General features: G+C 38.7%; 2 pseudogenes; both read right to left on the bottom strand.

Annotated features, from left to right (window-relative positions):
• LOC127426411 (myeloid-associated differentiation marker-like protein 2) overlaps positions 1-730 on the bottom strand; it is a 923-nt pseudogene extending 193 nt beyond the window's left edge.
• A 24,993-nt stretch (positions 731-25,723) lies between these two features.
• Positions 25,724-57,776, bottom strand: LOC127426412 (tether containing UBX domain for GLUT4-like; annotated as a pseudogene).
• Between the last annotated feature and the right edge of the window lie 14,313 nt (positions 57,777-72,089).

Genomic DNA, 72,089 nt, shown 5'->3' on the forward strand with positions numbered 1-72,089 from the left:
GGCCAAACCACAGCCGCACTGAGGTATAGCAGCACTGCAGTGAATGTGTAAACCACCACAAACTGGTTGAATGGCACCCACAGAACAGCAGTACAGCCAGAGACAGTCAACACCACTACAAGCACCGTAATGACAAAGCAGACCGCGAACACCACCATGCAGAAGATGGTCATGATGTGGCTTGAAAAATCACTTATGTTGGTGTGTATTCCAAAAATGACCCATCCCACGAAGCTCTGCACAATCTTCAAGATCCCGGAGGGCGTCGCCATGTAGCCCATGACGCAGCCCAGTTTGGCACGTGACATAAAGACTTCCACTCCATATGCAACGTTCGCCGCCCAAGAGCAGACTGTCACAGTGATCCAAAAGTTTCTTTCTCACAGTTATTATAAGGGCATTCCAGGCGTATGAAGTACACTGGATGGACTACAGAGGCTGTGAGGGTCAGGAGGGCAGCTAGAGCTGCAAAGGCCACAGTCAGGTTCTCCCAGGACACAGGAAGACACGTGTGAAAACGTGTTGTATCCAACACTAAATTGGACGCTGTAATGGCAAAGCAGGAGCTCCAGAGGGTCATACAGAAAGTCCCGTAGGTGGCGCTGTAGCTGGCGTTGTGGATCGTCAATGAGATGATGGAACAGCACAGGGTCAGCTGACTCAAACAGGCGGCACCTATTGGAGACAGCACCGTCGCCATGTTTAAATACTGGCCACTAGATCTGTTCATGCCATGACGCTTCCAAACTGAGTTCATGTTCGAAAAGTCTTGGAATTCCTTAATCGTCAAGTCTTTATTTTGACAAAATATATCTAAAGCAACAGGTCTACCAACACTTGACAACAGGAGGTTAATATTTAGCTTTGTTTTTAATTTACTCAATTGTTTGTAGTACCTGTTTTCTTGACTCCAATCAGATGACTGAGAAAACATTGATTCAAAAAGTCTTGAAGAACTTGAGTCCTTTCTTAATCATCAAGTGTGATTCTGTTGGTTTAATTAGACAAAATATATCTAGATCAATAAGTCTACTAACACTTGACAAAAACAGTTTCCAATTTAGCTTTGAAACATTGATTACTTGTTGATTTCCTTAATTGCTTGTGGTTTGTGGACTCCAGTTGGAAGCATTCTCAAAGTCTCATGAACTTGAGTCCTTCCTTAATCATCAAGTGTGATTCCTTTGGTTTGTTTTGACAGAAAATATCTAGATCACCAACATTTGACTTGACCACAGTAAGCTGAGTTATTTTTTAATAATTAATTCCTTGTTAATTTCCTTAATTGCTTGTTGTACTTGTTTGCTGACTCCAATCGGTTGGCCTTGAAAACAATGTCTCGATGAATTTTAATACTTTCTTAACCATCAAGTCTGATTCTGTTGGTTTATTATGACAGAATCTGTCTAGATCAACAGATCTACCAACACTTGACCGCAGGAAGTTAGAGTTAGTTTCCTTGGAGTCACGTGATGCTATGCGAGAAAGTGAGCTCCGCTTAAACTTTGCTACAATTATACTTTTAAGGAATATTAACTGGTGAGAACTGTAATAGTTTTGTTTGCTAAACTGTGCTGGGAGGGCAGGATGTCAAAAAATCGATATTGTCATCCTGTGGGGACATTAAAAAGCACTTACGCTCTCATGCGTCGGACTCCTCGCAGGATCAAGATGGCAGAGGTCCAGTTGATAGTGACAGCAGCGAGCTTTGTGACGTAGGTCAGGATATCTCGAACATTTATGCAGTGCTGATGAAAATCTCGACTGACATGAAGGGCCTCGCAGAGATACATCATGCGATCACATCTATGGAGGCGAAACTTCCACCCTGATCACAAGAATGGACGATGTTGAAAAACGGGTCGAGTTTCTTGAGTCGGCCGAAAAAGAGCTACAGGCTAACCCGCCTGCTTGCAAGGCTGATTTGTGTGGGAAAAACTAGAGGATATGGAAAATCGAGGAATAAAGGCAAGTTGTGCTGGGAGGACCACAACATCATGGTTTTTCAGGACTTTGCTAGATCGACTCAAGTGAAGCAGGACGGATTCAAAGAGTGTAAAAAAAATCCTGCACCAACAGAAGGTAAGCTTCGCACTGCTTTTTCCAGCAAAGCTGAGAATTGACGCCAAGGAAGGACGTAAGACATTTACATGCCCACGACAAGCTATGGCCTTCATTAAATCAATATTATGAGTGAGTAATTTTGCCTGCACTCGATCAACAATACAGACTACACATCGGCATTTTACTGCTGCAGTCTGAGAGGGTTTGTTGTTCTGTCTGCCCATTGGCTCCTGCCAGACTTTCTTTTTTCCTTTCCATTTTTTTCTCCCTTTGTTTACTTGCTATAGAGCTCATTCGTTCACTTTGTGGGTTCGATGTTATTGTTTACTGGGGCCTATTTAATTTTTTTATTTATTATTTTATTTAACATATTTATGTTCAGTTTAATGGCATGGTTTATGTTAAGAAAAAAGGGAAAAATAATAATATATATACATACACATGTAAAAATCTCTGGACTTGAGCAATCTGGTAGCAATAGTATAGCGGGAAGTCTCGTAAGTGTGCATGGACCGTCGGATTTCCGAGCGATGGACACCAGTTGGGACTGTTATGCGTGAGGTTGAAGCACTTTTCTTTCTGTTCTGTGGATTATTAGGATGTTATGGTTACATCAATGTTGGATAGTGGCCTATATAATTTAGCCTTGTGTACACAATTTGTATTTGCATGTCAACATGTCACACTTTAATATAGGTAAAATGTTTCTCTCCATGTGTAATGTTAATGGGCTGGGGCACCCTATAAAAAGAACACACTGTAAAAGTTTTCACTATTATATTTATGTGTCCTCCATTTATTTTCATTTTGTGTTATTTTTTTTCTTTTGAAAAAACAAAATGTTTTCTAGCAAATATACAGTGGGATTCACTAGTGAAAATGTATATATTTTAAACTCTTTTATAATTTAATGCAAATGTTTTCATTACAGATTATACTATCAGAATAATTTGAGTAAAAAGTTGTTTTTTGAAAGTGTTTGTTTCCCCCATTAAGAACGATGTGCATTTACTATTAAATTGTAACATAATTAGATATAAGTTTAGCATGTTCTATAAGATGACCCCCTATCTAGGACAAGAAAAGGTAACTTGTCCCAGCTGTCATCTAATGTAAAACATAAAACCAAATATTACAGTTGCAATCGAAATTATTCAACCCCCCCAAGACAGTAAGGATTTACAAAGGTAAGCTTTTCTGATGACCCAGCATTTTTCAACTTTACATCTATATCAGCTGAGTGACACATTCAAAGTCATAGTGTGAATATATAACCTAATATTTCTAAATAGCAGGATTTTTAAAAATACAGCCATGTCATAATTATTCAACCCCTATTGCATGTAGCTGTTTCTTAAATATGTAAGGCTACACAAGTAATTGTTTTAAAACAAAATTAAGTCATCAATCTGCAATGGCACTTATTTAAGTTTTCAAATGTAAGTTTAACGTTGTAAGCAAAAATGCTTACATTTTACAATTTCTATGCAAAAAAATGCAATTAAAAATAAGCTGTCTCAAAAGCGAATAGAGGAGATTATTTCATTACACATGAAAGGTCATGGCTAAAAGTACATTTCCAAGGCACTTCAATTTCCAATAGACAAAGTTGGCAGCACCATTCATACATTTTTTAAATATGGTACAACAGCAACCTTCTTGGGGTGTGGAAGAAAGCAAAACTTCACCAAGGGAAATGTTGACTTGAATATTCAAGAAGTAATAGGAAAGAAGTAGGAAAGACCTGTGGAGTCCTGAAAGAAGGTTTTATAGATGTATGACACTGAAAATGAGTTTTAGACCCATGGGTCAGCAGTACGTCTGGAGTAAGATGACAAGGTGATGACAAGAACGACACCATCCCCGCAGTCAAGCATGGAGGTGGGTCAGTCCTGTTATGGGGTGTTTTGCGGCTGCAGGAAACGGCTATCCTGACTATGTGACTGACACCATGGATTATTTCAGGTATCAGGCCATTTTGGCATGAAAAATGTGATGCCTTCAGTGTGTAAATTGAAGCTCGCTGATCACTGGACTTTCCAGCAAGACAATAACACCAAGGATACATCCAAGTTGTCCAAAATCTGGTTCAGGGATAGGTCGTGGAATATCCTTAAATGGCCCTTTCAGTCCATCATTAAAATCCCACTGCAAACCTTTGTTGGGATTTCAAGGAAGCAGTGGCAGCACAGAAACCAAAGAATGTCAATGAGCTGGAAGCTTTTGCTCATGAGAAATGTGTAAAGATTCTAATAGAGAGGTGTCCGAAGTCTGAGAACACTTACCTGAAACATTTATTTGCTGTTATTAAGGATAAAGGATGCTCCACAAATTATTGACTTTGGGGGTTGAATATTTTTGACATGACATTTGTGGAGAGAATTTCTTATTTTAAAATTTGGGTAAACTGAACTCTTTGTTCTCAAAACCACTGAAATGTGTATTAAAAACTTACTTAGACTGTTTACTGAGGTTTTAGTTGATGTGTTTTAATTCACATCACCAGAATGTATTGCTGGTCGGGGGGGTTGAATCATTTTGATTGCAACTGTACATGTAATTATGTATTTTCACAATTCAGTTGAATAATGACACAAATAATGACAGACAAACAAATCATTATCCCAGTAAAACAGAATAACAATGTATTCATCTGTAAGAACAAACTTCTTCAAAGAATTACATACCATACCAGCCTATTAATAAATCCATATTTATTATTATAACTTTTTTTGGTGTGGGGGATGACATCACCCTATTTTATGGTTACCCCACCTCCGAAATCCCAATTTAACCCCTGGTTATCATGTGGTCAGTAGCGAATGATCAGACCCCAATTGCTCACTTGACACCGAGAAGGTGTTTGATATGGTGGAATGGGACTATCATTTTAAGATTTTGGAAATGTATGTAAAAATGTAATCTTTTTCGGGAACCCGGCAAGGCTGTTCTCTCTCCCCTTTATTATTCTGTCTTGTCCTGGAACCATTAGCAGCTGCATTAAGAAAAGAGGATGATTTTCCTGGCATTATAGTAGGAGGTTTGGTGCATAAACATTTACTCTACGCTGATGACATATTATTATTTGTCTCTGACCCTAAAAGATCTATGCCTAGCCTCCATAGAATTATTAATTCTTTCTCCAAATTTTCAGAATATAGGGTGAACTGGTCTAAATCAGAAGCTCTGCTCTGACAGAATATTTCCCTGTCACGGCTTTCTAACCTGGCACCTTTCAATGGCCCAAGCAAGGCATTTGGTATTTAGGCATTTTATTTCCAGCAAATTTGAGAAATGTAGTTCATTTTGACCAATTAATGAAAAGTTTATCGTGTGATGTGGATAGGTGGGCTTCACTACATTTGTCTAAGGCAGGGAAGGTCAGTGTTATAAAAATTAATTGCATCTCCCTCAAGAAGTTCCTCTTTCTTATTATAAACAATCTGATAGAATATCTAAGTCTTTTATTTGGAATGGTAAATGACCTTGTTTGGATTTCAGTAAGTTAAATATATCGATTGATAAAGGAGGTTTAGGCCTCCCCAAAATGTAGTTTTATTACTGTGCTTTTAGTCTCAGACACTTGGCCCATTGGTCTCTTCCACCTGAGAGAGTCCCTCCCTGGTACAACATTGAATGGGTGGCCCTTACCCCAACCTCACCATTGCAAAGTCTTTCTATCAAATTGCCTGGAGAAACAAAAAATGCATCCCATTATTTCACACTTACATGCAGTATGGACAAAGGTTTCCCGTATGATCAATTTTGATACTTATCTAAATGTTTCCTCAAGTATATGGCTAAACCCCAAATTAAGTATTAACAAGTCCCCCTTTTGCTGGAAAGAATGGATCGAGAGGGGTGTTGCTACACTTAGTGACCTTTATGAAAATGGAGCTTCGAGATCATTTGAAAATATAACACAGCAATTTTTCAGGTAATTACAGTTGCGCCATCTACATTGTACTATTTTTGGTGGCAGTACACAGCCCCCTAAAGCTGTAGACACTCTTTGTATGGTGCTCAAAGCCTTTGGAATGGGGCATGAAGCATCATTCCTCGTTGATTCAGAGTCTTGGTGACGGGGCCTTAACAGTTTTTAAGAGGTTATGGGAAAGAATTTGAACTTGGTACTGGAGGATGGGGAATGGGAAAGAATTTAAAATAATTTATTATCTAGGGATGCAAGGGTACACCTTATTCAGTTTAATATTTTGGATTGTTTCTACTGGACTCCCTCTAGATTGTTTAGGCTTGGTCTAAAAGACACACTGATCTGCTGATGATGTCAGACATGGCTCATGCTCTGTGATTCTGTGCTAAGATTCAAGAATTATGGTTAAGAGTCCAGAATAGTATCTGTGACGTTTTAGATACTCAAATTTTATTCTGCCCCAGACTATGTACATTGGGTAATGGGGTGGTTATTAAACTAGGTGACAAATATACTAAAACTATACTGGGTCCAAACTAGTGTAATGATTGGCAGACAAATATTTCTTAGAGGATGGAAGTCAATTGACGCTCCCTCATTTCAAGAATGGTTCACCGAATTGGGTAGGGTGGCGGCATTTGAAAAGATGTCATACAAACAGCTTGGCAAAACAGACAAATATGGTAAGAAATGGCACAGGTATTTGGCCTTTCTGGAGGGCTCTCATCGAGGACCATGTGGAGAGAAACAGAATTGTGGTGTAATTGTAAATTCTATTCTTTGTGGAATTCTTTCTTTTCTCTTTGTTGATGTATATATTTTTTATGTTCTCAAATATTTTATTTTGTTTGTTTGCTTCTATGTGTGCATGGTGTAATTTAGGCTTTGAACCAAAAGGATATCTGTTGAGGGACAGGGTGGGGTTGGGGAGGGGGAGAGGGATATAATGGGAGTTAAGCTGATTCTGTGTATATGTCCTGTTTATTCCATATTTCACATAAGAATCTATAAAAAATGTTAATAGCAAGAGTTTGTTTCCTTGTGGCAGCCTGTAGTCGACTCAGATCATTTGGTCTCCAATACATCGGTTTTAGTTGTGTCTGGTTTCTTGTAGTGATGCTAGCCACCTAATGTCTGTCTGACACTTCCTGTTTGGTTTCCACGGCAGCAGGATCTTCAAAGACGCTCAGACAGTCTCCCTCAGGTGCCTCTGAATGTTGACTTCTCCTCAGGGGTGCACAGAGTATTTCTGACTCTATTTTGGAGCGTGTGACTCACAATCTGTCACAAAGCAAAAATGTCAAAATTGCCAGAGACTTTCCCTCGTATCAGAGCTCAAGTCGGTCATAAAATGTGTTCACTGTTGCATTGATAATACATCCGTTACCTAGTCTTCCACTGTCCAAAATAAGCTCCAAATGTTTCAAGCTTTGAGAGGCCCCGCAAAGAAAAGTCCACTGAACCAACTGTAGAACCAGAAACAAAGCAATAATCCCAAATGTTGTCTTTGTTCCAGTATTATCAGAAGAATATGAAGCGTCTGGTAATGTTGTCCATGTAACTGTTTGGACAACAGCCCGGCAACATTCTCCTCTCATGGGGGGCGTGGAGGCCAATGGAGAGAGTTATTTCAATGCGGGGTGTGGCAGGAGTGGATCTCAGGCTGGTATGTAAGTAGATGCCACCTGCAGCAGCTTTTGTGAAGGAAATGGACAGTTATTCAATATCTATAGAGACACACTATATAGAGACATTCAGTAGAGCGGGGATGCCACTCGGGGTGAAGAATGAACCCTAAGATCAGAATATCCATGATTAATAAGCAGACCCAATTAATATGTGCAGAAATATAATGTTTTAAACTATTTTGCCTACACTGAAAAAAAAATCATTTTCCAGTAAAATATCTAAACATTCTTAAAACAAGATACATTTACTTGAGAAACAAAATGTGGAAGATATTAAGACTTGTTTTCACTAAATATATCTTGAATTAAATGTATTTATTATACAATAAATCTAGCAAATTGTATTGATGTTTATGCTTAAAAAAAGGTTTGCCAATGTGGTGAGGAAAAATAAACTAAATTCAAGATGTATTCTCTGAAAACAAATCTTAATATTTAACACATATTTGCTTCTCGAGTAACTTTCTTTTGTTTTAAGGATGTTTAGATATTTTATGGGAAAACAAGACAAAAATACTGATTAAGACCAGCTGCTGGTTGCATCAAATCCCTTAAATTCAGAAAACCCTTAATAATAATAATTACATTACAGATATAAACAAGGGTTTTTCCAAACTTATGGGGTTTCATGCAACTGTACCCAGAAATTAATTTAACACATATTAGCACATTAAAGGAATACACAAAAATTAAGATTCTGTCATCATTTGCTCATGATGCGTAAATCAGTTGATACAGACTCATTTTAGTGTAGGAAAGGTCTCAAAAGTGTCATAAATGTACTCGATTCATGTGTCATATTCCAAGTCTTCTGAAGACATCTGATCACTTTGTGTGATAAACGGACTTAAATTTAAGTTGTTATTTACTTGCAAATTAAATCAAATCATTGATCAACTCATGGCAGTGCTCGAGGAACACCGTACTGGCAATAATGCAAAATGTTTCTTTTCACGATGCCAGGAATGATTCTTGCTTTCAGGCAGACTTCATAAACTGATGGTACTTTCTTTTATCTCTTCTCCACAAAACTAGATAAGTACTGTAATATTGTAATCTTCTGTTTATTTGATTATGTTATTTTGGCAAAGAACCAAGTCTGACTGACGTGTTAATCCTCCTGTAGTATTCGGTCATTTTTGACCAGAATACATTTTCCTCATTTAATAAAAATGGTTTCCAATCTCTGAGCAGTACAAGACTTGGTGACTTTTCCTTGTCAAATACAATCAATAAATCAGCCACAATGCAGAAAAAACAGACAGAAATTACAGGGTGAGACTCTAAGGGTGCGTTCCCATCCGAAGGGCCCTAATCCCTTAAGTGGGTGAGGGTTTGCCCTCCAGAGTGTGAGCTTCGGAGGGTTGAAGGGTCAGTCATTTAATATCAGTCATTTAGAATGCACTTCAGCATCATCTATCCAAGCCAAAGGAGCCACTGCCATCGCACAAAGGCTGACGCTAATGAACATCACCTGCACCTAATCAGAAATATTTATACATGATTTTGCCTTACTATTAACTATTATCAGAACAGGATAGCATATCAGGCTTAAGACAAAGAGCGAATGTGTGTATATTGTAAAGGAATTGAATGAATGTGGTTATCTGGTAAGTGTCTGAAGTACCTATTTAGAAAATTCACTTGATATTGTCTATAAGAAAATGATCTATAACACAAAGTACAGCGTTATCACCCTCCGATTAAAACTAGAACATGGTAAGATCTGTGACTTGTGCAGTTCCCCTGGTAGTCAAGGCCGCCTGGGCGCTGGCCCCATTGGCCCGGTCGGTAATCCATACCTGTATTAGGTAATAATTTATCCATATGACTCGTGTATTATATTCCAAGCTTTCTGGGGTCACACAACAGCTATGTGTTGTATGGACTACTCTTATGGTATATTAATGATGATTTTTTTTCTTTGGACCTTGACAGTAGTGCTCAATATAAACTGTTTTTCTATGGAAAAGAGCAGCGTTCGGATTATTGAAGAAAATATTGTTAAGACTGTACTGGGAGAAAAAAACACAATAAGGGACAACTTGAGGGCAGTAAATCATTTTGTGTATTTTCTTTTTGGCCAGCTGACACAGTCATGCCATTTTACAGGTACATCAATGATAAAAAGAAATTCAAATTATATTCGTCTTTTCTTTGATACAGCACAAAAAAGAAAGAAAAGATGACTAAAACAGGCAATTTGCTAGCAATCTAGACACAGTGGTAGTCTTGTACTGTGTGAACTTTAAAAATACATGTCTTTTAAACCCTAAAAAATATACAATATTGCATTCAGAGCCTTTACTATTTTAAAGGACCAAAGAGGACAATTATATTTGTGACCTCAACACCCACAACCCCCCACCGCCAAAATGGTTTGGTCCCCCCCAGTGTTCAAGACATGGTTACGGCCTTACTCGCAATTCAGAACACACACACACACACACACACACACACACACACACACACACACACACACACAAATACAGAACCAGGACATCAATAAGTGGAGCTCTACAGCCATCTTTTGGTCATTGTTGGCATTGCAAGTCATCTGTTGCTTTCCAGCTGATGACAGAAATCTGACACTCACACTCTCACTCATACACACACACACACTCATACACACACACACACACTCATACACACACACACACACTCATACACACACACACACTCATACACACACACACACACATACACACACACACACTCTCACTCACACACACTCTCACTCATACACACACACACACTCATACACACACACACTCACACACACGCACACTCACACACACGCACACACACGCACACTCACACACACGCACACTCACACACACACTCTCACTCACACACACTCTCACTCATACACACACACACTCATACACACACACACACACACACACACTTACCCGAATGTTACATTTTTGACTAAATGTTGCCTTATGAGGACACATTTCTTAACTCTTGCTGTGATTGTCATTGCAATGGCAAAGTTTATGACGGTTGCTCATTTAAGATCCAGTGCACAAAAAAATCCACCACTGCAAATGATGAGTACAACTGGATTCCACCGAAGCATTCAGATTTACATTCCTTTACCAGCAATATTTTGACATTTTTAAAACATAAATCTCAGGGTGGGCTAAAAGAAGACTTGTTGTGCTCTGCCCATCGCTGATAAGCATGGCTCATACTCTCTAGAACTACAATGCCCATCATGCCCCTCCTTGAAGTTTGCACACTTTTACGGGGAAAGGAGAGGTGTACAAATGCAACACGTTACTTATTTTATAAAATAACTCAGATATTATGGTCTAAAATAAAAAAAATATTGCATTACTTTACTCGTTACTCAAAAAAGTAATCTGATTACGTAACGTTACTTTTATCGCATTACCCCCAACACTGCATGTAAATAAGATCAAAATAGCATAAAATCTCAAAAGAAATGCATAATTGTATTGTTCTTACTTCAGGGAATAAGAAATGGTATCATTATCATCATCAAAAAACAAAAAACAAACAAAAAATAGGGTTACACATCTGACCCTTCCAGTCAAAAATGACCACAAATACCCTAGGGAGTTACCCTTTTTCAATACCATAGGAGGGTTAAACAAATGTGACAATATCTCATTGACTTGCAACTATCTACTTCATACAAAGTTTTTAATTACCTTTAAAATATATGACGCCACAAACCGCTTGAACTGTGGCAGGCTCTTTTTCATAACCATGTTTATGGAGTTTTTGTATTTGCTGAAATTTGCTTTTTAACATAGCCATATAGTTCCTTTCAAAATGAAATGCATACAGTGTAAACCATCTAGAAACTAAATTACATTAGAGTTTTTGAAATCACAATAGGAAAAAAGGTTAACTATGTTAACAAAGTTTTTTTTTCTTTAAAAAAAAAAAAAAGCTTTATTAATTAATCAAGCTAACCAATTATCTTTGACAATCCTCATATATAGCTATATTGGGTATGCTATGCAAAACTGAAATCCGCATTCTTTATGTGTAAGCCTGTTATAGGAAATATATTCAATATCTTCATCTTTATTGTCACAAAATTAAACTTGACAGTATTACGGCACACTATGCTAAGAAATTACTTAAACATGTCAATAACCTCAAATCTTTTTTTGGGTATACTATTCCGTTGAATTCATTCCTTCCAGATTTCACCCCAAAATCAGCAGATAAAATGTTAATGATTGTATCTGGGTCTGCTAACAACAAATCATTAAGTTAAATTGTCTCACTCCTTAAATTTAGAAAATAAACAAAGGATTGATTGAACATGTGATAACATGTACTTAAACGAGTGACTCGGGGAAAACAGACGTGATGCCATGTGAAGTTCGGACGTGTGAACGGGGTGCTCTGCACACTTTGCTAGTTTTAACACTATTATTGTCATAAACCGGTGAGATTCGATACACTCTGTTCCATAACTGTTCTAGGAAGACAATATGTCAAATAATTCAAAATCTTCGGGCTCTGGAGACATTAAAAGACACTTACGTGCTCAAGCTGACTCCCCTGAGCAGCAGGCCGCGGACCAGGGAGCAGATTTGGCCAGTGAAGTGCGGGAAATTCGGTGAGAATTGTTGAACTTGTTGGCAATGCTGATGAAGGTCATTGCTAACTTGGAAGATCTTGCTGTAATACGTCGATCGATCATGGCCATGGAGACTAAATTTACTGAGATGGTTTCAAGAGTGGGGGATGTTGAGAAACAGATCGATTATCTGGAATCATCGGAGAGGGAATTAGCCGCTAATCCACTTGCAACCAAGGTGAATTTGGAGCACGTTTGGGAGAAACTGGAGGATATGGAGAATCATACTCAGCGGAATAACGTCCGTATTGTTGGAATTCCTGAGGGAGCAGAAGGTCAGAATACGGTGGAATTCCTGGACGAGCTCTTTCCGAGTCTGCTTGATATAACAGGCCATAAGCTGGAAATCGAGCAAGCTCACAGAGTTCTGGCTCAGCGATCTGCTGAGGGAGACAAGCCCCGATTAATTCTGGCCAAATTTCTGAGATCATCCAATAAAGATCTCGTGTTGCGCGAGGCGAGGAGTAAAGGAAGGCTTTCTTCAAAAAACCACAGCATTTTCTTGTTCCCAGACTTTGCGAATTCAACAAGAGAGAAACGTGATCGATTCAAGGAAAGCAAGAAACTCTTATATCAACATAAGGTCAGTTTTGCACTAATGTTCCCGGTCAAATTGAGAATAGATGCTAAGAATGGCCGTAAAACATTCACATACCCACAGCAAGCATTGTCCTTCATAAAGTCATTGGAGTAAGTTAATTTTGTGGTACTCACGTTGCAGCCGAGTGGACTTGACTCACTGAACATTCACTTGACCGTCCGAGGAAACTGCCTTTTTTGTTTCTTTTTGTGCTGGTTCTGCCTAGTGGCTGGAGTTTGTTTTGTGGAGGAACACACCTTCGGGACAGTTATGTGGATGAATCTTCACGTTCTTTGTGTTTATTCTGGCTATTGGCTGGAGTTTGTTTTATAGATTATATTTTGTTGTGTAATTCTGTCTCACAAAATTTGTATAGAAACACCGGATTTGAGCAATCCGAAGGCAAAGTTGTCACGGGGGTTCTCGTAGGTTTACATGGACTGTTTGAGTTTAGAGGGATGGACGCCGGATGATGCTGTCATGCGCGGGGTTAATGCGCACGTTTTTCTTTTTTCTGTTTGTTTCCGGGGGAAGTCCGGGGTTTGACTGTTGCACTAATGTTGGAATGTGGTCTTTATAATTTTATTTTTGACACACAATCTATTTTTTCTAATATGTCAAAATGTCAAATGTTAATATGAGTGGATTGTCTCTCTCCATGTGGAATGTGAATGGGTTAGTGCACTTAATAAAAAGAAGGAAGGTTATTTCTCTTCTTAAGCATAAGAAATATAATATAGTGTTACTTTTCTTTAGTGCTGGCTCAAGTAAGAGCAGGGGAGTCATTACATTGATAAGTAAACATCTACAATTCAAATGTCTCAAACAGATTAAAGATAAATTAGGAAGAGTCATTATTGTTTTAGCAGAAATTCAGGGGCAAAGTGTTATTTTGGCTAATATTTACGCACCTAACGCTGATGATCAGGGGCTTTTTATAGATCTTGAAGGAGGTTGCAAGCTGCTGGCACCCCTCATGATATAATATTGGGAGGAGACTTTAATCTTTTGATGGACTCAGTCCTTGATCACAGTGAAGCAAAAGTGTGTAAGCCCCCTAGAGCTACATTGACGCTTCACAGGATGTGTAAAAATCTTGGTCTTACAGATATTTGGAGAGTTTTGAACCCATCTGGTAGGCACTATAAATTTGTTTCATCAGTCCATAAGATTTACTCTAGAATAGATTATTTATTTATTTTTTATATATAATCACTCCTTTAATCTGTTGTTGATTGCTCAGTTGGAAACATCTTAGTCTCAGATCATGCTCTGGTGAGTTTAGAGGTGATGCCACATACAGAGAAAAAGAAATCATATAGTTGGCGCTTTAATGTATCCTTTTTGCAAATCGTGAAATTCCAACAAATGTTAAAGGAGACCAACTGGTCCTCAGTATCCTCTGTGGGCGTGGCTTGGGAGGCACTTAAGGTGGTTCTTAGGGGCCGGATCATACAGTATGCCTCATTCATCAAAAAATTCAAAGCACGAGAACTCGTGGAGTTGGAAGGAAATATTAAAAGTGCCGAGCTGAAGTGCCGTATGTCAGCTGATGGCCTCAGAGAATTGACCCGACTGAAATACAGATATAACACTATTTTGTCACAGAAGGTGGAGTTTTGGTTATTCAGGGCAAGACAGTAATACTTTGAGTCTGGGGACAAAGCAGGGAAGCTTCTGGCTAGATATTTAAAGCAGAGAGAGTCTTTTTCTATCATTCCTTCAGTGAAATCTGCTGGTGGTGAAATTTTTTCCTCAGCCATTGATATTAATAATGCTTTTAAAGAATTCTATCTTGATCTTTATAGTTCCACGTCTTCATCTACTGATGAAGATATTAGAAACTTTGTGGAACCATTAGAACTCCCTAAACTGATGAATGAGCAAAATAAATTATCTTGATTCTGAGATAACCTTGGAGGAGCTTAATGAGGTAATTAAGGCCTCGCCTACTGGCAAGGCTCCGGGGCCGGATGGTTTTGCCGCTGAATTTTTTAGATCTTATGCTACAGAACTGGCTCCAATTTTGTTAGAAGTTTATACAGAATCATTAAAGAATGGAAAGCTTCCTCCAACCATGACACAAGCCCGGATCAGTCTGATTCTTAAAAAGGACAAAGATCCAAGCGAGTGTAAAAGTTACCATCCAATTTCCCTGATCCAACTAGATGTAAAAATATTGACAAAAATGTTGGCTAATCTATTAAATAAAGTTATGACATGATAACATTAGGCGTTTCATCAATATCATGTGGTCAGTAGCGAATGATCAGACTCTGGTTGCTGCCATCTCACTTGATGCCGAAAAGTCATTTGATATGGTAGAATGGGATTATCTTTTTAAGATTTTGGAAATATACGGGTTTGGAAATACTTTTATTGGATGGATTAATTTACTTTACAGACACCCGGTAGCGGCGGTTCAAACAAATGGACTCATTTCAGATTATTTTACTCTTTCCCCATTATTGTTCTGTCTTGCCCTGGAACCATTAGCAGCCGCGGTAAGAAAGGAGGATGATTTTCCAGGGGTGATTGCGGGAGGTGTGGCGCATAAGCTTCCGCTTTACACAGATGATATTTTATTATTTGTCTCTGACCCCACTAGATCTATGCCTTGCCTCCACAGGATTATTAATTCCTTTTCCAAGTTCTCAGGATACAAAGTCAATTGGTCTAAATCTGAAGTTTTGGCTCTGACAGCGTACTGCCCAGTAACGGCCTTCCAGCCGGGCGCCTTCCGGTGGCCCAAACAGGGCATTAAGTATTTGGGTATTTTATTCCCAGCAAATTTGTCTGATTTAGTTTGAGGTAATTTTGACCCTTTAATAAAAAGGTTTTCGAGCGATGTGGGCAGGTGGGCTTCATTACATTTATTATGATTTATTTTATTAAAATAAATTGTATTCCAAAATTTAACTACCTGCTTCAGTCTCTCCCTGTAAATGTCCCCCTCTCTTATTTAAAGCAATTTGATAGCATAGCGAAGTCCTTCATTTGGAATGGTAAATGTCCCAGATCACATTTTAATAAGTTACATAGGCTGATTGACAAAGGTGGGCTAGGCCTACCCAAGATTTTGTTTTATTATTACGCATTCGGTCTCAGACATTTGGCTCATTGGTCACTTCCACCTGAGAGAGCCCCTCCCTGGTTTTGTATCGAACAGGAAGTTGTTGCCCATATTTCGCCATTGCAAAGCCTTTCTATTAAACTAATCGGAGAAGTTAAGTTACACCCTGTTATCTCACATTTGCATGCGGTGTGGACAAAAGTGTCCAGAGTGTTTAATTCTGACATTTATTTAAATGTTGCCTCAAGCATATGGCTGAACCCAAAATTATGTATTAATAAGTCCCTTTTCTGCTGGTCAGAGTGGATTGTGAGGGCGATGCTAATCAGAGGATGGAGGCACAACCCATGTTTTTTAGTGGTGTGTTAAGATCCAAGAATTTTGGTTGAAGGTTCAGAGTTTTGTGTGTGATGTATTGGACACTCAAATTTCATTTTGCCCCAGACTCTATATTTTAGGTGATGGGGTGGTCATCAATATACGAGATAAACACATTAAAAATTGGGTCCTAACCAGTGTCATGATTGGCAGACAAATTGTTTTAAGGGGATTGAAGTTGGCTGGAGTACCTTCATTTCAAGAGTGGTGCACGGAGATGGGGAGGGTGGCGGCTTTCGAGGAAGCGTCAAGTAGAAGGCTGGGGATCTGGGATTCATTTGACGGGAAATGGGGTGGCTATTTGGCGTTTTTGGAGGGCTCTCGGGGAGGGGCATTAGAGAGAGAAGTTTAATTTTAAATGTGTGTGATTATATATTTATGATTTTTTGTGTGTGTGTGTGTGTGTGTGTGTCTATATTCATGTGTGACCACAGGGATGTTTGTTGAGGGTCAGTGTGTGTTTGGGGATTGGGAGGGGTAATAGTGGGGTTAAACGTTGATTCTGTATATATACGGTTATCTATATAATCAATAAAAAATATGAATTAGAAAAATGAGTGACTCACAAAAACATGTCTGCCTGTCTCTTTTGTAGAAATTATATATATATATATATATATATATACAGGTGCATCTCAATAAATTAGAATGTCGTGGAAAAGTTCATTTATTTCAGTAATTCAGCTCAAATTGTGAAACTCGTGTATTAAATAAATTAAATGCACACAGACTGAAGTAGTTTAAGTCTTTGGTTCTTTTAATTGTGTTGATTTTGGCTCACATTTAACAAAAACCCACCAATTCACTATCTCAAAAAATTAGAATATGGTGACATGCCAATCAGCTAATCAACTCAAAACACCTGCAAAGGTATCCTGAGCATTCAAAATGGTCTCTCAGTTTGGTTCACTAGGCTACACAATCATGGGGAAGACTGCTGATCTGACAGTTGTCCAGAAGACAATCATTGACACCCTTCACAAGGAGGGTAAGCCACAAACATTCATTGCCAAAGAAGCTGGCTGTTCACAGAGTGCTGTATCCAAGCATGTTAACAGAAAGTTGAGTGGAAGAAAAAGTGTGGAGGAAAAAGATGCACAACCAACCGAAAGAACCGCAGCCTTATGAGGATTGTCAAGCAAAATTGATTCAAGAATTTGGGTGAACTTCACAAGGAATGGACTGAGGCTGGGGTCAAGGCATCAAGAGCCACCACACACAGACGTGTCAAGGAATTTGGCTACAGTTGTCGTATTCCTCTTGTTAAGCCACTCCTGAACCACAGACAATGTCAGAGGCGTCTTACCTGGGCTAAGGAGAAGAAGAACTGGACTGTTGCCCAGTGGTCCAAAGTCCTCTTTTCAGATGAGAGCAAGTTTTGTATTTCATTAGGAAACCAAGGTCCTAGAGTCTGGAGGAAGGGTGGAGAAGCTCATAGCCCAAGTTGCTTGAAGTCCAGTGTTAAGTTTCCACAGTCTGTGATGATTTGGGGTGCAATGTCATCTGCTGGTGTTGGTCCATTGTGTTTTTTGAAAACCAAAGTCACTGCACCCGTTTACCAAGAAATTTTGGAGCACTTCATGCTTCCTTCTGCTGACCAGCTTTTTAAAGATGCTGATTTCATTTTCCAGCAGGATTTGGCACCTGCCCACACTGCCAAAAGCACCAAAAGTTGGTTAAATGACCATGGTGTTGGTGTACTTGACTGGCCAGCAAACTCACCAGACCTGAACCCCATAGAGAATCTATGGGGTATTGTCAAGAGGAAAATGAGAAACAAGATACCAAAAAATGCAGATGAGCTGAAGGCCACTGTCAAAGAAACCTGGGCTTCCATACCACCTCAGCAGTGCCACAAACTGATCACCTCCATGCCACGCCGAATTGAGGCAGTAATTAAAGCAAAAGGAGCCCCTACCAAGTATTGAGTACATATACAGTAAATGAACATACTTTCCAGAAGGCCAACAATTCACTAAAAATGTTTTTTTTTATTGGTCTTATGATGTATTCTAATTTTTTGAGATAGTGAATTGGTGGGTTTTTGTTAAATGTGAGCCAAAATCATCACAATTAAAAGAACCAAAGACTTAAACTACTTCAGTCTGTGTGCATTGAATTTATTTAATACACGAGTTTCACAATTTGAGTTGAATTACTGAAAAAAATGAACTTTTCCACGACATTCTAATTTATTGAGATGCACCTGTATATAAATAAAATTATCATCATTTGTTACACTGTGCACAACTTAATAAAATTAGTACCCAAGGGTTTAATTCCTGAATGGCAGCTGACATGTTGATACTTCAAGTGTTACTGATTGATGTCTGAACAGAAACATTCATCATTACAGTAGAAACTAGAGAAACATTTTTGTTCACATTGTCATTCAGCCAGGCAGTTAAAGGAATAATTCACCCAAAAATGAAATATTCTGAAATCATGTCATTCTTTACCTGTAAAAGTGCTCTTCTCAACAGAGGTCTTCATATGTTCTACTAACTCTTCACATTTCCTCACAAAAGGTTTGTGTTGTTTTAGAAGACTTTTTTCTTTTCGCAACAGCGCCACCTGTTGAAATATCTGAGAGTTTACATGCTGCTGTGCAGGTTGGTTTTTCTCCTGTTTATCTCAGTGAGTTTTGGGCCTGTACTGCCATCTGCTGAACCTGTCTTTCAATAACATCTTCACACACACAGGGCGTATCATCCTTAATGTTGGCATGAAACAGAAGTTGTGACCGACTTTACTTCCGTATTGTGATGTATTTCAGTGTGAAACAGATCATCGAACAAGAAAAAATGTGTGGCAGTGATTTGAGTTTATCCATTGGTTGTTGATTGGATTGCGAAAATATGTGCGTTACACAGTGGAACAGAGGCAGATGTAAATGAGAGTTTGTAGCGGACACACACTCCACCGTACTGCTCGAGTCCGAGCCGGTTATCTGTGAAACTGAGCATCGATCTCAACACATTTATGATCAAACTGACAACATACTGTAAACGCACGAGCACATCTTTGTGTATGAAGAGACTGTAGCCGTTGAATAACAAGTAAAAGATAACCATATTTTAACATTTTGAAGCACAGTACACTCGTGCTGTGCATCCCAAGATAACTGCATTGAAAAATATAAATAATCTCCAGAGGCATCCGAAGCGTTGTATTCATTAGTGATCATCTCAGCAATTCAGCCGTGAAATGTCTCGAACACAACCGCGAATTCACCGTTATTCCTCCTCAAGCCAACTGACCCGTAACCAAGGAAGTTTAGGTGAAGGAACGATAGTTTTGAAGGGAAACAGACGAAAATACACCTTACCATCTTCACCAACATGTGACTGACGCTTCGTTCAACTCTACACGAGGTTGTGGTATTTATAAGAAAGGGGCGGGGTTTAAGCGGACTGAATGATTGGAGAAGTCCTGCATACGTCATCAGAGAGAAGTCCGTTTCACCGGAAGATCGAGTTATTACATTTTGATTAAAGATTATGAGGTCAAATAAAAATAAATAAAACATATGCATGGATGAATCGTTCACAATAAGATTAATAAAATGCATTTAGAAAATAGATTTTAAAGCTTTTCTGGCCATAGGTCAGTTACACTGCTTTGCTAAACATGGATTGCTCCGTTTAGGTGAGCATTTGATTGTGTCTTGTTCTATCAAATGTATGTTTGTAAATTGCTTAGTTGTGTGGAGTGCAGTCACATCAACAGATGTTCACCGCAGTCGTTAGACCAGTGGTGTTTTAATTTCAACTTTGCAGTATTTTCTGCACAATTGTTCACCACAGAGGCCAAAATGAGCATTGCAAATATGAAAGCCTCATGTTATATTTACTGTGTAATAATCATTGCTGATGCTTGATTCGTATTTGCTTTGTTTGCAGGAGCTCCAGTTTGTGAGGACATGAAAACATGATGTGCCAACCTGGACCGAAGAATGTTCCATTCCCAACTACACAACATCAGACTTCTCTCTGTAATTACATACTGTAGATGGGTGTCTACTGGCATATGTTCACTTCAATTAGGTGAATGCAAATATTACTCAGTGTGGTGAAAAGCTGAATATTGCAATTGACATACATTTTCCCTAGTGTTTTTTGAAGGTTTTGCCATTTGGTGCCACCCAAACCACAAATAAGTATCAGATTTGATGCTGCTAAGTCAAACTGGTCATATCACACAATGTTACATTTGAACAGAAAATTCTCCTTAAAGGAACAGTCCACCCAAAAATGAAAATTCTCTCATCATTTATTCACCCTCATGCCATCCCAGATGACTTTCCTTCTTCAGCAGAACACAAATGAAGATTTTTAGGAGCACATCTGAGCTCTCTAGGTCCATACAATACAAGGAAACGGCTACCAAAGTTTGACGGTCCAAAAGTCATATTTAGGCATCATAAAATTAATCTACACGACTCCAGTCAATCAATTAATGTCTTCTGAAGTGAATCGATAGATGTAAGAAACAAGTCGATAATTAAAACATTTAAACCTTTAAATGGTCGCTTCCGGTCAGTGCTTGGATGCTGGTTAAAATGACCTAACCCTCTCGTGACGTTCGTTCTTCTATTGTTCATAAAGCGGCACTTCCGACTTCTCGCGTGAACGTGCTTACCTCATGCAACAGTTATTTGATGCATTGAGTGCAGGCAGGAAGTTTAAGTTTTAATTATCTATTTGTTTCTTTCACAAACCTATCGATTCATTCAGAGGACATTAACTGATCGACTGGAGTCGTGTGGATTACTTCTTCTAAACATCTTCATTTGTGTTCTGCAGATGAAAGAAAGTCATACACATCTGGGATCATATGAAGGTGAGTAAATGATGAAAGAGTTGTAATTTCTGGTGAACTAATCCTTTAAAAAATAAAGCATGGTGCCATGTGACACAAGGCAAAAGAATGTGATAATTCAAACTATTAGATTTATATCTTAAAACTACATAAACAATACTTGAACAGTTTTAAAGTAATGCTGAGATGTGACATTAAGACAAGGTATAATACACCTTGAAAAGGAATTACGTTATTACACAGTATTCATTTTTTTCTTATTTTCTGTCCATTGTGATGGAATGTAGATGCAAGGAAACAAGAACGTAATTCTAGTGCAAAACTGACTCATTTCAGTAATAATTGTACTGATATTGTCCAATCATCACCCAAATTGAGTCAGATTATCTTCAGAGCATGCCTGACAAAGGTGATCTAATTGATATGCTGCATTCAAAACCATTTGCCTCCAACAGCAGCAGCAGTAGGTTATGCACCCCAGGTAACTCTATAGGGAATTGTCCCTTTAGTTAGTATTCTGAATGTGTACATACTTGGCCCAGTAATCTGTGCAGCATTATTTATTTGTTTCTTTGTTTGCCATAAACGTTCTTACACTGTTTCACTTTTTTACAGTTTTAATATTTGAGCTTTATCTGCTCCCAACAGTGAAATTAATGATCAGTACTTATGTTTTTAGAAAATCACTTATTTATATTTATTAAAACAACCATGAACTGAATGTTTGGATTGAATATAATTAATGGCTGCCTTTAGAGTAGAAACAGGTCATATTTTTTGTCCCTGGAACATAATTGAAGTCTGAAAGGGTTAAGAAATTTTAACGAAAGGATAATTTCTCAAATTTCACATTGTAGTACAATGTAAGTGTAACATTTATTTTAATTATATATATATATATATATAATTTTGATTAGAATAGTTAAATCTGCTATAATGTGTTGCTATTTTACATTGGGTGTTCCAGAGTGAAGACATTTTTCCACATTTGGCTGTAAGATTCCTTTTATGGTTTATATTCCTTTATATTTTGTAAATAAACACTGTGAATAACTAAAGAATAACTGTGTTTTGTGATATCTTCTATGCTACATAGGTTAATTTATTCATTTAGTCCAGTAATTGATGTTTTAGAAGCTTAAGGATAACGTGGGAAATGAAGTGAAGAATCAATAAACTATGGTCAACACTGGTGTTCAGCAGGTAAGGTGGTATTTATTTATTTATTATTTTCTCCCCTTTTCTCCCCAATTTGGAATGCCCAATTCCCAATGCGCTGTAAGTCCTCGTGGTGGTGTAGTGACTCGCCTCAATCTGGATGGTGGAGGAAAAGTCTCAGATGCCTCCGCTTCTGAGACCGTCAATCCGCGCATCTTATCACGTGACTCGTTGTACATGACACCGCGGAGACTCACAGCATGTGGAGGCTCATGCTACTCTCCACAATCCACACACAACTTACCACACGCCCCATTGAGAGCGAGAACCACTAATCACGACCACAAGGAGGTTACCCCATGTGACTCTACGCTCCCTAGCAACCAGGCCAATTTGGTTGCTTAGGAGACCTGGCTGGAGTCACTCAGCACGCCCTGGATTCTAACTCATGACTCCAGGGGTGATAGTCAGCGTCAATACTCGCTGAGCTACCCAGGCCCCCAGTAAGTTGGTACTTAAAACAAATGACTACATAACTGGAATGAAATAAACGTACTATGTATATTGCTGGTACGAAAATATATTTGTTGGTAGTTGGAACGTACTCGCTACATACCAAAACGTACAGTAGTACAATGACGTATAGGGGATTCACAAAGTTTCATCAGGGAAATGTTATTTTGGTACATCGCTGCGACAAATACAGTCCAGTCTGGTTACGTCTTCACAATGAAACTGTGTTAGCTGGGAAGGCATCATGAAAGTAATCAATCAGATTCTAATAGTTTAATCAATGTCTTTTCAAGTGATCCAATCGGTTTTGTGTGAGAACAGACCAAAAAATAATATTTTGTTTTTTTTACTATAAATCTTGACAGCATTATCTTTGGCGATCATAATTTCAAGCTTGATTATACTTCCTACAGCGCCCTCTAGTGATCTGCACATGCATCAAACATTAGGAAATGTAATCAAGCTTGAAATTATGATCATGACTAGAGACTGCAATGGTGAAGTGTTCAGTGAAAAGGAGCTACATTTTGATCTGTTCTCACCCAAAACCAATTGGACTACTTCAAAAGACATGGATTAAACCACTGGAGTCTAATGGATTACTTTTATGTTTCTTTTATGTCATTTTTGGAGCTTCAAAATTTTGGTCACCATTCACTTGTATTATATGGACCTACAGAGCTGAGATATTCTTCTAAAAATCTTCATCTGTGTTCTGCAAAAGAAAGAAAATCATACACATCTGGGATGGCATGAGGGTGAATAAATGATGAGAGAATTCTCATTTTTGAAAGAACTACCCCTTTAAATTTTTTTACGGTTGTTTAGGTCTTTAGTTTTAACTCTTTGGCTTGTAAATTTTTTTAAATTGTATATATATTTACACAGATGTGGTTAGTAAGTGGTTTTATCACTCTAAAATCATGTTTACACATGCACATTGTTTGCGTCATAAGTCTATAATATTGAAACTGTGAGTATATTAACATTTATGGATTGGCCCCACTGACTTCCATTGTAAGTGTCTCACTGTAACAAAGGGACAAGTTAAATTATTTTTTGTGATAATCACAAATGCTTTCGATTAAGCTTGACTTGTATTGAATCTGCAATATTCCTTTAATATACTCATAACTCAAACTTTATTTTTTTTTTCCAATTTGGAATGCCCAATTCCCAGTGTGCTTTTAAGTCCTCATGGTGGCGTAGTGACTCACCTCAATCCGGGTGGCGGAGGACGAATCTCAGTTGCCTCTGTGTCTGAGACCATCAACCCATGCATCTTATCACGTGGCTTGTTGAGCGCGTTGCCACGGAGACATAGCGCATGTGGAGGCTTCACGCCATCTACCGCGGCAACCACGCTCAACTCACCACGCGCCCCACCGAAAGTGAACCACATTATAGCGACCACGAGGAGGTTACCCCAAGTGACTCTACCCTCCCTAGCAACCGGGCCATGTGACTCTACCCTCAGCACGCCCTGGGATTCGAACTAGCAAGCTAGCGCCGGCGTATTTTACCACTGAGCTACCTAGGCCCCAACCTTACCCTAACTTGACTGACCTCCATCTAAAATAGTGTTCTTTCACTTCTTAGCATATGTAGAATGAGATGTGAAATCAAAAGCACAGTGCGCATGATCTTTTGGGCATGAACATTCAATGCATGGAGCCGACTGTCCAGAAATCAGCACATTGCGTCTGAATTTGGGAAGAAAACTTTTGGAACTAATACAGCAGTTTCTCATGTGATCATGTTGATGAACTAAAGGAAAATCCTTATACATTATTATTATTTGCCATAGTAGTAGAAGTGGCAGTACAAGTAACTATCAAATTTACATTGATGTGATATTTATCATTTTGATGCTCTTTGATTTAAACATATTTAGATTCAGATGTGAGTAAGGCTGACAATAACACAATTGTGGGATTGTGTATTCTTTGTATGTACACAATTGTATATTCTTCAACTTTCAGTCAAGTTGAAGAATATATGAGAGGAACAGCCATCTGTCGAGCACAGTGGAAAAGTAACCCAATTTATTGGGTAAAATGGGCTACCAAGTTATGATAACCCAACTAGGGGGTCGGTGCTATATCAACCCACCACTGGGTTATCTGTTGGGTTGTTTTTAACTCAACTGTTTTTAGTGAGCGCACCTCATATTTCTGTCATTCTTTTCATCATCGCTTTTCCCACTTCAAGGTTTTGTATCATGATGACTTGTATTTTATGAACCTACTGAGCTGAGATATTCTTCTAAAAATCTTCATTTGTGTTCTGCAGAAGAAAGAAAGTCATACACATCTGGGATGACATGAGGGTGAGTAAATGGGTGAACTATCCCTTTAATTGTTTACTTCCCAAAGATTAGTTTAGTAGTGTAGAGAGTCATATGGATACAGTGGGGATCAAGTTTAATTCTCCTTTGTCACTTTACTCATATTCACCCTATATTATAAAATGTTCAACATGTACAATACAAATTAAATGATAATACAACTAAATAGAGGTAGCACAAGACTAAACTGAAACTGAGAAAACGAAAACTAACAGACAAACTGTGAAAACTAATGAAAACTAATTTGGGATGACAGATTCAATATAAAATAGAACTGTTACAATTCTGATTAAATTAGTAGAAAATGTTTAATGTTGGGTCATTTTGGCACAAATCTCTCGAAGACTTTCTTTGCTAGCTGGTGGACCGTTAACTGACGTTACATATCTAGGGTACAGGTCATGGAACTCAGGTGTTGGACAGGTAAGACTCATTTTTGCTTCTTCAGGTGAAGAGACCAGTGGAATCAATTTGGCATGAGCATAATCAACTTCATATCCCTCAAATATAAGCCCCACCCCCAAGCATCAAGCCACATCTCTAGGAGCCAGGACACCTTTCGGGACCCCAACACCAGCTCCATGTAATCCGCCTCCTCCAGTCGGAATATGTCACTGGAGAGGGGTTGCGGGGAACCAGCACCATAAGTCCATGTGTATTGGGAAACGGTGTAAGGAAAGCAACATGCCCGTCATCTTCCCAAACTCTCCACTGCTTCTCATCTCCATGCACGATCCGTGGAAACAGCCCAGAGTTGGAGGGATCGCCCAGGAAGGTGAAGTTCAGAGGTGCATTTGGAGCACTCAGCTGAGCTCGGAAGCGGTTCTTGACGACTTCTAGATCTGAGTCGGTCCAGTGTGGTCCACTCTTGGAGCTGATGTATCCAGGGAAACCTTCCTCCGCAGCGAGGTGAGGCTTCCAATCTGCAAGCAGACTGTGGAGGGGCAGGACATGGAGCTCCACACGGGGGCCGTCTGCTGGTCTGTGTGGTGTATGGACACAGCACTGCACACCCAGCCGCTCACAAAGAAGCTACGCTACCGATCGTACGCCCAGCAGCAGACGCAGGAAAGATTCGTCAGGTAAGTGGAAGAGGCTGCTGGTGCCGTCGGGACTCTTATGAGTAACAACAGCAGCCCCTGGAGTCCACGGAGAGGAGTGCAGAAATGCCAAAAGCTCCTGCAACTTCCAGATCACACTCCTATCCTGGAGCCCAGAAACCACAGATGACATTCTGTGCAGAAGGAATGAAAGATAACTGTAGATTCAATTTAAAGAAACAGCAATCTTTGTAAGTCAGTTTCAATTGTTCCAGAGTGAAAATTGTATTTTAAATGTTGGTGAGCAGCTATCTAATCATTTTTTCATGAAGCCAAAGGCCCAAGGGTTAATAGCAGTTAATTTCTGGAATTATACCACTTTGTGTTTCCTGAAAATATGAAGGATGTGCTTTGATCCCGAAGGAAAGTGCTGCATCACACATTTCTTTGTCTAACTGCCCGTTGTGGATGAAGCATTCTGTGAATGAAGACCTAAGACAACTATGTACAATTACAACATGTACATGCATGACTAATCCAGATACAAGGAAAACATTATTACAAGGGAATCACAAGGTAACTGGCGATACAATATTATATAGATATTTAGGTCATGATTCAATATTATTGCGATTCCTTATTTTTGGTGTATTGAAATTCAAAACTATGATATATTACAATATTTCACTCAATGTTTCTCATTCGTCATCATCGGACTTCAAAGAACTGTTTCCAAATCACCAAATGCATTGTTAAATTAGTATAAAAGTGGCAGTTTACAGTGTCACTGATAATAATAGGAAAAATAGTCTTTTGATGCAACGCTCGTGTCTGCCATTGACAGAGTGTTATACCTGAATCAACTGTATGCTTGTATGATTTCTATACTAATACATTCACCACACAGGAAAGAATTTAATTGCTTATTTTTAGTGAGGCAAGTGGCTTATTTTGGGCTTGTTTTTCCAGATCAGGTCACTTGTTTCTTTTGTGAGATCTGGCAACACTGCAACTGGTATATCACATAGAGGTAGACCGATATATCGGTTTTACCGATTAATCGGGGCTGATAGTTGCTTTTTGGAACCATTGGTTATCAGCAAAAATATATGCCAACAGTTGGAGATAGTTTTATTGTTTCTCTTAATATTCATCTGTGGCCGTTGTTGCAGGATTTTACAGTTAAAACAACTTGGTTGTACTGTACAACAGCGGCCTATAGAGGTGAAATAAAAATGATCACTGAATGACAATTTTTATCTATTCTAATCATCACTTCAATGCAAATTTGGTTATTTTGGTTAGATAAATCAGGTGTTCTAAACTGAAGCAATACAGGAAAGAAAAATATAAAACGTGTTTAGGAATTTACCCCATCAGCACATACATTTGAGACTGCAGCTTCATACCTCATTTGTTGAAATATATGTATACAAAATCTTTAATCTGTTCAATATATAAGCTTAATTTGGTAAATAATTAAATATAAATTATTAAATATAGAGCATTGTTACAAGGCCAAGTCTTCTTTATTTATTGCTGTGCCCATCATAGTAAGGAAAGGCAAATAAATCAATTTGAAATACATATGAAAAGCGATTGGCCGATTAATCGGTTATCTGCCTTTTTCACCACCACAGTTATTGGTATTGGCAAAATCGGTCAACCTCTAAAAACACCTACCCATTAGCACAGATTACTGTCATTTTTAAAAGAATGTTATCACCAGTTCTTTTATTACATTCTAGGTGGTTGAGGAGCTCCCCAACTGGAATAAAAAAATACAGTTTCTGCTTAGAACGAACCGAAATAAGAAACATTTTGTCCCATTTTAGCTCCTGTAAACAATGATTGATGTAATCGATGTAATGCATAAACACATATGAAGACATATGTGTGCATATGTGTGAAACAGACCAGATAGACAGATAAAATTACAGACAGGCAGACTGACATATAGAAAGATAGACAGACAGACAGACAAACAAACAGACAGATAGATAGAATGACAGACAGATAGAAAGACATCACAGAAACTCTAATGGTTTTAATGGTTATAATAGTAATTGTATTGGTTTTATTGGAAACTACAGTTAATGGTCCCTGTGGGTCTCTGCTGGTAATGTTATTTCTAGTGAAACCAATACAAACCATTAAATCCTAATGGAATATGTCCAATATAACACACTGCACTCATAATGGTATTTGTAATGGAAACCATTACAACAATTATAGAATTTCTATAGTTTTTTTTTTTTCAGCAGGGACTTTAGATGGTTAAACAAATTAGCACAGAGACTGCCAATTCAATATGGTTGATATTTCTTAAAAATTTAAATTTGACAAAAAACAAAACTAGTTATAAAATAACAATTGGGTTTTTGAGCAAGATCAATACAATGCTGCCTTTCACGCAATGCAATAAATACATGCATCATCAAATCTTTAACATAAATCATTTAAAGCAGAAACTAAAACAACAGGAACTTTATCCAACAGTTTTGTACCTTGATAAAACACCGCCAAGTATCAAAGATCACACAGCATGAGCCTTCAGAATCATTCACCGCTGACTTATTTTCACACAAAAGAGGAAAATAAAGATTCAAACAGCTTCTCCATTATTATCTCCAGTGAATCCCGTGAGTGTCTCCGGCTGCCGGTCAGAGAGGAACTGCACTGAAGGAACTGTAACTGCACTGAAGGAACTGTTACTGCACTGAAGGAACTGTTACTACACTGAAGGAACTGTAACTGCACTGAAGGAACTGTTACTGCACTGAAGGAACTGTTACTACACTGAAGGAACTGTAACTGCACTGAAGGAACTGTAACTGCACTGAAGGAACTGTTACTGCACTGAAGGAACTGTTACTGCACTGAAGGAACTGTAACTGCACTGAAGGAACTGTTACTGCACTGAAAGAACTGTTACTACACTGAAGGAACTGTAACTGCACTGAAGGAACTGTTACTGCACTGAAGGAACTGTTACTGCACTGAAGGAACTGTTACTGCACTTAAGGAACTGTAACTGCACTGAAGGAACTGTTACTGCACTGAAGGAACTGTTACTACACTGAAGGAACTGTAACTGCACTGAAGGAACTGTTACTGCACTGAAGGAACTGTTACTGCACTGAAGGAACTGTTACTGCACTGAAGGAACTGTAACTGCACTGAAGGAACTGTTACTGCACTGAAAGAACTGTTACTACACTGAAGGAACTGTAACTGCACTGAAGGAACTGTTACTGCACTGAAGGAACTGTTACTGCACTGAAGGAACTGTTACTGCACTTAAGGAACTGTAACTGCACTGAAGGAACTGTAACTGCACTGAAGGAACTGTTACTGCACTGAAGGAACTGTTACTTCAGTCTTGTCCAGCAGATGACGACATACAAGATGCAAAACTGCAAGGCGTCATTTATCTTTCAATACAGAACTTATACAGAAACCATTAAAAACTACATATAAATACAGTAAATCAAACAACATCGAAGCGACTATTTGTGTCCAGATGTGAATAGCCTTGGCCACACAGAACAGCTATTTTTAGCCCAAAATACGTGTGGAGCGACACTAAATATACTATTAAGCTGGGGTTTTTGTGTGTTGGTTTCAGAAACACATAGCTTTAATTGGGGAATTTTTCTGTGAATTCTCTCCTCCATTTGAATTCCAATATCATCATATTTTGCTGATATTGAATATCATCAAAAAAAAGTTGTTGGGGGGATGGCTGATGGACTAAAAAGTGGGCGCCCTGTGCCGTCCCCAGCAATATGCCGCCCTGGGTGGCTGCCCATGCCTAAATCCGCCCCTGGCTTGCAGAGTCACGCGTATCAGCGAACGCCACACGTGTCTGAGGCTGACACCAGTTCCATGGCCACACGTTCCCACAGTGAAGTTTCTCTCACAGAAATAATGACAACATGGACAGTTCCAAGGAATAATATTAGATGTAATAACTGATCTATGAAAACAGCAGCTTTCTATTTTCCTGCTCCAATTATCCTTTGCTCCTTTGATGAATCCTTCAGTGAATGAACTCTCTGAATTACTCAGAGGGGCTGAACGAATATGTGATTTCAGTCATGTTGAAATGTTTTGTGTACAAAGTTGCTAAAATATGATAATATATGATAAAATTTTGTTAAAGATAATTAATAATTTTAATACATAATTTTAAAAGTTATTTAAACAAAGTTAAAGAATATATATATACATACACAATCACAGTATTAATATAATATATTAATATAAACTTGGCTCCAAAGCAATGTCGCTTGGTCCAATCAGGCCCGCGACCCAAAATGAGTTTAACACCCCTGCTTTAAACTGTAGTTACTCGAGCATTAGTTTTGGCAAGGTCTGTCACCTGTGCAGGGTTCCTCAAACCCTCAGCAGGTGTGTTCTTCATCAAACCGCCTGCTCCTCCTTCAAAGAGCCACCGCAGCTGGGGGTCATTTAGAAACTCAGTGGGGCAGGAGGGGGGCAACTATTTAAGACATGACAAGTGCCAGGCGTGCCAGCGTCCCCCCTCTGGACACTTTGAAGTTCAAAGTTTGTGTGTAAGTGTGTGTTGACATCAAAGCACTGGTTACTCCCAATGTTGGGGGGGAAAAAACTACTGAAAATGTTTTAGTTTGCAAGCGGCCAAAATGGAACCGCACAGACGGAGTGTTTCCATCTGACAGAAACGGCCAACTTTGACTTTCTCTCATGAATACTTGTGTTGACATCTGGAGGGAAAAAACACAAGATACCTAAAACTCAAACTACATTTTCACATTTGAAGTGGTGTTTGCCCTTGCCAGAGACTATTTAGCAGAGACGGGCACTTCTACTAAAATGAATGGGAGAAATTGGAATGTCCACTAGTCAATGGATGTAGAAAGGAAGTCCCACCTTACACGTAAAAAAGCCAATCACCTTTATATACAGACGCCGTCTGTCATTTAACTCAAGAACATGCATGCGCATTAGCTACACAAGCCGGGAAATTTGTGTGTTTTTAGCGTAATATGAGGTAAAGAACCACAATTTATGAGTCCAGTGTTGTCAGATTTTATTGCTGATTTGATCTTGACCAACTGTTTAGGAGATTTCTGTCTTTATACATTCAAGTAGATTGGAGCTGCACTGGCATGACTGGAAATAACCTCCTGAGAGCGTTCTGAAGATGACTGACAGTGGACTGACTCGCTAGAAAGACTTTGCCCTTTCAAAACTCTCTGGTGGTTGCTTTGCAATGGAGAAGATGTTCTGAGTGGTTTTTAGTGTATTGCCAGGGCGTTGTGAAGTGGTTTACCGGCCCAAGTCAAAAGATCCCACCCTCAAGTCTGTATGAAATTCAGCCTTCCTGATCCAAACAATCTGCACAAAAGTGACGCTCAGGACAACAAACATCACATGAATGGGAAATGACGGGCTTAACAATGCAATGCATATTACATTTCTTAACAAAGTTTATTGTATCAAAGCTAAATGTGACCCAAAATGACCCTTGTGCCTTTGGAAAACAGAGACAAACTCACCTGGCAATTGAATTTAATGGAGGAATCATTTTAAGATTTATGGCAAAACTCTAGAACATGTGCAGTGGCACAGATGTGTCGTTATGGGGCATCAGTGAGAGAAATCAGCTTTTCTCTATCCTCCTTAAGATCGTCTCCAGTGCTGCTTTAGTGTTACTTCTTACCTGAAGAAAGAGGGAAAAATTCACATAAATATACAGACTTTATCTGCTACAAAACAGACAGTAAAAGAGATGAACACATTAACTCTGAAACACTTATTGACCAGCTGGAGTTTCAGAGATATTTTCTGTTTTCCAGGTAAACGATTAAGTTGCATTTGAAGGACGAGCTGTGAGTGCAGAAGACACAAACACACCTGGCAGCTTGAGCCACTTAGGCACTTTGCTGGGGTCAGTTCTCACGGGTTTGGCTGCAGAAGTTTGAGATTCAGAGCTGTCCTCTGTTGGCCCCTGCTGTCTGGAGTAACCGGAGGATTCACCTGCAGCCGTGAGAACGTCTTCAGACAGCGCTGATGATGAGAGAGGAGAAGAGGATGGCATACAGCTGACAGACACACAGAGAGAGACAGCATGAAGAAAAAACATCAGAAGACGGATCTATGATTGATTGAGGAGTTTAAACTAGACAGTGTTCCGATCCATCTGGCCTCAAATACACGTTTTAGGATGCACGTGTCTCTGACCCCTTTCATGTGAATTACACCGGTCAAAGGTCATGACTTCCTGAGAGCCTGCAGTGATTAAAGACTTCCTGCAGAGAGTCACATGAATGAAAGTGGTTCTTCTACAGCACCTGCTGTCAGCCAATCATACGCCACAGTTCAGCTTACAGGAAATGTTTCGATTTATAAGCATCTGTAAACATTAAAATACTCACTGTTTTTAAAAGTATACAGTATTTCTCACTGGCAAAAATTATTTTGTGTGCCCTCTAGTGTAGAAACACCATAATGGTTGTGTCATAAAAGTTAGATAAATATGCAATCAAATAACCTTATCTTTTGCGGTTAAAAAAATGCATCTACTCATGCGTCGTGCATTACACAAGTATCTTTTTTCGCCAGCCCAGCACACTGCTAGGTGACGTAGCTTAGTGTTAGCAAGTAAAATTGATACTTCACTGTTTTACCAGACTCGCACATGTCAGTCGTCCACGATTTTAGTTTGTCTGGGGTTTTTTTCCGCAGTTTAAAACATAATTTGTATTTAAGGTTAGATGCATAGGGAGTTTTGATTCTGATGGTATAAGTTCATAAGCTTTGACAGGTGTCAGACATCTGGTGCGGCTAAATAATTTTCCACTTCCCACAAAAAGTGGCTTTAGAATCCAATATATTGTTTATTTCCATATTATTTAACATAAGTATATCATTGGCCTTCAGTTCACAGCAAACCATGTTAAAATTGAATTTGCCAATGGTTGCATCACGTCATAAACATAAAAATTTTAGGTCGCTGTGTCAAGTTAAACGAAGTTTAATACTTAGAAAAACACGTCTTGAGATCCCTGTGTTCTGATTTGTGCTCCATCAAGCTGTATTTGAACGCAAGAACGTGTTCTCATCTTGTGCTGTCTGCTGTCGGTGAGTGTGGTTTGTTCTCTGTATAAGATGTGTGTTGTCTATACAGCTGGAGTTTCACTTACTGCCCCCTGGAGAAAACAGGTGGTACTACAAGCTTCAATTACGGTCTGGGGACATTAGTAATAATTTTTTTAAGTGTTATTTTTTTATATAATTCAATCGCACTAAATTAACATGTTAAATCGACAGCCTTATAAAAAATTGATTCACCTACGGAGAAAATGAATGTGATTTGTACTTCCGGAACCAGACTGTTGCGCTCTACAATCACATGCATTTGATGTGTAAGGAAAATGTGTTATGTTTAAGTTGAAGGTAAAACCGCATTACATTTTTATAGTCTTTCAATCAAACTTCTGTTAAAAATTTTATAAAATGAACATACAGTGGTGTGAAAAAGTGTTTGCCCCTTACTGATTTCTTATTTTTTTGCATGTTTGTCACACTTAAATGTTTCAGATCATCAAACAAGTTTAAATATTAGTCAAAGATAACACAAGTAAACACAAAATGCAGTTTTTAAATGAAGGTTGTTATTATTAAGGGAAAACAAAATCCAAACCTACATGGCCCTGTGTGAAAAAGTGTTTGCCCCACCTGTTAAAACATAACTGTGGTTTATCACACCTGAGTTCAATTTCTCTAGCCACACCCAGGCCTGATTACTGCCACACCTGTTCTCAATCAAGAAATCACTTAAATAGGACCTGCCTGACAAAGTGAAGTAGACCAAAAGATCTTCAAAAGCTAGACATCATGCCGAGATCCAAAGAAATTCAGGAACAAATGAGAAAGAAAGTAATTGAGATCTATCAGTCTGGAAAAGGTTATAAAGCCATTTCTAAAGCTTTGGGACTCCAGAGAACCACAGTGAGAGCCATTATCCACAAATGGCGAAAACATGGAACAGTGGTGAACCTTCCCAGGAGTGGCCGGCCGACCAAAATTACCCCAAGAGCGCAGCGACGACTCATCCAAGAGGTCACAAAAGACCCCACAACAACATCCAAAGAACTGCAGGCCTCACTTGCCTCAGTTAAGGTCAGTGTTCATGACTCCACTATATGAAAGAGACTGGGCAAAAATGGCCTGCATGGCAGAGTTCCAAGACGAAAACCACTGCTGAGCAAAAAGAACATTAAGGCTCTCATTTTTGCCAGAAAACATCTTGATGATCCCCAAGACTTTTGGGAAAATACTCTGTGGACTGACGAGACAAAAGTTGAACTTTTTGGAAGGTGTGTGTCCCATTACATCTGGCGTAAAAGTAACACCGCATTTCAGAAAAAGAACATCATACCAACAGTAAAATATGGTGGTGGTCGTGTGATGGTCTGGGGCTGTTTTGCTGCTTCAGGACCTGGAAGACTTGCTGTGATAAATGGAACCATGAATTCTGCTGTCTACCAAAAAATCCTGAAGGAGAATGTCCGGCCATCTGTTCGTGACCTCAAGCTGAAGCGAACTTGGGTTCTGCAGCAGGACAATGATCCAAAACACACCAGCAAGTCCACCTCTGAATGGCTGAAGAAAAACAAAATGAAGACTTTGGTGTGGCCTAGTCAAAGTCCTGACCTGAATCCTATTGAGATGCTGTGGCATGATTTTAAAAAGGCAGTTCATGCTCGAAAACCCTTCAATGTGGCTGAATTACAACAATTCTGCAAAGATGAGTGGGCCAAAATTCCTCCACAGCGCTGTAAAAGACTCATTGCAAGTTATCGCAAACGTTTGATTGCAGTTGTTGCTGCTAAGGGTGGCCCAACCAGTTATTAGGTTTAGGGGGCAATCACTTTTTCACACAGGGCCATGTAGGTTTGGATTTTGTTTTCCCTTAATAATAACAACCTTCATTTAAAAACTGCATTTTGTGTTTACTTGTGTTATCTTTGACTAATATTTAAACTTGTTTGATGATCTGAAACATTTAAGTGTGACAAACATGCAAAAAAATAAGAAATCAGGAAGGGGGCAAACACTTTTTCACACCACTGTATGTACATAGACACAAAGAAATAGAAGTGAGAAACTACATTATACACACACACAGATGCAGTGGTCAGTTGTGTGTCTGTACGGGTCTATAACAAGCGACTCCTGAAATCTATTATTAGAGCTTTTTGAACAGGAAACAATGTGTTTGAACAAGTCAAAGGGCCGCTGTCCTCAGAGACCTCTGAGAGGAGACCCTCCAGGGGCCGCTTGTGTGTGTGTGTGTGTGTGTGTGGTCAGTTGTGTGTCTGTACGGGTCTATAGCAAGTGACTCCTGAAATCTATTATTAGAGCTTTTTGAACAGGAAACAGTGTGTTTGAACAAGACAAAGGGCCGCTGTCCTCAGAGACCTGCGATTCAACAGAGGAGACCCTCCAGGGGCCGCTTGTGTGTGTGTGTGTGGTCAGTTGTGTGTCTGTACGGGTCTATAACAAGCGACTCCTGAAATCTATTATTAGAGCTTTTTGAACAGGAAACAATGTGTTTGAACAAGACAAAGAGCCGCTGTCCTCAGAGACCTCTGAGAGGAGACCCTCCAGGGGCCGCTTGTGTGTGTGTGTGTGTGTGTGTGTGTGTGTGTGTGTGTGTGTGCGTTAGACACACTGCTTCCCTTCAAGAAAGACAGTGACACACATTCTGTTTGTGGATCTATAACGCTTCAAAACACACCGATGAACAGTTACATAACACACATCAGCGCAATATTGAGAGTTGTGTGTGTGTGTGTGTGTTTATAAGTGACTCACTCAAAAAACATGTCCTGCTCATATTTCACCCCAAAATCAAAAGGTAAAATTATTCTGCATAAAGAAATGTTATTATTTAAAAAAATATTTTTGATAATTGTGACATTATTTTTTAATGACAATTAAGCACATTTTCCCCTCTAAATTCTTATTCATGTAATACAGTAACAAAAATCACCATGTCAGGAAAAAAAAACAATTTTATTATTAAAATCAGCATAAATCAACACACACACAAACACACACAAACACACGTCTGTCTGCTCAAGAAAGTGGAAAGTTTATTTTTAGTGCCATAATCAGATTAAACTCCTATAACTACCAACAACTACATCAAACACAAACACCGAGAGAGAGACTGATAGAGAGACAGACAGATACAGACACACACACTGTCTCTCTCACCTGATACAGTGTGGCACTCGGCTCATCGGGGTGGTTTTAGGTGGAGCAACAACTAGAATAAAAAAAATACATTGATGAAATACACACACACTGATGACAATATCAAATTTGTGTGTGTGTGTGTGTGTGCATTTTGTTTGTTTGTTTGTTTGTTTGTTTTTAACACCATGCCAGCTTTCATTGCTATTTTCATGGCAAAAACCAAGTTTAAATACAACAAAAGGTATAGACAGTGGTTGAAGGTTTTTTAAATCTATTTTTGATAAAAACTTTGTTGAAAATCTTTTCAGAAGTGTCAGTTAAATAAATCAATTTCCTCAAGTAATTAAACCACAATCCAATAAAATATGCTTCAGTGACACAATGGCGGATCTTCGTCTGACATTAAAAACATGTAATCTTGGAATGTCCTGTTCAGCAGCGGATGTAAATGATCTGGTTCCAGCGATTACTGAAGTGTAAAATGTGTCATTTTTAATATAGTTTGTTTGTAATACAAACCCCATTCAGCTCGCCATTTGTTTATGGTGTAAGAGATTGTGTAAACTCACACAGGTAAAACTGCAGCTCTGGGTCTTGCAGGTGAGATCGGATGAAATGTCTCAGAGCGCCAACTGAATAAAAGACAAATAACATCACAAAACATAGAAAAATAATCTGGAATAACTCAAATGAGATCAGCTGTGAAATATGTTTTTTTGAGAGCTGTCGAAATTAACGAGTTAACGCATGATTCATTTCAAATGTTTTTTAAGTGGTCATTAGATTTTATTCAGCTCGAAGCGAGTTCTAAACACTGGTTAGAAGATGGCATAACTTTGGTGATGTGTCTGGAGTCGTTTCACTGACGCACACACCACAAACACAACAGCGATCCCATGTCAGTGGTCAAGTGATGGAGAAATGACCTCTTAACTGTAATTTTTTTTGTACAAAACAAACACAGATGGGACTTGTAATAAGCAGCAATAACATGTCCCGCTGGAGTGAAGTATCAGCATTTCTCCCACGTTGCATTGTGCTTCCATCTTACCGGACAATTCAGATGAACTTTCATTACGTAGGCAGTGCAAGCGCTAAAAGAAAAACCAGATGTCCTCCGCAAGCGCTTTTCATGTGGAGTTCAAAGGATCATCTAAATGCGGCTTCGCGATTGCTGTAGCAAAGTGTATTGCCATGATTAATACTGTGGAGGATGAGGGTTTAAGAGATTTAATGCACATTGCAATGAAAATGCAAACTACAAGGACTAGATATTTCAATTAGTCAACTCCCACTTACTCTTTGGAAAACATTTAGTGTTCCTGTAATTGCTGCTATTTTAGTGCATTTCTATCTTTATACTGTGGAAAGATTTGTTTGGAAAATGTAAAAAAAAAACATTATTGTTGCACACTGTTTTCTTTTATTTTCTAAGAAGGAATTAAATGCATTCTGACAGGAAGTGTATATATTTATATATAATCGCACTTTCAAAATCTTCGATTAAACACAATGAAATATTTTATTGTCTGACAGCACTAGTTTGTTTTCTTTTGGAGGGACTGACATTGTAAATTTAAAAACAGAGGGGTTCAGTTTGTAGTCCTAAAATCTGGAAGAGAAACAGCATTTTTTCTAATTTCTAAAGGGTTTTTATAATGGCAGTTTTCTATTTATGAGTAAAATAAGGCCTGTGGTTAACATTACTTTGAGAGACTTTCACATTTTGTTCTACAACATAAATTCACATAATCATGTGAGTATTGAATCGGTTGTTACTAACCAGTTCTGGGTCGACCTACAGTACAAATGAACATCACAACTGAACTGCTCTACAGAGAGAGAGACATGAAGTCTGACCTGTTTCCAGAGGCCTGAAGAAACCCTGCAGAACCTGCCGGTTTGGAAACTGGACTCTCAGCTCCACCTAATACCACAGCCATAAAATAACCATATAACAACAGAACTGCTTTAATTACACGGCTCTCTGGAATACTTGATTCAGATTGGTTTCTGACTGCATCTTTTATAGAAGTCTCACCTTTGGATATCTGTCCAACTTCTCCTTCATTTGAACCTCTCTGAGAGATTTAGTGATGAGAGGAGCTTCCTCGAGCGCTCTCCTAACAGACAGACAGAGAGAGATGGTTTACATCTACATGATGACATCTGAAACTAAATACAAAAGAAGAAGAGATCTGTGCAGCATTTATCCATAAAGTCTTCATTGTTCTGACCTCTCACTCTTCAACTGAGTGAATCTATTCCTGATGTATTCCACGGTGACCTCAAAAAACTCATCCAGGAGTTCTCCGTCGTCATGGTGACGGACTCCTGAGTCCAGATGGAAGACCAGCGGGTCCCAGTCAACCGGCTGAACAAAGACACCATCAATAATCATCAATAACCATTAATTTGGCTGGTTCATTAATTGAACTGTGGGAAATAATGAATAAATATAAAAACATCAATACAATGCAGAAGCCCCAAATCGCACTGTGAAAAGAAATTCTTACTAGGTGAAACATTTTTTTTTTGGTGTCTTTGTGCCTATTCTGTCAAAAAAAAAAAAAAAAAAAAAGATCTCTCACATTTTTTTTTTCTTTCTTTTAAATGTCTTTTTCTCTCAAAACAAATTCTCTCTCAAAAACATTTTTTTTTCCCCCGCAAAAATGTTTTTTTCTTTTTTCTCAATTTAAAAAACTGAAACTTTTCACAGTGCGGTTCGGGGCTTCCATAATACAAGGATCTAATGTATTGATGCTATATTGTGAGAAAAAGCATCAATATATCAATATATGATTGTATTGGCACTATCAGCCCAATGAGGATAATAATTGTGTGTTTACCTCCAGATATTCCTCTGTATCCTCCTCATCTGTCACTGCTGGTTTGGCATTCACTGATCTCTGAATGAAAACATAAACAGCTGTTTGACCACATATTGTGTATTTTAGCACAGCTGGAACACTGTATCGACCAATCAGCATCCAGCACTCCAACTATCAGTTTAGAAATGTGTGAGTCAGAGAAGAGAATGGAGACCAAACAAAAGACATCTGGAAAATATATCCGTAACAGAGAAAAACACAACGCGTCATTGTGTGTGGTGTGTTTGCATGTGTAAGTGTGTGATAGACTATTAAACATGTGATGCATAATTGAATTCAGACATAACAAATACACACTATCCATCAGGAATCCAAATGAATAAGTGCAATGTATAGAATTAAGTAGAATAATCAAGTATCCAAATCTAGAGAAGATCTCACTTGATGATCAATAATAATTGGAATCTCAATCTAAATTCGAGGTCTAATATAAACAGATTCGGTCTTAACTAAATCAAATAGTTATGACACTACAGCCACACATGCACGAAAAAGACGAACACGCAGATACCTTCACCACTTCACTGGATTCTGCCATTGGGCCAGCGAGGTGGCATTTTTACAGTTATAAAATAACCGTATAACATAAATCAGTAATGTGACACGGAAATATTATGTAAAACTGGAGAAATTAATCATGTTAAGAGAGACAAATCACTTTGAGGCTACTTAATTGGGTCATTTAAAAAAAACAGTAACACTTTCTATGAAGCTCATATATATAATGCATTGTAAAGGCATTATAATGCATTAGTAATCTCTCATAATACACCTTATAATATTTATGTAATAAACCTCTCATAAATAATTGTAACCACAATTATAATACATTATAATAATTACAATGATAATCAGTACATAGATTCAGAATTTATAATGTATCATTTTATTTTAACATGATTGACAGTGATTGGATGATGCTGGACATTACTTTGAATCAGAATTAATTATGCTAATTTCTGATGTTATGTCTGTAACGTCTCAAAAACATGAATAATCAATACTCCTGGAAACATAATAAACAATTTGATGAAAAAAAATCTGACTTTTTATAGCTTGATATTTATTTAGAAAATACTTGGTAATTTCATATGTTATTTTACATTAGTTATTTACTAAAACCAAAATTTTTACTGTTTTTTAATTTATTTTTTTATCCCTTTTTCTCCCAATTTGGAATGCCCAATTCCCACTACTTAGTAGGTCCTCATGGTGGCGCGGTTACTCACCTCAATCCGGGTGGTGGAGGACAAGTCTCAGTTGCCTCCGCTTCTGAGACCGTCAATCTGCGCATCTTATCACGTGACTCGTTGTGCATGACACCACGGAGACTCACAGCATGTGGAGGCTCATGCTACTCTCCACGATCCACACACAACTTACCACACGCCCCATTGAGAGCGAGAACCACTAATCATGACCACGAGGAGGTTACCCCATGTGACTCTACCCTCCCTAGCAACCGGGCCAATTTGGTTGCTTAGGAGACCTGGCTGGAGTCACTCAGCACACCCTGGATTCAAACTCACGACTCCAGGGGTGGTAGTCAGCGTCAGTACTCGCTGAGATACCCAAGACCTAAATTTTTACTGTTAATTTTTAAAAGTTTTACCTAGTTGCCTAAAAATTGCGCACACAAATATTTGAAACACGACTCGCACTTTTTCATTGTTACGTATTCAGTTTTTATACAAAATAAAGTTTTAGGAATCACTGACAGCATTGCATCTGTTTAACAGTCAAATTAATCATGAGATACACTGCAAGATAATTCTGCACGCAGTGTAGACAGACAGACTCACTTCGACTTCATGGCTTGGTTTGGGATTTTTGGCTTTAGGCGGGCTGGTGGTCACAGATGAAGTCCATGATGTGCAGGTCTTCAGTCCAGTCACTGCTGGCCCCCCCAGACGCTGACCACTTCTTGAAAACAGCACAAAGTTTCTGGGCGGGGCTGAGTGGGTGGGGCCATGGCACTGTTGGGACATCCCAGGTCACTCTTGACCTTTGTTAGGCTCCTCCTCTTCCTGTTTGACAGGATCTGACTTGTTCACAGTGACCTCAGAGGGCGGAGATGATGGGGTTTCCATGGCAACAGAGGCAGGTAGATCAGGGAGGGTGGTTTTGACAGTAGTTGATGGTTCCGGTGGAGCGGGCTGTGATACGGTTGGTTCAGCAACAGCCTCCGTTGGTATTGCAACCGCATCCATGGCCTTAGCTGAATACAAGGTGCTGCTGCCTTTTAGCACATATCTAATGCAAAGAAACAAACCCATCATCATCATAATGGTCTCAAGATGCACCGTTATGGATTTTCTGGGTTGAAAATAATAACTTATAATCAACAGCGTGTTGCGGCCGAAACAAATTATTATTCGATTATCAGTATTGACAATGGTAATTTTTTTTTTTTTTTAGTTATCAGCAAATATCAGCCACCGATATATATCATGCACCTCTATAATGATCACATGACACTGGTAACAGCTACCCGTATGATGGCACTTCCTCCTGTGAAACCCAAAGACTTCAGAGTGGTTTTCTTCAGTGCGTCCTAACCACTGATCTGACCAGAAGCCAAAACATACTTCATCATTAACATCAACATGAGACAGAATTCAGAATATATTTTACTTCCATAATGTATTGTATTTCTAAATGGAGTCATTCTGTCAACTCAACCAGAGGTCCCCAGCTCAAAATTTAGATTTTGATCAATTTTATTCTGGTGAAAGAAATACATAAATGAAAAGCCAAAATATGAAAAGCCATGGATGAATATTTACTGAGTAATCCACAATTTTGTAGAGGCGGGTCAAAATTAGGGATGCACCGATCCGATACCTGGATCGGTATCGGCTCCGATACTGACATTTTTAAACGGATTGGGTATCGGTCCGACGAGCCCGATCCAAATCCGATACTGTGTGTTAGTCATGTTCGTTACTGTCAAGCTCCAAAAATGACCATTAAAACACAATTAAAGTAGTTCATATGACTCTTGCATTTTATTCAAAGCCACTTGAAGATGTGCGATAGCTCTGTGAATCACAAAAGGCTGTGTTTAATAAGTAAATATATAGTATGCGCAGCTCCAGCGTGTCAGTGAATGGCGCTGCTCTGTTTACACACACTCGCGGCTATTTTTAGCCTTCACTGTTGCGCAATATTTTAGCGCTACTCACGAACAACATCTCAGATGTAGATGCTCAATAGTTCGGTTCACTTATAATATGCATTTAGAACGGCACCGGAGGAGCATTTTTAACAGAATTTGAATAAGAAGTGAATTGAACTACTGTGAACTTGCCTACAAACAGACACATACAGGACTTCCTGGAGAGTTCAGGAAGTCAAAATAAAAGCGTGAGGATTTAAAAGTTAAAGGTGTCATGGAGAGACTCACGGAGGCAGAAATATGAACTCAGTAGCAGGGTTTATTGAACAGATGATTGAAACAGTGATGTAAACATTGTGAGTAAATCCAGTTGAGCAGAGTGGCAAACAGCAGGTGAGTAATATCCAGACAGCGTATAGACACGATGAACAGATAACTCAGAACAGTCTTATGATACTTGCATGCAATAATGTATGTTTGACATAGTAGAAAGGTGTGGAGTCTCAGAGCTAATATCGATGAGAACAGACAAAGAGTGAGTGTGAAAGCAGGGTATATATGCAGTCCTTGATTAGCCACTAATGATATGCAGGTGTGTGTAATCAGAACTCAGGGGAGAGTGAGCGCTGTGAGGGTGGATCTGTAACAAAAGGTGCACGATTGGGATATATTACTATATATTACTATTATAATATATTATTATTATTATCAATTGTTTACAAATTATAATAATATTTAAGTTGAATGGGTTCCAAAAAATGTGAATGAAAGTGTGAATGAAAAGTAAAATTTCTGCTAAAAAGCTGATTTTTTACAACTAAATTGAACAAAAAAGCGATCTGAATCCTTTAAAGTCCAGATACAAGTAAAAAAAAAAATTTTGCAAAAAACACAAATGGCTTCTTTTCTACTGATGACTTATACTGGAATTACTGTTAATTTTGCTGCTATAGTAAGAGCTTTGTGTTTCTTTACATATTCAAGAGTACACCCAATTAGTTCAACACAATAATGTAAAGATATTCTAAAGTGATGCAAAAAACAACACTGGTATCGGATCGGGATCGATATGGTCCGATACTGAGATTTCCGATATCGGAATCGGAAGAGAAAAAGTGGTATCGGTGCATCCCTAATCAAAATAGCAATTTTCACCATTTTTGGAGCAAATCTAGATAAAAAAATAACTTTATAAAGGTGGCAGCATCATTATTTTATTTTTAAACAGAGATTGTTAGTTCACTTACTAAAATCAGTTGACATTAGCAGTCCTTGTTGCATTATATGCCAATGCTGACAGTTCAAAAATGAGAAAAAGCACTTTTTGTGTTATTTTTCCAAAGTATTCATGCCTATATCTCAAGAACTCTTAAAGATTTCTTAATTTCCTTTTAGATGCTGGTTCAGAACAAACATTTCTTTTGGTATCTTCTTTTTTAAGGCCCCTTATGGTTCAATCTCAGAGATATGAGGCTCTCAATGTGGCTCCATTTTCAATTGTTAAACTGAACACTTTCTGTGGTCAAAAACCAAATGTGGGTCCCTCTGCATACAGCTGATACTTTCTGTCTTTTAAAGACGAATGTCTTTAGTACAAATAATGTTGAAACTAGAACTGTTTCAAAAAAGCTTTTCTGCAATGTGTTTAAGTCAGTAATCTAATTCCAGTTTTAGAGTAGTAACTAGTAATATGCAGTGAATTACTTTTTTTTGAGTAACTTACCCAACACTGATTGCAACTAACTATTATTTTGATAATTAATCAGTCGATAATTTTTTTTATTAATCGGATCAAAAAGCCTCATTTTATTTCCTCTTTTATATATATAAAAAATAATCATTATATATTATATATATTATATATATATACATACATACATATATACACATACATATCTATCTATCTGTAATTTTTTTTATTTGGAAAATGTAAGTTTACGCTTGTATGCTAAATAATGTGTACATAAAACATTTAGAATATAAATGTTACAATATAAATTCTACAGTTTGGAAGCACCATGTCGATTTACACCACTTAAATATAAATGTTAGAAAAATAAAACCATAATCTAAGTGTAAACTGGTAAAAGGTCAAATGTTCTACAGGTTCACACACATCCCCTCTTTTAAACACAGTAACATTTCTGTAAACTACTGTTTATTCTAAAGATATTATATATACTAAGATACTATTTCTTGCATTATATATTTTAATCAAAACGACTGCACTCCATTTCTCTGTTGCAATCAGTTTGATTTACCCAGCTGAAGTCTGGTTTAACGGTGATGAAAAACAACCCTGTGGTCAAACATAAGTAAATATATAGAAATAAAAATCAAACAGACACACATATATACATATATATATAAAAAAAATATACATATACATATACATATATATATATATATATATATATATATATATATATATATATATATATATATATACACACATTATATATGTATATATACACATACACACACACACATAATAATCATACTAACTATATTATTCTACTCTCTCCACACCCCACCCGAGAGCCCTCCAAAAACTCCAAATACCTGCACCATTTCCTTATAAACATATCCAAGCCACCCAGTCTTCCCAATGACACCTCCTCATAAGCTGCCACCCTCCCCACCTCCGTGCACCACTCGGATATGGGGGCACACCAGCTGACCTCCAACCCCTTAAAATAACCTGCCTGGCGATCATCACACAGGTCAGAACCCAGTTCTCTATATGGCCTTCCCCCACACTGATGACCGCCCCATCGCCCAGAACACAAAGTCTGGGGCAAAACGAAACCCGAGTGCCCACCACGTTGCACACAAAATTCTGAACCTTCGACCAGAATTTCTGGATCTCGACAAACCACCAAAAAACATGGTCCATGTCTTCATCCTCCGACTGGCATCTCCAGCAGGTGGGTGTGTCTTTAAGATCAAGCCTATACAGTCTAGAGGAGGTCCAATAAAATCTATGCAAAATTTTGAATTGTATAAGATGCACCCTTGCATCTCTAGATGCAGACTTAATGTTTTTAAGAATCTTAGCCCACACTCCTTCCTCCAATGCCAAGTTGAAATGTTTCTCCCATACTCTCTTGAGAGAAGTTAAGGCTCTGTCCCCCAGATTCTGAATTAACAGGGAGTAATACACTGATGCCTCATGACCTTTTCCAAAAGCCGCAATCGCGAAATCGCAAGAACTGCCTGTTCAATAACAAACCAGGGAGGGGCTCTCTCAGGTGGAAGCGACCAATGAGCCAAATGTCTGAGACCGAATGCATAATAATAAAATAAAATCTTGGGTAGTCCTAGCCCTCATTTGTCAATCGGCCTATGTAACTTATTAAAATGCAATCTGGGACATTTACCATTCCAAATGAAAGACTTCGCTATGCTATCAAACTGCTTGAAATAAGAGAGGGGGACATCTACAGGGAGAGATTGAAGCAGGTAGTTACATTTTGGAATACAATTCATATTAATAACATTAACCTTCCCAATCATAGATAAATGTAATGAAGCCCACCTGCCCACATCACTCGAAAACCTTTTTATTAAAGGGTCAAAATTAACTCTAACTAAATCAGACAAATTTGCTGGGAATAAAATCCCCAAATACTTAATGCCCTGTTTGGGCCACTGGAAGGCACCTGGCTGGAAGGCCGTTAATGGGCAGTACGCTGTCAGAGCCAAAGCTTCAGATTTAGACCAATTAACTCTGTATCCCAAGAACTTAGAAAAGGAATTAATAATTCTGTGTAGGCAAGGCACAGATCTAGTGGGGTCAGAGACGAATAATACAATTTCATCTGCGTAAAGCAGAAGCTTATGCTCCACACCTCCCACCGTCACCCCTGGAAAATCATCCTCCTTTCTTATCGTGGCTGCTAATGGTTCCAGGGCAAGACAGAACAATAATGGGGAAAGAGGGCAACCCTGCTGGGTGCCCCTATCCAGAGTACAATAATCTGAAATTAATCCATTTGTTTGTACCGCCGCTACCGGGTGTCTATAAAGTAAATTAATCCAACCAATAAATGTACTCCCGAACCCATACATTTCCAAAATCTTAAAAAGATAAACCCATTCTACCATATCAAATGACTTTTCGGCGTCAAGTGAGATGGCAGCGACCGGAGACTGATCATTCGCTACTGACCACATGATATTGATGAGACGCCTAATGTTATCAGAAGAGCTGCAGCCCAGAATAAACCCCACCTGATCTATATGTATAAGAGATGTCATAACTTTACTTAATCGATTAGCCAAAATTTTTGACAACATTTTTACATCTAGTTGGATCAGGGAGATTGGACGGTAACTTTTACACTCTTTGTCCTTTTTAAGAATCAGACTGATCCGGGCTTGTGTCATGGTTGGCGGAAGCTTTCCATTCTTTAATGATTCAGTATAAACTTCTAACAAAAGTGGAGCCAGTTCTGTAGCATAGGATCTAAAAAATTCTGCGGCAAAACCATCTGCCAGTAGGTAGGGACTTAATTACCTCGTCAAGCTCCTCCAAGGTTATCTCAGAATCAAGAAAAATGTTTTGCTCAATCGTCAGTTTAGGGAGATCTAATGGTTCCACAAAGTTTCTAATATCTTCATCAGTAGACGAAGACGTGGAACTATAAAGATCAAGATAGAATTCTTTAAAAGCATTATTAATATCAAAAATTTCACCACCAGCAGATTTCACTGAGGGAATGGTAGAAAAAGACTCTCTCTGCTTTATATATCTAGCCAAAAGCTTCCCTGCTTTGTCCCCAGACTCAAAGTATGACTGTCTTGCCCTGAATAACCAAAACTCCACCTTCTGTGACAAAATAGTATTATATCTATATTTCAATCGGGTCAATTCTCTGAGGCCATCAACTGACATACGGCGCTACAGCTTTGCCTCTGCACTTTTAATATTTCCTTCCAACTCCACGAATTCTCGTGCTTTGGATTTTTTAATGAATGAGGCATACTGTATGATCTGACCCCTAAGAACTGCCTTAAGTGCCTCCCAAGCCACACCCACAGAGGATACTGAGGACCAGTTGGTCTCCATATAAACACTGATTTCAGTCTTTAACATTTGTTGGAAATCAGGATTTTGCAAAAGGGACACATTAAGGCGCCAACAATATCATTTCTTTTTCTCTGTATATGGCAACATCTTTAAACTCACCAGAGCATGTTCTGAGACTAAGATGTTTACAATTGAACAATCAACAACAGATGAAATGAGGGATTTGGATATAAAAAAAAATCTATTCTAGAATAAATCTTATGGACTGATGAAAAAATGCATAGTCCCTACCGGATGGGTTCAGAAGTCTCCAAATATCCATAAGACCAATATTTTTACACATCCTGTGAAGCGTCAATGTTGCTCTAGGGGACACTTTTGCTTCACTGTGATCAAGGACTGAGTCCATCAAAAGATTAAAGTCTCCTCCCAATATTATATCATGAGGGGTGCCAGTGGTTTGCAGCATCCCTTCAAGATCTATAAAAAAAGCCCTGATCATCAGCGTTAGGTGCGTATATATTAGCCAAAATCAACCTTTGCCCTTGAATTTCAGCTAAAACAATAATGTCCCTAATTTATCTTTGATCTGTTTGAGACATTTGAATTGTAGATGTTTATTAATCAATATAATGACTCCCTTGCTCTTACTTAAGCCAGCACTGAAAAAAAAAACATGTCCACCCCATATCTTCCTAAATTTTTCAGATTCCTGTGGGGAGAGATGTGTTTGTGTTTGTGGTTTGGTATAGGAGTGGGAGGGGTCTGTGAGGAAAGGGTGAGTGGTTTGGATAGCAGTGGGAGTGGTTTATGAGAAAAGGGGAGTCTGAGATAATAGGGGGAGTGGACTGGGATATGAGTGGGAGGGGCCGGTCAGGGAAAAAGAAGTGGTCCGGGACATTGGGAGAGGCTTGTTGGAGCAGGGGGTGAGGTTTGGCATAGGTGGTTTGGGAGGGGTCTGTATTGAAAAGGAGAGGAACTGGGATAGCAGTGGGAGGGGTCTGTGAAGAAAGGGGAAGTAGTTTGGGATAGCAGTGGGAGGGGTTTGTGGGAGCAGGAGGTGTGGTTTGGGATAGCAGTGGGAGAGGTCTGTGAAGAAAGAGGAAGTAGTTTGGGATAGCAGTGGGAGGTGTCTGTGAGGAAAGGGGAAGTAATTCGGGACAGCAGTGGGAGGGGTATGTGGGAGCAGGAGGTGTGGTTTGGGATAACGGTGGGAGAAGTCTGAGAATAAAGGGGAAGTAGTTTGGGATAGCAGTGGGAGGTGTCTGTGAGAACAGGGGAGGGATCTATGAGGGTTAGGATAGTAGTGGGAGTGGAATTCTGCAAGGATGGGGGGGTGGTCTGGGACAGCTTTATGCAGTGCTGCACAGATCGATCGGCGCCAGACTTTAAGCAGTCCATAGCGGTAAGAAATTTTATTCGACTTGAGATGATGCCACCTCTGCATCACAGTGACGTATGCCATCAAACTACCGCGAAAGCGATTCGAGACCAGCTGGTACTGGCCAGACTCACAACATGACAATGGTGGCATGTGTTTCATGGGCTGCCTTCACAATGGCATACTACACATACTACTCTTACTACTTCTGCTTTATAAATCTAAGGCAGAAATAATAATAGTAGTATGCCATTACCAAGGTGTTTATCCTGACACCTTCTGTTTCGCTAAACTCTCACAAATCTGTATTATTATAACAGTACATCATGTTTATATCATGTTATTATGTTTATCATAGTAATATCATGTTTACTCATAAAACAATTCAAAATGATTAAAAATACTGACTTCTTTATTGGTATTAAAATAATGTAAGCTTTTAATTGACTTTCTCCTTGTACACACAGCAAGCACTGTATTAAGCAACACATAACCTTTTCAAATGAATATTTCTGGTTATTATATGTAAAACATTGTCGGCAATAAAGCAAACATTGTGCAATCTACCGTGAATGGATCAGGTTCTGCTTGATTCGGGAAGTGCAAATTGTCCGGCTTGATGACTCTCTTTTCAACTCCTCCCCCGACTGCAACTGGCAAATCTCACTGACCGGTAAGTTGAGGTGCAGTTCAAGTTGAACACAGCTTGTAGTTTGGGATAAGAGTGAAAGGGGTCTATAATAACAGGGGGAGTGGTCTTGGACAGCAGTGGGAGGGGCCTGTTAGAGCAGGGGGTGTGGTTTGAGATGTGCAGGAGGGGTCTGTGAGTACAGGGGGAGTGGTCTGTAGGAGCAGTAGGAGTGGTTTGAATTAGCAGTGGGAGGGGTTTGTGGGACTGGTTTGGGATAGGAGTGGGAGGGGTCTATGAGGACAGGGGGAGTGGTCTGTAGGAGCAGGAGGAAAGGTTTGAAATAGCAGTGGGAGGGGTCTGTGAGAACAGATGGAGATTTATGGGATAGCTGTGGGAGGGGTCTTTGAGAGCAAGAGGTGTGGTTTGGGATAGGATTGGGATGGGTATGTGACAACAGGAGGAGTGGACTGGGATAGCAGTGGGAGGGGTCTGTGGGAGCAGGAGTTGTGGTTTGGGATAGGAGTGGGAGGGGTATGTGACAACAGGAGGAGTGGACTGGGAGAGCAGTGGGAGGGGTCTGTGGGAGCAAGAGGTGGGGTTTGTATAACAGTTGGAGGGGTCTGTGGGAGCAGGATGGGGGTTTGGATAGCAGTGGGAGGGGTTTTACTGAACGCTCGTAAAAAGACCCGCTGAGTGTTCAGTTCACACGAGCTGGCCACATTTACAAACCACAGCAAGGAACTCAATTATGATCAAGAGGAATGCTTCAAAGGTTTCTTGATTCAGTCAATATAAACTCCCACAGAAATAAACACACACACACACACACAAAAACATAATCATTGATTATTTACCTACTACACTTATACAGTCATGTGAAAAAGAATGTACACCCTCCTTGAATTCTATGGTTTAACGAATCAGGACATAATAAAAATCATCTGGTCCTTAGCAGGTCTTAAAATTAGGTAAATACAACCTCAGATGAACAACAACATATGACATGTCATGATTTATGTAACAAAAATAAAGCCAAAATGGAGAAGCCATGTGTGAAAAGCTAAGTACACCCTTACAGCTTCCATAGGAATTAAGAGGCTAAGTAGTAGCCAGGTGCTGCTAATTAAATGCCCTTGATTAACTGATCATCAGCAAGTGTGACCACCTCTATAAAAGCTGAAGTTTTAGCAGTCTGCTGGTCTGGAGCATTCAGGAGTGTGTTATCACAGTGCCAAGGAGGAAAGACATCAGCAATGATCTTAGAGAAGCAATTGTTGCTGCACATCAATCTGGGAAGGGTTATAAGGCCATTTTCCAAACAATTTAAAGTCCATCATTCTACAGTGAGAAAGATTATTCACAAGTGGAAAACATTCAAGACAGTTGCCAATCTTCCCAGGAGTGGACGTCCCAGCAAATTCACCCCAAGGTCAGACTGTGCAATGCTCAGAGAAATTGCAAAAAACCCAAGAGTTACATCTCAGACTCTGCAGGTCTCAGTTAGCATGTTAAATGTTAAAGTTCATGACAGTACAATTAGAAAAAGACTGAAAAAGTATGGTTTGTTTGGAAGGGTTGTCAGGAGAAAGCCTCTTCTCTCTAAAAAGAACATGGCAGCACGGCTTAGGTTTGCAAAGTTGCATCTGAACAAACCACAAGACTTCTGGAACAATGTCCTTTGGACAGATGAGACTAAAGTGGAGATGTTTGGCCATAATGCGCAGCGCCACGTTTGGTGAAAACCAAACACAGCATATCAGCACAAACACCTCATACCAACTGTCAAGCACGGTGGTGGAGGGGGGATGATTTGGGCTTGTTTTGCAGCCATAGAAGCTGGGCATCTTGCAGTCAATGAGTCGACCATGAACTCCTCTGTATACCAAAGTATTCTAGAGACAAATGTGAGGCCATCTGTCCGACAGCTAAAGCTTGGCCGAAACTGGGTCATGCAACAGGACAATGATCACCAGCACACCAGCAAATCAACAACAGAATGGCTGAATCAAGAAAAGAATCAAGGTGTTGCAATGTCCCAGTCAAAGTCCAGACCTCAACCCGATTGAAATGCCTTAAGAGAGCTGTGCATAAACAAATGCCCACAAACCTCAATGAACTGAAGCAACGTTGTAAAGAACAGTGGGCCAAAATTCCTCCACAACGATGTGAGAGAGTGATAAAGTCATACAGAAAACGATTACTTGAAGTTATTGTTGCTAAAGGTCATTCTACAAGCTACTGAATCATAAGGTGTACTTAGTTTTTCAGACATGGCTTTTACGTTTTGGCTTTATTTTTGTTAAATAAATCATGACACGGTGTAATGTGTCGTGTTGTTGTTCATCTGAGGTTGTATTTACCTAATTTTAAGACCTGCTAAGGACCAGATGATTTTTATTATGTCCTGATACGTTAAACCATAGAATTCAAGGAGGGTATACTTTCTTTTTCACATGAATGTAAATGAAATATTCAAATTTAAAAGAACACAAACTAACACACACACACACACACACACACACAGCAGTCAGAACACCTGGTTTTGGGAAAGTGTGTCAGTAGATCCCATAAAGTCTGTACGCTGGAGAAAAAGCCCTGAAGTCGAGACCCGTCACCCAACTGCAACGCAAACCTGAAACACACAGTAACATACAGTATAATATTACTAAGACAAAAGAATACTTTTGAGTTTACAAAAGTAACTAAAAACTAAACAAACTACAAATGAGCAATACAATACAGACGAAAACGCAGAATTACAGAGAAAATGGCTTCAGATTTCCTAATTTCAATCAGAGTTCTGACTATCAGTGTATTCGGTGAAAAAACAGCAACGTTGTGTTTGATTGATCTGTAAAACAACCAATGTGAGTCCGCCTTGTAAATATGCAATTATTTTAAACATGAAATTGATGACACAATTATAAAACAAAATGTTAAAAGCAAATAATGGCACAGTTGTCTATGTTAATCGTTATGAGTCTTGATTAGATTTCCAAAGGGCCTCAAATAAAACTCTTGAATATATTTTAAAGATTCTGAGAAGTGAACTTCAAAAGCTTTGGCAAATCCAGCGATTAGTTGTTCTCTGGAGCGAGCCATCTGACACAAGATCTGAGCGAATCCTGGAGATTCCAGAGTGATTGGAGTGAAATTATAATAACCCTGCTGTGGCCTGAAATCTTCTGTAGAGCCAGAAAAATGTATAAAAGCCTCTAATAAGAGATCAAACTTGGAAAAAGCCTGTTGGAGAAAACTGTAATTATGTATAAGTATGTAAGGGCAGATCCGGGCAGTGCATCAAGGGCCGTGTTTGTGTATGATCAGAACCACAAACACACAGCCTCACTTGGACACCAGCAAGCATTTTTCCTGCAACATGAGCGAGAACGGCCGTTAAAAATTGGTGGGAAACTGTGGATGGTGCTTTACGAGCTCTACACACTGAACATGCTCATCTCTCACGTACGTTTCAGCATTATAAAAACATTCTTGTGAATCTGTAAAACACAGCAGATGGATGCTCGTTTGTGCCAAACACATGCTTCATACATGTATCACGGACAGCATGTTCTGTGTTTAGATGTGGGTGGCCCGTTTGGTATGCACGGATGACACGGGGCAGGACTGATGATGAAATCGATCACCGCAATTTCCTGAACTCTTATCATTAAAAAATGCAAAACATCTCAACGACTCTCCACAACTGCAAGTTATTTTATAGAACACACTTCTTGTGAACTCAATAACCATCAAACGCACCATCTCTGATCTGCTCGTACATCACACATGGCATAAACAACAGTGTGACACGGAGGAAACATTGTTTATATATGGTGCTTATTTACCTCCACTGTAAACAACACAGATCAAATGAAATGAAAACAAACAGGATGGAAGTAGAGTTCAAGGCTTTATATTATACACATATGATCTTTTGATGTTCATTTAGAGTAAGGCAGAGGCTTTTTGCACGAAGTGTAAATAGCAACAAAAAGCATCTTCTTTGCACTAAGTGCAAATAGTGTTAATGCTATTTACACCCCTAATTAAATACTAACATTCAGTACAGTGGCATCACTGCAGTGTGTTTATTTAGAGTCCCACAGACACCCTACTTATATTTACATTTATGCATTTGGCAGATGCTTTTATCCAAAGCAACTTACTGTGCATTCAAGGCATACATTGTATCAGTTTGCGTGTTCCCTGGGAATTGAACCCATGACCTTGGGGTAGCTAGTGCTCTACCAGTTGAGCTACAGGAACACTAAACCAACCCCTAAACCTAACCCTCCCTTAAAAAAATGTACGAGAGCAACAGTTCACGCAGACCGCTCACAACATTGGGGTGTTCAAGTGAAAATTTTCTTTATCTAAAAACAGATCCTCCACAGAGATAGTGACAACAGAACAACACAGCTGCACACAAAACAGAGAACAGAACTTACTAAACATATCTGAAGAGTTTGTAGTCGAAGAATTGATGCATTTCTATGCCCAGCAGTTTTTGGACCGGTGCCGGAGTTATCCACACGATGCCAAAAATAGAAAACAAGCGATCGATAGAATGTACCGTTGCTCATCACTGCTGGTTAGGACAAAAACTCTGATGACCACAGAAAATATACCTTTTATCACACGTTGTTTGCCATCAGATTAGGACACAGTGTGACTGTGGTTGCCTGTAGCCTCCTCTATGTTTCTGTTTGATGTCCGAGTACTCAGTTTAAAAACAAAATAAGGCTGGGCATAGAAATGCATCAATTCTTCAACTACAAACTCTTCAGACATGTTTAGTTCTGTTCTCTGTTTTGTGTAGCTGTGTTGTGTTCTGTTGTCACTCGCTATGGAGGATCTGTTTTTAGATAAACAAAATTAGTTTTCATTTGAACGTCCCAATGTCATGAGGGGTCTGCGTGAACTGTTGCTCTCGTGTCCTATCATGAACGTGCACAGGAGATCAACAGTCAGTGAACATTTTCACTAAATAATACATTAGATTTCAGTTTGCTTCTCACCAAATCTTATCGTATGCTTTCATAACAATCATGAGTCTCATGAGTAATTTATTAGACTTATGAATTATACTTTTGAAGACTGAAGAGGAGGTCACCAAAAACTGCCATTGTATCACTGAGCACAACATTTTTACACAATTTCTCCCTTTGTGTTCAGAAAAAGAAAGAAAGTCATATAGAGTTATAACAACACAGGGGTGAGTAAACAATGACTGAATTTTCATTTTTGGGTGAACTATCCCTTTAACACCATATTACTGTAATAACACCAGTGCTTTTTTTTGTTGTTATCATTAACACTTTTTATTGATTCCATACTCAAAATAACACAAACAGCATATGAAAACACAGAATCAACTTTTATTATATGAGGGTGCACCAGCCGACTTCCATCCCCCAAGAATCACCTTCCTGCTGATCATCACACTGGTAAGGACCCAATTTTTTTTGTGTTTGTTCCCTACGTTAATACCCGCCCCATCACCCAAAATACAAAGTCTGGGGCAGAATAAAATCTGAGTGCTCAAGACCTCATAGACATAACTCTGAACCCTTGACCAAAACTCTTGAATCTTAGTACAGCACCAAAAAACACGGGCTACGTCCCCATCCTCCAACTGGCATCGCCAGCAAGTAGGTGTGTCTTTAAGGCCAAGCCTTAAAGTTAAAAAAACGATGCATAGTAACACCATTGTTAATTGCATTAAAACTATAGCTATTGCCAAAAAAACATAGTTTCTACAATATTACTATAGTAAAACTATGGTTAACATGGATCAAACCTTACTCTCAACTCCCTGAGCGTCACCATGACCAAATCATGCTTTATAGTCATTTTAGTAGTAGTAGTACTATAGTCATAGTGGAAATCTTAATATTTAAGAGGGAATCGAACCTGGGTCCTCCACATGAAAAAGCCTTTTCACACTGTCTTTACACACTACATCATTGCATTGACACTTGAGGGCGCAGTTTGTCTTCAATTTGTGTGTTTCCACCAGACTATTTGAGTGTAAATAGTGGCGCTGTGTGGAAGATGCTATTTAAACCTAGTGCAAATAATCACTCTGTTAATAAAAGATCTGGATCTAAAATCTGATAAGTCATATTCAAAGTCATATAACATGACAAGTAGCTAGTTGTAAACATGTCAAACATCTGTTCTCCATTAAAGTGGCTATCAGTTCCTGTTTATTGATAGAAAAAAAGGAAATCAGGGGTTTTAAATGTCCCAAAGTTTGGTAACAGGGAGGCAAAAACTGTAAACCTCATATATAATGAATGAAAAATAAAACAGCTAATTTATTTAGCTTGAACTGCTAAAGTCTGAAAGTTAAGCACCTTTTTTCACTGATACTTAAATGAAATATATAATGGGAGGTATTGCACTAATATTTACTGATCTCTCACATAATGTTCACATCACAGAGCGAGTGTGTTTTCTTTTAAAACCAATAATACAGAGCTATTGTAGACCTTCTACTGGCACACAGACAAACACACACAATACACACTGTACTGTCTGCTGCGGTCTGCTGCCGTGAGCGTGGCACGACCTCCAGTTTGGCATTATTTGGCAGACTGGCAAACCTCCACTGTAGAGTCAGATCCAGAACGTTCCTTTGAAACCTGCAAACAAGAGAAATCACACAGACAATGAGCTCTGAAACACACACATACGACAATAACACACACATACTGCATAAATATAACAGAGTTTATTATTACTGAAACTCACAAGTTACTAACAATAATCTTCACTAGAGAAAATGCTCGTTTTTCTGGTGTCATGCATGAAAACATTAAAATCAAACTTTAATCACAATCATTTTAAGCAACTCAGCTGATGTTGAAATGACACTCTGTGAAATATTTCACTCACTTGAGTCCGTGTTCATCTGGATTAAAACTGTGTTTCTTACACACATCTTCAAGTACCTGCAGATTTAAACATTTCAACATTAATTTCATTTCAGTTAAACACACCTACTCAGTGTTTTGGGGTTTCACAGGTGTGTTATTTATATTTTTATCCCCTTTTCTCCCAATGTGGAATGCCCAATTCCCACTACTTAGTAGGTCCTCATGGTGGCGCGGTTACTCACCTCAATCCAGGTGGCGGAGGACAAGACTCAGTTGCCTCCGCTTCTGAGGCCGTCAATCCGTGCATCTTATCACGTGACTCGTTGTACATGACACTGCGGAGACTCACAGCATGTGGAGGCTCATGCTACTCTCCACGATCCACACACAACTTACCACACGCCCCATTGAGAGCGAGAACCACTAATCACGACCACGAGGAGGTTACCCCATGTGACTCTACCCTCACTAGCAACCGGGCCAATTTGGTTGCTTAGGAGATCTGGCTGGAGTCACTCAGCATGCCCTAGATTCAAACTCACGACTCCAGGTGTGATAGTCAGCGTCAATACTTGCTGAGCTACCCAGACCCCAAAAATATCACAGGTGTATTTAAATTTGTAAGATCTGATATACAGTATTTCTTCATATTCTATTCAAAGCATAGGTATACATATTACTGCATACAACATAAGAGATAATTACTCAGATAGAAAATGTATGTTAATAAATAGGTTAACTTGAAGATTAAATTTTATTAATTTTTTTTTATTTTTTTTATGTGATCAGAAAACATGTACTCTCATAAATGTAAAAAAATAAATAAAAATGCAGGGGGGCAAATATTGCCACAATGCAACAGATAATTTGAGACACTGGACAGTACCAGTGTATTTCGATGAATATGTCATGATACTGAATGATTACCATATTCATGTACCATTGTATCAAGAATAATATCACCATGGTACAAAATTAAAAACATGTTAAAGTAATTTTGGTATACTCTTATTAGTGTCTTGCTACCAAACTTTGCTATCTCAAAACATAGTCAGCAAAATCTCTCTCCCTATCTAGAGAGCAAAGAGAACGTGTCCAATGCCACGGCAGTCCCACAGTTCTCTTTAAAACTGTCTATACAGCATCATTTCCTCATAACAGACTCCTACAGCAAGATAAACACTATATATTCGTCGGTGAATGTTGTGGGGTTTTTGGCAGCAGATCGTGAAGCGCTTCAGTGAAACAGATGTGTATTAAAGTGAGTGTTACCTGCAGCAGCGGTGTGTTTGAAGACACTTTCACTGTTTGTCTTCTTCCATTGGGAGTCAACACTGACACAACTGCACTGCCCGCTGCCATGACTCTCTGTGACGTCACCATGTTTGTGTACCTCACGCTTAACCCGTGTGCGTCAGTTTAAAAAAGTTACTCAGAGGACCTTAGAGGACAAAAATGTCCAAGTCAAAAAACTGCCATAATAATATTATATATTAATATTATTTTCCACTTTCACTGACTTAGATTTTTTAACCAACATCAGTCCTGATCATAACTACCAAATATTCATTCATTTTCAGGATTTTAACCCTTTAAATGCCAGTTTGTTTATATAATGCCACTGATGTTTTTTTACACACACACACACACACATTTCTCAATGCACACATACAAAACACACTCTGACATCCATACCAACACACACACACACAATTTTAGCTGCATCATTTATTCAATTGGCCTGCAGTGCTCTATAATACAGCAAACAGAGAATAGGGGAAAAGCTTGTATTTGCTCCATAGGCTAAACATGAGAAAAATGGTGCCATCTGGTGGAAAATATTAAACATGTAAATTCTGAAGCCAGGGCTCCGGAATGAAAGCATAATATCATAGAGTTCATGATTTTATGCTTTAATGGCACTGGGATCAAATATTGCAGTTTTAATGGGTTTCAATGGGGACATTTTTGTCCTGAAGGTCCTGAGTGTGACTATTTTGTGTACACAGATGTATTATAGATGTATAGGAACTGAGGTTGAAATATCAAAATACCCCAAAAAATACACACCTTTGACAAACTTTGTGCCGTTGGCATTAACACAGACAAAATCATCAAAAAAATGAAAAAGACAAAAATGTCCCGAAGGTCGCACAAGGGTTAAATCAACAAAGTAATTGATTGTCTTAATATTTTTTCATCTGTGTCTGGTTTGTCCTTAAACATTAAAAAAAATTGTTTTGTTTCCTTTGAAAACATGTACCATGAACAGTGTTGGGTAAGTTACTCTAAAAAGTAATTAATTACTAACTACTAATTACATCTTCTACAGTGTAATTACATTACTGTACTAATTACTCTGTCTGAAATGTAATTGCATTACTTATTACTTAATTACTTTCTAAAACCCTGATCAACCTCGACCGGATGAAAAATACAAGGATAGACATGAATCTGTTCTTTTAATTCTTTCAAATAAATCATATAAAATCAAATTAATTATTCATGAGCTGGCAAAAGAATTTAAAGGTGCAGCGTTAAATTAGAAAACATATATTTTAACATTAGACGTTAAACTTCAATTTTAAATTCACTATTGTTTTATATAGAATTGTTCTATGGTCTATTCAGTATTTAACACAATTACATCAGAAGTAACTGTAATTAAATTACTGAAAAATTAAGAGTAATCCCTTACTTTACTTTTTTTTTCAATGAAAAAATAAATGGATAAAAAATATTTTCTTTGGAAAGACAAACTATGGAATATCATCCCCAATTTGATTTTTAATAAGATGGGTGGTTTGGACTTTCTTAACATTTAATTTTGATGTAAACAAGGTTCCTGTGAAGTTAGCTCATTTCCATAAACAGGTTTTATTATCTTGGATGCTCATGTACAAACACAAGTTCTCTCCACACAAATCTGTTATTTGGAACAAGAATATTCAGTCTAAGAACAAGTCTTTATTTTCAGAAACTGGTATGATAACGGTATTTTACTGGTGAGACAGTTCTTTAAGAGTAATGGACAACTTTTCAATTACTATGAATTCCTTAATCATTACCAGATTCCTATAACTCAAAGGAATTTGCAGTAGTATTTGATGCCATTCCGGATGGTTTTATTCAACTAACATCAGGTGACATGTCTTCTGGAAGTATGAATCTGTCAACGTATGATACACAAATAAGAGTGAATGGAGTCAACTTTTTAGAAAAGAAATGTAACAGTCTGCAGAAATACTGACATATTGGAATTCAGAATATTTTTAAATTGAATGGAAGAATGTTTGGAAATTACCTATAAATACTGTCTCACCAATAAAGTTAAAGAAATTACTTATAAAGTTATCCGTTTAATTTACCCAGAGAAACTAGTAATCTCAAGATTGTTCAAAGACATGGAGATCACATGTGTTTTCTGTAACATACAGGAAGAGGCCATAAATCATTTATTTTTTCAATGTGTGTATAGCAAATTATTTTGGATTGACATTGAGCATTTAATATTTAAACTCACTAAATTGAAGATTTGGCTAACAGGTGAATATGTTTTTTTAAATTATAAGAATAAGAGTTTTGAACTTAATTTTGTAATCAGTTTATTTATCATATATGGAAAATACCAAACAGAAATGGGCAAATAATAAACCTAACATCCACCAGTATAAAACTGAGTTGTTGCAGTATAGTGAGACTCGATTGTAAAAACGATTGTATAGAGTATTTGAAGCCTTTTCTCTAAAAAATTATTTTTAACTTTTATTCCCCCGACAATGTATTTATACGTATTTTGTTATTATTACTTTATTTTGTTGTGTTACTTTGGTTCTGTTGTAACAGTGAGTGCACATTGTAATCCTCTTTGTTTGTATTTGTATGTAAATGTTTTCATTCTGCAATAAAAAAATAAAAAAATAAATAAATAAAAATGCTTACCTCACATTCCCCGGTGCCGTTCACATGACAACAGACAAATGCCTGTTTTGTTATTATTAATTTATTTGTATTTCTTTGTTAATATGTTTTATTTTTGTCATGTTGTTTTTGGTTATACAGCAATAAAAATAAAAAATAAAAAAATACAAATATTTTGGATTGATATAGAGAGCTCAATTAGGAAGAAATTAAATATTGTTTTACAGTTGAGTGGAACTGACATAAAGATATTTCCATGACCATGGAATAAATAAAGATAAAGCGTATCTTATACAACTGTTAATATTAATGGGCAATTTCACATTCATAAAATGAAGTGGTCTGGCTCCAAACCAAATTTTTTTCATTTTATAAATGATTTCAGTTTTGTGAGGTTTTGTACAAATGTGAAGGTAAAGAAGCAATTAGAGCCTGTAATATTGTAAGCAAGTATAACACTGTTGCATAAGTGGCACACTTTTCATCTATGTATTTTCTTTTATTGTACTCTGGCACCTGTTTAGTTTTCTTTTTGTTTGTTTTTCCATTTGAATGAACATTTCTCTTTGTATTGATTATTGTACAAAGCAATAAAAATGTTTCTTAAAAAACATCAATGCAAAAGACAAATGTGGCCTTTCTAATTATTTTCTGTCTAACTATGGTAAAATACCATATCATGCAAAAACAAAAATGTGCTAAAGGAATTTTTTATTATTATTATTTAAGTCAGAGATGGAACATTATATTGAGTTACTTTGTTTGAAAAATAGCAAAATACATTATGTTCTTATGTACAACTTCCTCTTGTCCTTGTGGCATTTAATGAATAAAATAAAAAAATATTGTCTATTTTATTGTCACATTATTTGCCGATTAAGGTGATTAATGATTTGGATGAGATACTTTATGACTTCATTTAGAGGAAAAAAACACGTGGTTTAAAAAAAAAGAAAGTAATTTGTATTATTAAAGAGCAAGCTGGATGACAAATTGTTGCATTTTAAAAATTAAATGGCTGACAGAGTTTATGAAAAATCAGAAAAGTATTTGGAATGCATTTCCCAATTATTTCTTGAATAAGCTTGGTGGTATACAATTTCTGTTGAAGTAGGCATATACAGTATATATACAGTATATATATATATATATAGCAAGGAAAATACAGAACAAATATTGTATCAATAACAAAGTTAAAAAGTATCATACAAAATATTGCATAAGATTTATCCAGCCATAACATCACTTGCAAGATTTAAACTGAATATACCTATATTCATATACTTGTGATTTCTGTGGATTGAAGAAACAAACATTTCATTTGTTTTACCACCGTGTTTACGTAAGATTGTTTTGGAAGGATTTGGTAACTTATGTGGAGAGAAAACTGGGATGTGATATTTTATTTTAAAAATGATACAGTATTATGAAATGTAAAGAACAACATACATTTCATTATTTTACTGGTAAAATACCGTTTACACAAGAAAAATGATCTCTTTCTAAACCAAATTTCACACATTTTGTAAACAACTGAATGATCTGTAAACCTTTTAGAACAAACAAAAAAGCACTGAAAAGGAAATTAGTTTCTCTGGCAATGTTATTAATGTGACAAATTCCTCTTTTCAATGTTCTTATGGCATTGAATAATAAAACAAATAGTGTTGATAATTATATTAAACTCCAGTTAGAGTTTGATGCTGGTGAATTATCACATCATGTTCAGGACTGACTGACCAGATCATACTTTTAAAACAGTCTCTGAGTCGTTCCAAACCACATGTTCTGTTATATCTGAAAGAACTGTTCAGAATTTCACCACTTTTCCCCTGCTGGGCTCCTATATGCTTTGGTCTAAATGGAAAGGGATGCCACTTTGAAAAGAAAAACACACACCACTTTAATGCCAAATAGTTCAGAATGTACCCTGCTTTACCCCAGTTTGGGTTCTGCACCTGTAGCTGATGAATGTAGTCTCTCTGGTGAAAGCAAACTCTTTCTCTGCATGTCTTTGATGTGAGAAGATCAAACAGATGTAAAAATGAACTGAATGCCGCTCTAATCAAATGCTAGGAGGGACAGACCTAACGTGGCGTGTGAATATGAAGAACAGACAGACAGAATGAAGATATGTTGGGTGACAAAGTGTGACATGATAAATTATGGTTGTATGTTTAAATTCATTTCAGATTGCACTGTACAGCTAATTCAAATTTTAAATAAAACCTAATAAAGAAAAATACAAATAAGCCCAATTTATACTTGTCTACAAGACTTATTTAAAGTCTTCAGATCAAAGGTTGCTAACATCATGAGAAATATCAATTGTGTCCAAATGTTAGTGTACGTCTAGAATTGAATGGACGAGATGTTTGAAAGAAGAACTGGAGAGCCTCTGCAGTTCTCTAATCATTCCTGTGATGTTTGTGGTCCTCGGGCTCTCAGGGGCCACGCATGTCATGTCGTGCTGCTCTTGCCACGGAGGGCCCGTGAGCGCGTCCATCTGCGATTAATTTAAGTGCATGTTTTTCCTCTTAACGGAACGGATTGTGATAAGTGCAGGAGGTGTATGTCAAAGAGATTCAATCAGGGACGGATTCGCGTGTTTGGGGGTGTCTGGCATCCCTTTGAAGCACTGAGGAATGAATTCCACCCGGCCGGGTGTGACTCTCTGTCATGAGATTCAGCTCGGGCATTTATCTGTGCGGTCAACGACTCAGAACCACAAACTGCAAAGACTGTGTCAACAAAAACTGAAGTCAAGACAAGTGTGTCTGTTGTTTATTGATGTTATCACTACTATGTTGATTGCAACAACAAAGTAAAAAGCAACACTTGACAATAAGTTCACTATGCAGTGGTTCTCAAAGTGTGGGGCGTGGCCCGTAGGGGGGGTGTGGAGTTATTGCAAGGGGGGCACGGAAGACTGACCCGTCACTTTCACACGTTCAACAAAAAAATTTACAGTGAAAATACACATAAGAACCGATGCGCGCAATTTCTTTTCCTCTGCCTTGTTTAAACTTTCGCCTGGCACCACAGCGCGTCCTGTCAAGTCATTTTTATTTTTAGCGCCTTTCACAACACATATCGTTTCAAAGCAGCTTTACAGAAAATCATGCATTAACAGAAAATGAAACCATAATATCTATAAAGTCTATAAATCTGTAAAATCATTGTGTAGTTTGATAAAATACGATTACGAATAGTGTACAAAAATAAGTAATTAAATAATTAAATAATAATTGTATTTATAACCCCAGAGAGCAAGCCAAAGGCGACTTTGGCAAGGAACACAAAACTCCATAAGATGTTGGTTAATGGAGAAAAATAACCTTGAGAGAAACCAGACTCACTGTGGGGGTCAGTTCCCCTCTGACTAACATCATGAATATAATGACAATATTACTTATGTATTGCAAGTCATGGTTTAAAATTATTAAACTAAGTTAAGTGTTAAGGGCCAGTGTTTAAACAAAGATTTTGTATGAACTGTAAGATTAATGACTAATGTCTTTGAAGTTCATCCTGGATTAACTGCAGAAGTTCACATAGATGCAGTTGTCCTTTGTTAGTTGGCTGATGAAGGCTTTTGTTGGCAATATATTGATAGTCTATGTATTCCATTATAAGAGTGTAGTCCACCGAGGTGATGCAGGCAGAGATCAGTGAGGTGCATCACAGTTCAACCTGGCCGGTAATTTCGGTGAGGTCTATCTTAAGTCCAAGGTTCAGGCAATGGCATATGAAGTATCCCATGTCTTATGGTTGGAGTTGGCATCTGTTCATCCTTTGAAGTCCATCGTAATAAACTGAAGTGATGTCTGGCTGGCACCAGCTGTATTTAGTCGTCATCACTCAGAGACACATAGCAGTGGAGTCTGACATCAAGCAGGAATGGAGCTGGATCCAGCCGGTTCTGGTGACCTCAGGATAGGAGTCCCGAGGTTGAGACATTGAAACAAATAGAATAATATTAGCATAGATGCCATTCAGTTTATTGCAGAGTTATAGATCATGATCAATATTCTGGTTTCTGGTTCCGGCAGACCTAACTAAAACAGCCTATGCCTAGCTAAATAGATGAGTCTTTAGTCTAGACTTAAACTGAGTGAGTGTGTCTGCATCCCGAACAGTGTTAGGGAGACTATTGAGATTCGTCCTCCATCACCCAGATTGAGTCACTATGCCACCACGAGGACTTAGAGTGCATTTGGAATTGGGCATTCCAAATTGGGGAAAAAAAAAAGAAAAAAGAAGAGGTTCTGAGATTACAGGGAATACCTCTTTAAGAGCTTATTTGGTATTGGATCTAACATACATGTTGTGGCTTTCGATGTTTCGATAAGTTTTGTTAGCTCTTCATGAACTATGACAGCGAAGGACTGAAGTTGCTTGTGAGCAAAATTATGAGACACTGTTTTCTGAGGTGCTGTGACAGTTGATTGCATAATTCCAATTTTATTTCTGATTATTAAAATTTTATCAGTAAAGAAATTCATGAAGTCATTACTCTTGTGCTGCGACGGAATATCTGGTTCAGTCGATGCTTTATTCCTAACCAATTTATCCACAGTACTGAATAAACACCTAGGATTGTTGTGGTTATTTTCTATGAGTTTGCTAAAAATATGCTGACCTGGCAGCTTTTAGTGCCTGTCTGTAGCTACAGACACTATCCTTCCATGCACTGCGTAATACCTCTAATTTTTCTATTCTCCCACTTGTGCTCCATTTTCTGAGCTGCTCTCTTGAGAGCATGAGTGTGATCATTGTACCATGGTGCGGGGCTTTTTTCTTTAATTTTCTTTAATTGAAGGGGGGCGACACTATCAAGAGTGCTAGAGATGACTGTATTTATATTTTCTGTTATTAATTCAAGTTCTTCAAGACTTTTTGGCTTACTGAGTGTATGCGATAGATCTGGAAGATTATTAGTGAAGCTACACTATATTGCCAAAAGTATTCGCTCATCTGCCTTTAGACGCATGTGAACTTAAGTGACATCCCATTCTTAATCCATAGGGTTTAATATGACGTCGGCCCACCCTTTGCAGCTATAACAGCTTCAACTCTTGTGGGAAGGCTTTCCACAAGGTTTAGGAGAGTGTTTATGGGAATTTTTGACCATTCTTCCAGAAGCGCATTTGTGAGGTCAGACACTGATGTTGGACGAGAAGGCCTGGCTCGCAGTCTTCGCTCTAATTCATCCCAAAGGTGCTCTATCGGGTTGAGGTCAGGACTCTGTGCAGGCCAGTCAAGTTCTTCCACACCAAACTCGCTCATCCATGTCTTTATGGACCTTTCTTTGTGCACTGGTGCGCAGTCATGTTGGAACAGGAAGGGGCCATCCCCAAACTGTTCCCACAAAGTTGGGAGCATGGAATTGTCCAAAATCTCTTGGTATGCTGAAGCATTCAGAGTTCCTTTCACTGGAACTAAGGGGCCAAGCCCAGCTCCTGAAAAACAACCCCACACCATAATCCCCCTCCACCAAACTTCACAGTTGGCACAATGCAGTCAAACAAGTACCGTTCTCCTGGCAACCGCCAAACCCAGACTCGTCCATCAGATTGCCAGATGGAGAAGCGTGATTCGTCACTCCAGAGAACGCGTCTCCACTGCTCTAGAGTCCAGTGGCGGCGTGCTTTACACCACTGCATCCAACGCTTTGCATTGCACTTGGTGATGTATGGCTTGGATGCAGCTGCTCGGCCATGGAAACCCATTCCATGAAGCTCTCTACGCACTGTTCTTGAGCTAATCTGAAGGCCATATGAACTTTGGAGGTCTGTAGCAACTGACTCTGCAGAAAGTTGGCGACATCTGCGCACTATGCGCCTCAGCATCCGCTGACCCCGCTCTGTCATTTTACGTGGCCTACCACTTCGTGGCTGAGTTGCTGTCATTCCCAATCGCTTCCACTTTGTTATAATACCACTGAAAGTTGACTGTGGAATATTTAGTAGCGAGGAAATTTCACGACTGGACTTGTTGCACAGGTGGCATCCTATCACAGTACCACGCTGGAATTCACTGAGCTCCTGAGAGCGGCCCATTCTTTCACAAATGTTTGTAGAAGCAGTCTGCATGCCTAGGTGCTTCATTTTATACACCTGTGGAAGTGATTGGAACACCTGAATTCAATTATTTGGATGGGTGAGCGAATACTTTTGGCAATATAGTGTATCTTTAGTGGTCAAAAGAATAGTTCTACATGAATGATAGCGTGGTGTAGATTGAGTGACATTAGCTGATCGCAGCATACAAGAGATGAGGTAATGATCCGAGATGTCATCGCTCTGCGGCAGAATTTCTATATTCTGAATTTCTATATTCTGTCAACATCAAATCCATATGACAGAATTAAATCTAGCATATGATTATGGTGATGAGTTGGTTTTGTCTGACTCCAAGAGAGTTGAGAATATCGATAAATGCTAATCCCAATGTGACATTTTCATTATCTATGTGAATGTTGAAATCACCAATAATTAAAGCTCTATCTATATTAACTACTAAATCTGATAAAAAAAGTTCACCAATGAAATCTGAGTATGGCCCGGGTGATATATACTATATACTGTTGCAAGGGCAAAAGACGACAGAGTTTTTTTTAATCTATATCTGACAGTGTCACATTAAGCATTATTAGTTCAAAAGACTTAAACTTATATCCTGTCCTCTGAGTAACACCAAAAACGTCATTGTAAATTGCAGCAACACCTCCTCCTCGACCCTTCAGACAAGGCTTGTGTTTATAACAATAACCTGGGGGAGTAGATTAATTTAAGCTAATATATTCAGGGCCCTGTGTAGCTCAGTGGTAAAGACGCTGGCTACCACCCCTGGAGTTCGCTAGTTTGAATCCCAGGGCATGCTGAGTGACTCCAGCCGGGTCTCAGCAATCAAACTGGCCCGGTTGCTAGGGAGGGTAGAGTCACACGGGGTAACCTCCTCGTGATCGCTATAATGTGGTTCTCACTCTCGGTGGGGCACGTGGCACTCCGCGGTAAGGCGCTCAACAAGCCACGTGATAAGATGCACAGGTTGACGGTCTCAGACATGGAGGCAGCTGAGATTCGTCCTCCGCCACCTGGATTGAGGCGAGTTACTACGCCACCACGAGGACTTAGAGCACATTGGGAATTGGGCATTCCAAATTGGGAGAAAAAGGGGAGAAAAGGAAGGTGGATCAGAGCTTCTGTACCACATCCATGCCCTACTCCTCAAGGTCTGGGAAAAAGAAGAACTTCCCTCAGAGCTCAGGGACGCTCTAATAGTGACCATATTCAAGAAGGGGGACAAGGCTGAATGTGGAAATTACAGGGGCATCTCGCTCCTGTCAACAACAGGCAAAGTCCTTGCTCGTGTCCTTGCAAACTGACTGCTACCACTGTCTGGGGAAGTACTCCCAGAATCACAGTGTGGCTTCCGCCCATCCAGAGGTACAGCAGATATGATATTCACAGCACACCAACTACAGGACAAATGCAGTGAACAAAGGCAGCCTTTGTACATGGCCTTCATAGACCTGACAAAGGCTTTTGACACGGTAGACCGCCAGGCTCTGTGGAGCATACTATCAAGGTACGGCTGTCATGACAAGTACAGCAGAATACTGAGGCTTCTACATGATGGCATGTCAGTCACAGTGCTCAGCAACAGCGGCTCTGTGTCCGAGCCTTTCCTCCCCTCCCTGCTGTATAGAGCCGAGTCATGGACCACCTACAGCAGGCACCTGAGAGCCCTGGAACAACACCACCAAAGATCCTTACGAAAGATTCTGAGGATCAGCTGGGAGGACAGACGCACCAATATCAGTGTCTTGGAGGAAGCCAACATGACCAGCATCACCACCACAGTAATGCAGTACCAACTCCAATAGACAGGCCATGTCATCCGCATGTCCAACACACGTCTCCCCAAACAGATCCTGCACTCCCTGCTGAAGGAAGGTCAGGGAGCCACTGGCGGGCAAAAGTAACGTTACTAGGACAATATCAAGACCGTTCTGAAGAAATTCCACATCAAATCGAGCAACTGGGAACACATTGCACTGGACAGGCACTCCTGGAAGAAATACGTGCAGGAAGGAGCTGCACATCATTAAATAGAACTCTGCCTTGCTGCAGAGACAAAGCGACAGCTTCGCAAGGAAAAAGAAAAAAGGCTCAACCACCACCAACCACCACCACTCTCCCCTGCCCACACTGCACCAAAGTATGTGGATCGCGGATCGCGGTTTGGCCCCTACAGCCATCTGAAGACCCACAAGTAGACGACCCAATGGAGAGGACAGTCATAGTCGCCTAGAGTGACCGCCAATGATGATGAGTTCTGTGTGTTGTAGTTCTGTGTGTTGTAGTTATATGTGTTGTAGTTCTGTGTGTTGTAATTCTCTGTGTTGTAGTTCTGTGTTGTAGTTCTGTGTGTTGTAGTTCTGTGTGTTGTAATTCTGTGTGTTGTAGTTATATGTATTGTAGTTATGTGTGGTGTAATTCTCTGTGTTGTAGTTCTATGTGTTGTAGTTCTGTGTTGTAATTCTGTGTGTTGTAGTTCTGTGTTGTAGTTCTGTGTGTTGTAATTCTGTGTGTTGTAGTTCTGTGTTGTAATTCTGTGTGTTGTAGTTCTGTGTGTTGTAGTTCTGTGTGTTGTAATTCTGTGTGTTGTAGTTATATGTATTGTAGTTCTGTGTGTTGTAATTCTCTGTGTTGTAGTTCTATGTGTTGTAGTTATGTGTTGTAATTCTGTGTGTTGTAGTTCTGTGTGTTGTAATTCTGTGTGTTGTAGTTCTATGTGTTGTAGTTCTGTGTGTTGAAGTTCTGTGTGTTGTAGTTCTGTGTGTTGTAATTCTGTGTGTTGTAGTTCTGTGTGTTGTAATTCTGTGTGTTGTAATTCTGTGTGTTGTAGTTCTATGTGTTGTAGTTCTGTGTGTTGTAGTTCTATGTGTTGTAATTTTGTGTGTTGTAGTTCTGTGTGTTGTAGTTCTGTGTGTTGTAATTTTGTGTGTTGTAGTTCTATGTGTTGTAGTTCTATGTGTTGTAGTTTTATGTGTTGTAGTTCTGTGTGTTGTAATTCTGTGTTGTAGTTCTATGTGTTGTAGTTTTATGTGTTGTAGTTCTGTGTGTTGTAGTTCTATGTGTTGTAGTTCTGTGTGTTGTAGTTCTGTGTGTTGTAGTTCTGTGTGTTGTAGTTCTATGTGTTGTAATTTTGTGTGTTGTAGTTCTGTGTGTTGTAGTTCTATGTGTTGTAATTTTGTGTGTTGTAGTTCTGTGTGTTGTAGTTCTGTGTGTTGTAGTTCTGTGTTGTAATTTTGTGTGTTGTAGTTCTGTGTGTTGTAGTTCTATGTGTTGTAATTTTGTGTGTTGTAGTTCTGTGTGTTGTAGTTCTGTGTGTTGTAGTTCTATGTGTTGTAATTTTGTGTGTTGTAGTTCTGTGTGTTGTAGTTCTATGTGTTGTAGTTCTGTGTGTTGTAGTTCTATGTGTTGTAATTTTGTGTGTTGTAGTTCTGTGTGTTGTAGTTCTGTGTGTTGTAGTTCTGTGTGTTGTAGTTCTATGTGTTGTAATTTTGTGTGTTGTAGTTCTGTGTGTTGTAGTTCTATGTGTTGTAATTTTGTGTGTTGTAGTTCTGTGTGTTGTAGTTCAATGTGTTGTAGTTCTATGTCCTGCAGCTCTTGATAGCCCAAAGTGTTGATGTCAGGTGTGCTCATGAAAACAAGGTCATTCTTGTGTGTCTGCCACTTTCAAATGAGTGACGAGGTGAATTAACACTTAAATTTTGGTCTGTTCCTCAAACAACACTATCATATGGCTTAGAAGAATTTAAATCTAAGGCACGAGTGATATGGACGACTTTAATGGCGCTTTTAAGTGTGCTTTTGGAGCTTGGACAGCCACAAACACGATCCTCTCGTCCCTCAATCTTGTGTTTAACGGATGAAAAAAGTAATACTGGTTTAAAGGACGATGGTTAGTAAATGATGACTGAAAGGTCAGTTTTTATTAAAGTTTATCAGTATCATTAATCAGGTGTTAATTATTGTCCAGTGGTCCTGACCGCTACCTAAACTGCGTGTAGACGGCGCTGTCATGTGATACTTGTTACTTTTTTCAGTGCTGGCCAGGATGCGACAATCACAGTAATTTATAATTACTGGATTCTTACTGGAAAACATTTTTTATAGAGAATGCTGACGCTTATTTCCATTCATAGGTATGAATCCTTGCAATTATCAGTTTATATAAAAACATTACTATTCTAGAGTAAAATTGTATCCAATGAGATATAAAACTTTCTGGTAGTTAAATGCGGACATATAGGAGTGTTTGAGGAAATGACCAACGTCTCAACAAACAAACAGTTCCTGTCTTATCCATCCAGAAGATCAGTAACGGAAATAAAACTTAAAACTTTTTCCTAATGGCCTTTGAACACGTGTGTTTCTGTGACCTCTCTGAGCTGAGGGAGAATATTGCCAAACGGAAGTCATTTAGTGAAATCAAGTCTCATGTCGGTTTTTACAGCTCATTTAAAAAAGCCTCAATTTGTTTTGCGTAATTTGACTAGGAAATTGTCTGTAGAGCACACACCGTTCACACACACACACACAGTACACACACTCACACACACACACACACACACACACACACACACACACACACACACACACACACACACCCTACACACACTCACACACACACACACACACACACACATACACACACACACACACACACACACACACAAACACACACACCGTACACACACACACACACACACACACATACACACACACACACACACACACACACACACACAAATGTTGGTGCAGCTATCATTATGAGGACTTTTCATAGATATAATGATTTTTATACTGTATGAACTATAGATTCTATCCCCTAACCCTAGCCCTATCCCTAAACACTCTCACACACACACACACACACACACACACACACAACACAACACACACACACACACACACACACACGTTGGTGCAGCTATCATTATGAGGACTTTCCATAGACATAATGATTTTTATACTGTACAAACTATAGATTCTATCCCCTAACCCTAACCCTACCCCTAAACCTAACCCTCACAAAAAACATTCTGCATTTTTACATTTTCAATAAAACATCGTTTAGTATGTTTTTTAAGCGATTTAAATTATGGGGACACTAGAAATGTCCTCATAAACTACATTTATAGCATAATACCCTTGTAATTACGTTTGTAACCTAAACAAAAGTCCTTGTAAACCACTTAAACCTGCCCACACACACTCACACACACACACACACACAAACAGACACACTCACACACATGCAACATCCAGTGAGCGGCAGTTCTGTGGATGGAAATGCCTTGTTGATGAGAGAGGTCAACAGAGAATGACCAGACTGGTTCAAACTGACAAAGTCTACAGTAACTCAGATAACCACTCTGTACAATTGTGGTGAGAAGAGTATCATCTCTGAATGCTATTCTGAGATGCGGGTTGGCACTGTTTTGGTGGCACGAGGGGGACATACACAATATTAGGCAGGTGGTTTTAATGTTGTTGCTGATCGATGAATATACAGTATGTATGTATATATATATATATATATATATACACACACAGTATACTGTATATTCAGAATATGAGCACATAACACAGGAAAACACAGTAAACAACATAATCAGTATTACAGTTTTTTTCAACTGCTTACACACATTTTCAAAACTTTGCCTCTTTTTTTTTC

This window comes from Myxocyprinus asiaticus, chromosome 35 (assembly GCF_019703515.2).
Source record: "Myxocyprinus asiaticus isolate MX2 ecotype Aquarium Trade chromosome 35, UBuf_Myxa_2, whole genome shotgun sequence".
Lineage (NCBI taxonomy): Eukaryota > Metazoa > Chordata > Actinopteri > Cypriniformes > Catostomidae > Myxocyprinus > Myxocyprinus asiaticus.